The 67,945-nt window shown below is 49.5% G+C and overlaps 3 protein-coding genes and 1 long non-coding RNA gene across 7 annotated transcripts; 2 read left to right on the top strand and 2 right to left on the bottom strand.

The window, feature by feature from the left end:
- Nucleotides 1–1,677: 1,677 nt before the first annotated feature.
- On the bottom strand, nucleotides 1,678–29,411 carry SOCS7 (suppressor of cytokine signaling 7). 2 transcript variants are annotated; one of them, XM_015539124.2, is made up of 10 exons: nucleotides 28,322–29,411; nucleotides 21,554–21,618; nucleotides 18,287–18,391; nucleotides 17,737–17,838; nucleotides 16,740–16,870; nucleotides 16,062–16,230; nucleotides 13,908–14,036; nucleotides 6,149–6,284; nucleotides 5,584–5,734; nucleotides 1,678–2,371 (listed from the first exon to the last, which is right to left on the bottom strand). In XM_015539124.2, exons 1-9 carry the CDS (start codon nucleotides 29,284–29,286, stop codon nucleotides 5,614–5,616), a joined length of 1,923 nt encoding a protein of 640 aa, XP_015394610.2. In that variant the 5' UTR covers nucleotides 29,287–29,411; the 3' UTR covers nucleotides 1,678–2,371; nucleotides 5,584–5,613. The 2 variants fall into 2 exon arrangements, with proteins under 2 accessions (XP_015394610.2, XP_042821961.1); XM_042966027.1 differs by lacking the exon at nucleotides 17,737–17,838 and having other exon boundaries at nucleotides 28,322–29,406.
- Nucleotides 29,412–29,692: 281 nt separating this feature from the next.
- Nucleotides 29,693–32,568, top strand: LOC122233595. Of its 2 annotated transcripts, XR_006211228.1 has the most exons (4): nucleotides 29,693–29,976; nucleotides 30,674–30,861; nucleotides 30,970–31,143; nucleotides 32,296–32,568. It is a non-coding gene; the product is annotated as an uncharacterized LOC122233595 (long non-coding RNA). The 2 variants fall into 2 exon arrangements; XR_006211227.1 differs by lacking the exon at nucleotides 32,296–32,568 and having other exon boundaries at nucleotides 30,970–31,512.
- Nucleotides 32,569–35,573: 3,005 nt separating this feature from the next.
- On the top strand, nucleotides 35,574–54,213 carry GPR179 (G protein-coupled receptor 179). The gene is made up of 11 exons (XM_042967264.1): nucleotides 35,574–36,372; nucleotides 37,700–37,808; nucleotides 40,085–40,172; nucleotides 40,595–40,830; nucleotides 41,678–41,746; nucleotides 42,362–42,471; nucleotides 42,769–43,004; nucleotides 43,203–43,341; nucleotides 44,022–44,127; nucleotides 44,681–44,827; nucleotides 46,649–54,213. The coding sequence occupies exons 1-11, from the start codon at nucleotides 35,579–35,581 to the stop codon at nucleotides 51,728–51,730; spliced, it is 7,116 nt and encodes a 2,371-aa protein (XP_042823198.1). The 5' UTR covers nucleotides 35,574–35,578; the 3' UTR covers nucleotides 51,731–54,213.
- Nucleotides 54,214–55,484: 1,271 nt separating this feature from the next.
- On the bottom strand, nucleotides 55,485–67,382 carry MRPL45 (mitochondrial ribosomal protein L45). Of its 2 annotated transcripts, XM_007085751.3 has the most exons (8): nucleotides 67,207–67,380; nucleotides 66,137–66,314; nucleotides 65,192–65,309; nucleotides 61,918–62,016; nucleotides 58,500–58,548; nucleotides 56,738–56,887; nucleotides 56,122–56,295; nucleotides 55,485–55,939 (listed from the first exon to the last, which is right to left on the bottom strand). In XM_007085751.3, the coding sequence occupies exons 1-8, from the start codon at nucleotides 67,270–67,272 to the stop codon at nucleotides 55,853–55,855; spliced, it is 921 nt and encodes a 306-aa protein (XP_007085813.2). In that variant the 5' UTR covers nucleotides 67,273–67,380; the 3' UTR covers nucleotides 55,485–55,852. The 2 variants fall into 2 exon arrangements, with proteins under 2 accessions (XP_007085813.2, XP_007085814.2); XM_007085752.3 differs by lacking the exon at nucleotides 61,918–62,016 and having other exon boundaries at nucleotides 67,207–67,382.
- Between the last annotated feature and the right edge of the window lie 563 nt (nucleotides 67,383–67,945).

The raw sequence follows: 67,945 nt of genomic DNA, 5'->3' as shown, positions 1-67,945 counted from the left end.
GCTCTCCTAGACCACCTCGCCTACCCCGATCTTAACCATCTGAATTTCTTTAAAGACAGCCCTTGACTCTTCTGCCATGCTCTCCAATTGCTTCATGGATGGCAGTCACCTAAAAGATCCATTAGGCCAGACATCATGTCTTTCCCCTCTTGTGTTTTCCACAGTATCTAGCCCAGAGCCAGGCAAACACACTAAGAAAAAGAATTTTAAGTGATGGGTGGGTGAAATGGTATGTGTATGTGTGTGTGTGTGTGTGTGTGTGTGTGTGTGTGTGTGTGTGTATGTGTATGTATATATATATATATGTATATATATATATATATATATACATATATATATACATATATATATAAAAAGAATCCCAAAGAACTGCACATCAGCCACTCAAGGATCCCACTTGATTCCAGATATATGGTCTACTGTTGGGTGGCACTTTCTGCAAGATGGCAAGTTAATCTGCACCCCCAAGAGGCAAGACTCACAGACTAAGCCAATTTCTGGGATCACTATCTTAATTGGCGGGCAGTACCACCCAGAATTCAAGGAGAGAAGAGGTACCTCACAACAACACAAAGGTGGGCTGTGTTTACACTACAAGCTCATTCTGTGGGCCCCCTCTTTCCTTATGCTTACACACAGGTAACACTGCAAGTCTCCTCCCAATTCCACTACAAGGAGGAAGACTGGCCATTCCATGCAGGACATAAGGCAGAAGGCCAACACTTCTAGATGAGACAGTCCTATAAATTACCGAGACACTGGGGCCTCACCCCCAAACCATCAGGAAACCACAAACCTGACCATATTATTTTATCTCATGAGATGAGGCAGATATAAGCACAGGGGAACCAAAAAAGGCAGTCTAATGGAATATTACTACAAAAGAACAATAAAGACCCAAACAGCTTGATTTTCACATCTTAATAGCAAACCTCTCCCCAGAGTAACTCTATAGAAAAGCAAACTCATATCGTATGATTTGACAATGGCCCGCTTCAGAAAAAAAATCAAAGACCACTGAAAAGCGCTGGAGTCTTTCTCCCTCCTCCTCCACTTCTACCTGGAAGGTGGGCAACTCCCAAATCAGCATCTGACACACTGCCCCACGAAGGGGGGCCAACAGGATCTGACTCACGAAAATGCTTGGGCTGCTAGAAAAGACACAGGAAAATAAAAAAGCTCTTGCTACCTCCCGTCACGGAAGTGGGACAACAGCGATAAACCTAAAAACAGGAGATGTAATGCTCTCCTCCTCTCTGATCCAACGACGTTCCATTAAGGCTGAGACACTGGAGAGCTTCTTCTCGGAAGAGCACAAGTACAACAGCTTCGTTTCTCACCGTCCTCCATGTTCCCTCTCACTAGCTGACAGACATATGGAGGGAAGTACCACTGACTCCTAAGTCACGGGTACAGCCTGCCATTAAGAATCTGGAAGCATGCTCCATTAACTTCAGCAGCTCATGATGAGGGCTCTCAACTGCTCAGGTGATGAGAAAATCCATTGCCTTGACAGCTGGCAGAGGCAATAGGAACGATGTTGCCATGATCGGAGTGAAATGTACAGTCATCTCGAGGGGAGGGGTGGAGGGTGGCGGGTGGAGGAAGAATGGGACTGGCTTGAGGTCACAGAACTTAGGAATTCCGTAAGACAAAACTGGCACAGCTTCTATGAGAGGTGATGCTGAAATCACATTTAAAACCTTAGAAGGAAAGGATGTGAGGAGCCACTACTTTCCCCAGCAGGGGCGGGCCCTTTGCCGGTTTTTGTTCAGCAGTCTTCTGTTCGAGACCACCCACCCTCCTTTCTTTCCTGCTGCTACTGAGGCTACCCATGCTTAAAGAGAGGCAGATTCACATCTCTCAGAAACTCCCCACTTGATTTATACTTCTGACTCCTCCTCTCTCCTTCTTCAAGGTCAATGGTGAACGCGCGCACTCTGCCTTTGGCACCAGCTGAATGACCGTCACTGGCAATCCCTCCTCCTCTCCCCTCCCCTGGACCTGTCTCGCCCTTGGTGCCACTTCCAGCCCAATGGGCACAAACCCCAGCTGCCTTTAAAGGAAGTTTTCCATACGGAGAAATGCAAATACCCAAAACAAAACTTCTAAAAAAGGAACAGTGTTGAGACTTCTTCCAGTTTTCCAAGGAGCTCGTCCAGTTCCAGGATAGCACAGGGGCTGGACACGAAGAGGCGGAGCCCCCGCTCAAAGAGTGTGGTTGTGTGCTTCTTCCAAGCCCCAGAGCGGTGAGGGGAGCCAAAGTCCTTGCACAGAGGGTCTCCGCCCTTCCCGTTCCTTCGTTCTTCCTCACTCCCCTCCACGGTAGCTTCATTTGGTTCTTCAAAACTGGAGCTTGGCAACCAAATGCCTAGATGAAAAAAGGAAAAAATCAGAGCGGCCCACTGGAGTGGAACCAAGATGGAGAGCAGCCCAGCCTCGGCTGGGGAAAAGTACAGCTCAAACAGAGAACGGAGACCTGAAAAGCCAACGGCTCCCACCAACACGGCTGCCGGCTCAGGATGTGGCAACGGCCTTTGCTGCAGGGACCTGAGCGGCCTAGGACTTGGACGCTAAAAAAAGGTCCTAAAATAACTAATAAACATATTCCATCACATTGCCTAACCTCTCTCTCTCCTTTTCCCTCACCTTTTAATTTTCCACCCACTTCCTCCCCCCCCCCCCCCCACTCCTTTCCTGAGGCTTGTCTGCTGCAGGGACTAGAAAGTAAAAGAAAGAAAAAACTGAAGCCCTGGAGTAACCCCTGGTGAGCCGGCTAGAAAATGCTATAGGTCGTTGCAGCTTCTGGCTACCGAAGAGGAGTGATATATGATCACAAATGCCAACGCAGCTTCTACCTCCTGACTTAATGAGGGCACTGTCCCAACTGTTCTTCTGTCTGCTGACTCCAAGCACCCTGACACGAACTCCCCAGGTGACAGTACGCACAGACCAAGTGGCCCATTCAGAACTCCCAAATTAAAAGCAGGCTGACCAACAAGAAGTCATAAGGGCCGAATTTCACAAAATAGGGCCGTCCCCCTTCAGGAGTGGTACTTCCCTTTTCTCAAGGGGCCCCGAGGTCTGAATCTGGAGGGAGTAAGGCATGATGCTTACTCTCTGCCACAGACAACAGTCCCGGTGTCACACAGAGCGAAGAGACCCTGGGAGCTCAGTTCAAGCCTTTGCCAATACACGACCGTCCCCCATACTCACGACAAATGGCTACCCCTGGCCTGTACCTTATCAGATCAAGCCCCTTCCCATCTCAGGGCCTTTATGCTTATTGGACCGCTTGCCCAGAATGCTCTGCTCCCAGATCCTCTTCTGACTCCTTGATATTCAGATCTCAGCTGAAAGGATACCTCCTCACAGGGGCCTTCCCTGATCATCCAAACCTAAGTACCACTCTCCCACCCCTAATCACTAAACTTCACCAAGTTTTATTCCTCGTAACAGTACAGTCAACTGAAATCAGCCTATTCACTTATTTACATGTTTGCTGTCTGTCTGTCTCTCCCTATGAGAATTGCAGCTCAGCGAGGTCAGGGCCAGGGACTATCCCGCACAGCACTTTTCCCAACCTACTTTGGGTACTCAACAAGTAGACAGATATCTGCTAAGTGCATAAACAAATGGGGGAACTCACTAACGCCTCTGGAAAACCATTCCACTTTTGGACCTCTCTGTTAAAACGGTTCTTCTAGGGGCACCTGGGTGGCTCAGTCAGTTAACCATCCGACTTTGGCTCAGGTCATGGTCTCACGGTTTGTGAGTTCGAGCCCCACATCGGGCTCTGAGCTGACAGCTCGGAGCCTGGAGCCTGCTTCAGATTCTGTGTCTCCCCGCTCTCCGCCTCTCCCCTGCTTGCACTCTGTCTCTCCTGTCTTTTCTCAAAAATAAACATAAGAAAACCCCAGTTCTTCTAAAGTTAGACTAGAGTCTAGCTCCTTATAACTTCCATTCACTGTGGTCCCTGGAGCCACACAGACTAAGTTGAACCACTCTTCCTTTGTATTTCTTTCAGCCATCAAGCCCCTCTCACCTCAGAACTTCTCTGCTCGTGTTAATCATGTATTCCCCATATGATGAAGTTTGGAGCCCTCGGCCACCCCGAGCCCACCCCTGAATGTGCTGTGAGGGTTCCTCCCAAGGCACGGCGCCTACAGAAGCGGTGCCCTGACTAAAGGGTCCTAATTACTCCACCAGGGTGCCACCGTGCAGGTGCCGCCATTCCCTCCTGCCTTCCCTTCCTAATCTCAACTGCAAAGCCACCAAGCAGAGAAATCCTCCCAGACATCGGAGCATTTCGATGTTGTAGGAATCGCTTCCGAGGGCGTACAACTTGCCTACAACTGAAGATACGACAAGAGACTGCACACCCAGACCAGGATGCTTTAAGTTAAAGCTACGCAGCCTCCCAGGGTCACCATTTCTTGATCACTCTCCTTTCATTCCTTCTCCTCTTGTTAATCTTTACTAGGCCAGCTCCCATGCTTTCCACCAAGAGCACAGGCTCGGGGATGTCCACAGCTAAGAGGAGACACACAGCTGGGATCACCTTGGTCATGGCCCAGGAAAACCCGTGGGACATAAACGCCAGTCGTCACGCTCTCCGGTTATAAAGACAGCAGAGAGCACGGGGAGATGATGGCTCCCTGGGTTCTAAGGCTGTCACTCTGCCGGTTTTTCCCCTCGTTTGCTCGGTGTGGGAGGGGGCACTGGGAACAGAGAAGGTTAGAGGGTAGCAGACGTAGTGGGTGCTTCAAGAGGACACTCTACGCAAAGGGGAAAGACGGGGGATCACTGCACCCTGCAGATCACCAGAACGTGAGATCCTGCAGGTAATCCACACCACCAAAATCACAACTCTCTGGCAATTTTGTTCCCTACTCATCCTTACCTTTCAATGCTCACGTGACTGCAATTTAAGAGACTAATTACCATTCATCTGCACAAACCAGTATTCCAAGGTATTTTATGGGGAGAATAAATGACTAGAAGTCAGTTAATGTAGTGACAGGAGAACAGCCACTTAGATAAATGAATTCCTTAGCTAATTCACTTACTCTTTTCAATAATTTACTTTTCAGTGGTCCGGATGGAAATCTAAGTAGAAGACTGAGCTTTTTTGCTCTCGCCCTCACATGCCAAGCCATGGGACACGGGAGTTCCCACTGAAGCACACACCTGTTGTCATTAAAGGCACGTCTGCCTCCCCTTTGATGAAGTTTCCTCCCCTTTGGTGTCCTGTTTTACACGTCATTTGTGCAACAGCAAGAAGAGTGGTCAAAGTATGAGAGAAGACCGCACGCTTAGTTACACTTGTGTGCCCTCCTCCTTATTTACATTCAGTGATTAGCTTGCATGCTGCTTGGCAAATACTCTTGAGACCTCTCATATCTATCTGTTCTTCTCCCATTTGGCATATGTGCCCCCTGGACTCCATGACCAGATCTGGTAACTGCATGGGCAGATGCCTGGATCGAGAGTATACGCATGGGGTGTGGGGGAGGGGGGCGAGGCCCACGATGATAACTGTCCAGAAACACTTAGCCGGGCAGCGAGACAGAGAGCTCATACCCTTGGTGGCGACTAGCAGGGGGCCCCTCGCTACGTGGAGGGTTCAGCCTCTTGCTTCTGTTTGGAAATGAGCTGCGCTTCCTTTAGAGACAGGTACACCTCTTCCTGAGGATCATAGTAGTAGAACTTTCGGATATAAGAGATCAGAGGTCTGTGAACACAAGAGGGATACACGTAAAGTGTTACATACAAAGATCATAAACAAAAGGCCGCTTTTGTTCAATCCTTCCTTCTTCTTCAACCCCTGGATGGCTGAGACTACACAAAAAACTGTCAACCTAAGAAAATTCCCACTTTCTCACTTATTACAGTTCTGTCTCCCTCCCTCTTACCACCTCCACTCCACTCTGCATAGCGACTGCAGAAGGGAGGCTGACACACACGCACACACCTTCCTCCCTTCTGGCTGCCGGCTGACATTTCCAGAGTTGGGTGCTAAGACACGTGAGAAGTGAAAGGGCGACGCCTGTGAACACTGACGGCACGATCAGCTGGCGGGCCTCACTAACATTTACAACCAACCCTCCATTCCATTCCCGCCCCACCCCTAGAGACCCCACTTTACTTAGGCAGTGGGAGATCCGGGATGTGATCTATCCGGACGAGCTGTCGGATTCGGAATCTGCAAAGGTGCTGGAGGGATTTGACGTTGCTGAATCGAGACACCGGATAGAGCAGCTGGACTGGAGTTGGAGGCAGTCCTTTGGGAACGAAAACCAAGAGACATATTCAGAGGGAGCAATGCAGCTAACTACCACTGCCCTCGTGAAGAGAATCCAGGGAAGGGAAATGGGGCTTCTTTACAGTTCATATGTGCGTTCTGTGCAAAAGCTCCCTTCCACAAAGACCTGCTGATTTCCATTGTCAGAAGTATTACCGCTGTGTTTCACTCAAGGGACTCTACTCGCCCCCACCAAGGGCCCCCCGAGCATTACTCGTGACAGCTGACAGTCTTGCTCTTCAGAACAGCCCAATGCAAAGCGCCAAGCCACAGACTTGACTTGGAGCCAAGTGGCCAATCCCAGGCCCGAGGCTCTCAGTGAAGGGCAAGAATCAAAGCATCCCTCCTAGGAACGGGACGTACTTGCGCAGCACATCTAGCAGCATCCTGCACGGGACAACTGGGGCTGCTCAGAAGGGTCCCCAGCCGACTCCAGCTAAGAGGCTGGTAAGTAGAAGGCAACGGCTGGGATCAGAGTTTATAAGCCTATCACTCCTACCATTTACTTCAAATCAGGACAGGTAGGTTTAACCACCTCTTATTTCCCACACACACCGCCCCCCTCACCTCCTCCCACCCTTCTTGCTCCTGAAATTTTAGCCCGGGTGCAGGAACAGAAAAAAAAGAGGATGCTTTTAAAAGAGAAGCAACTACAGTAGCTTGGGCAGGCTGGAGTCAGTAGTGCTCCGTGCCAGAGTGCCTGCTGACTGATGCCAGCCAGGCCCAAGGGGAGTCCCACACCCTGGTTTCGTCAGCATCAGCAGGCTTGGTGCTGGGGAGTTCCAACCCCCCTCGAGAGTCAATGCCACAGAACGGAGACCTCCAGAATGGCAGGAACATGGGCAATGGCTCAAGGGAGCAAAGAATATTCTGGTTCCAATACACAAGGGGCTACTGGAGGCCAATAAGCAAACTGCTCTCAGAAAGCAGCTCAGGTGCAAAGGCTTTGAAAGAATTCTTTTCTCAGTCACTGTCCCGTCAAAAGAAATTCTGTAGACACAACTTGTTGGAAAATAACACATCTACTGTTTTTGGAGTTCAATTTCAAACAGTTTTAAAATTTTGTTTGAAGGCATGAGAAGAAAAAATTAAAGCTTGTGGACTATCTCCCAAAGCCTTTTCGTGGTCATTGATAATGGACTTTCTGAAAAAGAAAAAAGTCCGAATACATATTCTGCTGTTACCACATGGGGCGCCTGGGTGGCTGAGTCGGTTGAGCACCCGACTTCGGCTCAGGTCCTGATCTCCTGGCTCATGAGTTTGAGCCCAACGTCCGGCTTTGCACTGATGGCACGGAGCCTATTTGGGATTCTCTCTCTCCCTCTCTCTCTGCCCCTCCCCTGCTCAGGCTCTCTCAAAATAAGTAAATAAATAACTTTAAAAAATTAATTTAAAAAAAGCACTTAACTCAGGGGTGCCCAGGGGGCTCAGTCGGTTAAGTGTTGGACTCATGACTTCGGTTCAGGTCATGATCTCATGGTTTGTGAGTTTGAGCCCCACGTCATCGGGCTCTGTGCTGACGGCACACAGCCTGCTTGGGATTCTCTGTCTCCTTCCCTCTCTGCCCCTCCCCCATTTGTTCTCTATCTCTCTCTCTCAAAATAAATTAATGTTAAAAACATTTTTTTAAACTTCTAACTCAGGCGCCTGGGCAGCTCAGTCAGTTAGGCATCCGACTTTAGCTCAGGGGTTCCTACCCCGCGTCAGGCTCTCTGCTGTCGATCCCCTGTCCCCCTGTCTCTCTGCCCCTCCCCCTCTGGCACACACTGTCAAAAATAAACGTTAAAAAAAAATTTAACTCATTTAGTCATTAAAACTATACTTTGAGGCAGATATCACTATTATCCCCATTTCATATATGATGAAACTGAGGCCAGGCTTAGAGCACTCTCTCATGGCACAGAACCAACAAAGCTGGCCTGCCATGAACACCCGCTCTGAGGAAAAGCTGAGCCCACAGAACCTCAAAGGAAGGTTCTCCAGGAGTGTCTCCAGAGCAACTCTCCCTCTGTTGCCTCTCCCTCTGTTGTCTGACGGGGGCGCTGTCCAGGGCAGCCCCAAGCACTCTGATTCATGACCAGCTGCTCTCAGTCTTCTCCTTGCTCCTACCCCTTCAATCCTAGGGCTTATATTCTGAAGCACTGTAGCCCTCCTCCACCCACATGGTCAGTCGTCTCCTCTCACACGCTATTAAAAAAAAAAAAAAAAATCACACATGGATTTCTCTCTTGAATATATTTAAACTCAAGTGGTTTTAAAATGGTATTGGGTTCAAAGGCCTCTTTGAATTTACCCTTTCTCTCTCTTGCATTTTAAAAATATTCTTTAGTGAATTAAACTATGGCAAACAGAAAGCTTTTGGGGATGGGTTATAATAACGCTAAATTCAACATGATGTTTCAGAGATAAAGGTAATTTATGTATCTAATTATTTATTCCCAAAGACACAGTACTATCAGACTTGTGGCTAAAGAGACCAGGATAATATGCAGCAAAAAAATTATCTGATTGTTTGCCTACTTGAATTTTAATGACCACATATACTTGCCTATTTAATTGTGTTACTTATAACCGTAGGTTCACAAATAGCGATTTGAAACCTGTTAATTCTCTGATATTCCCTGGTGTCAACCTGACCATTTACTGTTTGCCCCCAAACACAGCAAACAACTGGAGCTCTTGCATCCAGAGCACGTTAAGGGAAGAGGTTAGAGATGGAAATAAATCCAAGACAAGACACCAGGTCAGCTGAAAGGGAAGGGACAAGATGGAACAGTGATCATCAGGAACTTTCCTCTGGTCCTTCCTACCAGGGGACCTGGGCTCCAATACAGTTTCCAGCCACTTCATTATTTTCTCTCCCCCTGCCCCCCCACCTCAAGGACCAGGCTAGGGGTGACAAGTCTCTCCCAAGTCTGAGCACCCCAACACATAGGTCTTTCTGCCAAACCAAACTGTTTCCTGAAGACCAGAATTATCCAGCTCAAAATGTCAATAGTACTGGGAGGGGCACCTGAGGAGCTCAGTTAAGTGGCCAACTTCGGCGCAGGTCATGATTTCGCGGTTCCTGAGTTCGAGCCCCACACCAAGATCTCTGCTGTCAGCATGGAACCCACTTTGGAACCTCCGTCCCCCTCTCCTGCCTCTCCCGCGTGGATGTGCTTTCTCCTTCTCTCTCAAAAATAAATAAACATTTAAAAAAAAAAAGAAAAAAGAAATCCTGGGATACAGACCTGTCACTGAACAAACAATTATAAGATTAATGATGGTTACAAAAGAGAGACCTATTTCCTTAGAGTTGTGTAATTCAAAGCGTGATTAAAAAAACGAAAATTTGGGGAACCTGGGTGGCTCAGTCGGTTAGGCATCCAACTCTTGATTTCAGCTCAGGTCATGATCTCACTTCTGTGGGTTGAAGCCCCGCATTGGGCTCTGCATGGACAGTATGGAGGCTGCTTGGGATTCTGTCTCTTCCTCTTTCTCTACCACTCCCCCACTCATGTCGTCTTTCTCAAAATAAACAAACTTAAAAAAATTAAAAACAAAAACAAAAAAAAGGTATTGGGGTGCCTGGCTGGTTCAGTTGGTAGTGTGTGACTCCTGATCTCAGGGTTATAAATTCAAGCCCTACACTGGGTTGTAGAGATTACTTAAAAATAAAATCTTAATGGGGTGCTTGGCTGGCTCAGTCAGTTAAGCGTCCAACTCTTGATTTTGGCTCAGGTCATGATCTCAAAGTTGGGAGATCGAGCCCCACGTCAGGCTCTGTGCTGACAGCATGGAGCCTGTCTGGGATTCTCTCTCTCCCCCTCTCTCTCTCTGTCTCATCTCCCATCACTCGCTCGTGCACTTTGTCTCTCAAAATAAATAAACATTTAAAAATAAACTAAGGGGCACCTGGGTGGCTCAGTTAGCTAAGCGTCAGACTCTCGATTTTGGCTCAGGTCGTGATTTCACATTTCATGAGTTCAAGCCCTGCACTGGGCTCCGCGTTGGCAGCATGGAGCCTGCTTGGGATTCTCTGTTTCCCTCTCTCTGTCCCTCCCTGCTCATGATGACTTTCTCTCAAAAATAAATAAACATATAATATAATATAATATAATATAATATAATATAATATAATATAATATACAATAAAATAAAATTCTTTTTAAAAAAGATTTTCTTTTCATGTACTTCAGATGACAAAGATTCTCCCAACTAATAAAGATATGTTCCCTTTCAGTTTGGCTCGAACAGCATCAGGAGTTCTGTGTTAATCCAATCATAGTCTCTCTCTGAGACTGCTGCCCCGTAGTATAGGCATTTGGTTTATAACTGTGGAATGGACCAGACTGAGATGCAAACAGTGACCTCACATCTGTGACAATCACGCTCCACTGTGCTAAAAACAGATAAGGGGGAAAGCGACATCAGGTGCCATCATTTTTATTTTCACTAAGGGTCCCTCCCCTGATGTCAATTATTACAGTTGTTCTAATTTCCTTCCTTCTGCTCCTTACTTGCCACCATCCAGAACTTTCCCATTAGTCCTAGCTTTATGATTCCTAGGATCCCTAGCATCCCTTTATCACCAGCCCACATGCCCTGTTAGTGCAGCCAACTCAGAAAAACTTGACTTTGAATCCTGGCTCTGCAATTCACTGTACCTCAGATTCTTAATCTGTGTGGAAGGATGGGAGGGAGGAAAGGGAGAAGGGATACTGTAGTATGCCTTTAAGATTTTGTAAGGGTTTGGGGCATCTGGGTGGCTCAGTCTATTGAGCATCTGACTTCGACTAAGGTCATGATCTCGCAGTGCATGAGTTCGAGCCCCGCATCGGCCTCTGTGCTGACAGCTCAGAGCCTGGAGCCTGCTTCGGAGTCTGTCTCCCACCTCTCTCTCTGCCCCTCCCCCATTCATGCTCTGTCTTTCTCTGTCTCTCAAAAATAAATAAACATTAAAAAAAATTTTTTTTAATAAATAATAAAGGATCTTGTCATGGTTAAATGAAATAATACCTGGCCCCTTGTAGGCATTCAGTTATCATCATCCCAAAGTCTCAACAAATAGGCTCCTTTTAAAAACTACTGAGCTAGGGGCGCCTGGGTGGCTTGGTCGGTTGGGCGTCCGACTTCGGCTCAGGTCATGATCTCTCGGGCCGTGAGTTCAAGCCCCGCGTCGGGCCCAGTGCTGACGGCTCAGAGCCTGGAGCCTGTTTCAGATTCTGTGTCTCCCTCTCTCTGCCCCTCCCCTGTTCATGCTCTGTCTCTCTCTGTCTCAAAAATAAATAAACATTTAAAAAAAAAAAAACTTTAAAAACTACTGAGCTAAAATCCCTGGTGCCGGCTAAGAAAGCTCAACCCAAATGCTAATGACTACCTCTTCTTCACACCAAGTCCCTCACAGAATCAATCTCACAGAAAGTCTAGACGTTTACGACAGCAAAGGAGGACAGCAAACAATGGTAAAGAACACTGGCTTTGCCCTTTGTCCCAGTCGTTCTGAGAGCGGTCACTTACAGTCTAGGAGCAAATACTAACTCTGCTTTGCCTTCTCAACTTGATTACGGTTTGAAGTGCAAACAGATATCCTATCTGCAGCCTTCCTCCTGGGTCCTAAAAAGACACCCTCCACTAATAAAAACACTGCTGTCTTCCCTGTAGTCTCCACAAATCCCAGCAAGCTCGCGTTTCACTTTGCTTGCTGTTAATCTGCCCCGTTAACGGAGTGGCGGCAAATACAGCGCACAGTCTGGAGTTAGTCAAGCCTGGGTTTGAACTCTGACTTCAGCACTCATCAGCTAAGTGACTTAGAGTAAGGAACTTCACTTTTGAGCCTCAGCCTCAGTTTCTTCACTGGCAAAATGAAAATGGTCTTATCTATAAACGGACCAATCTATTAGGTTGTTGTAAGTAATCAGAGATGTTTAAATAAAGAATCTGACAAAATAACTGGCACACGATACGATACGATACGTACTCAACAAACAGTAGCAGTTGTTCCAAGTTCTAGCCGCTTAGTTAACAATGGCAAGAATCTTAAAATTTCTGCAGACAGGGCACATTTGTAGAAGGAAACGAGCTATACCAGAGGAGTCCAACAAAGTCTCTCAATACTCTACAAGTAGATACATGCTCCAGACTTCAGAATCCTGTGCGAGGATTTCCCTGGTTTACCCATAAACACAGCTGCGTCTCTGCCCTTGTCAATCTCCGCCATGCCTTGTACTGAGTTTTACGTGTGCTTCTGCCTTTATCTTCCTACCTGTCTCCCCTTTGAGGAAACGAGGTCTCTGAGGGTAGAGATGTTGCTTATTTTTGATAATGATAACCCCCAAAAGCCACAAACTTTTTTTTTTTATGAAGTTTGACTAGCAATTCTTTTTTTTTTTTCTTTTTCTTTTTTTAAATTTATTTATTTTCAAGTTAGTTAACATACAGCGTAGTCTTACTTTCAGGAGTAGAACTCAGTGATTCATCTCTTACATGTGACACCCAGGGCTCATCCCGAAAAGTGCCCTTAGTGCCCGTCACCCATTTAACCCAGCCCCGCAAAAGCCACAAACTTAAAAAAATTGCTAAAGAGTCAATTCCTGTAAGAAAGGATTCTAACTTTTCTCTTTAACCAAGTCAACTGCATGAGACCTAACTGTGTTGACAGCGCTGAGGCAAATATTAAATGAAGTGAGAATTAATACAGTTCGCACCCTGTCATGCCTTATTTAAATCACCAAGATTATAAAACACATTCCTATAACCTGGCTCAATCCTGTTACTGATGTTCTGCCTGAGGCTCCACTGGGAACCTCTTTTTAGAGCAATTTCTTGGCAGTCAGTGTGTTTAAGAATCTTAATTTGATTCACTGGGAATGTATAAAGTTCTCATTTTCAGTTCTGTTTGTAACTTACAAACTCCTCAATTAATATGCTTATTTTGCTTTTCCCCAGCCCTATTACAGCAGGCTCTTTCAAACCATTCTTTCAGTAAAGTTTATTTAGATACCGCACTACTAAGTGGGCAGAAAGACTATGTGATCGCACTAGCAAGGATGGGAACTTCCCAGTGCACCCAGATGGAGAGACATCTTTAGAGTCAATGCCGGTAGAGACAGGAGGCACAACAAAGACTACCTACTCTTTAATAGGAAGTTCAGGGCGGAAGGACAAAATCCACAGCAGACTGCCACTGAATTCAGCCTCCTTGACACTCAGCATTGGCTTTCTAGTGAATACTCTTGTAGCTTCCCTGTTCCCATAGAAATTGCCTGAGCAAGTCCTCACCTCTCTGCTTCACACGGAAGTGTGAGATCCCTGGTTCAAGGACAAGGAGACACCTCTGAATGTTAAATATTCATCATAAGACACCTGGACATCAGAGGCGGGATCCGTTTTCTCATTCATGTGGTCAAAAAAGCAAAGATTCCTTCTCAATGTATTGGAGGATTAATGTTCAAGGGCAGGGGATTAACCTAACCACTAGACTCTAGGAAGAGTGGTTACCATAAGAGCCAGAAAGAAAACTTCAACGAAGTATGGCTTTTTCTGGGGAGAAGGGGGGGCACATTTTGGTACTGTACTGCATCATGACCATGTTAAATAATTAATGTAACTATAGCCTTACCCGGAACCCTGGATCTCAAGAAGTAGAGAAACTTCCCATTCTTGGAGTGCATGATGGCTCTCTTAATGAACTCCACCACTGATTGACAGCGATCCTCAAATTTAGGATGACACCACAGGCTGAAAGTTCCTGCCACGGAAAATTAAGGAGAGGTAAAAATGTAAAAACTTACTTTCAAAAGATCTGGGAAGTTACCTTGAATGTGTTAATAATTCTCAGTTCTGGGAGGGTAGTTTGTGGGCAAGCTGTCGGACAAAGGTCCTGAAGCCACCTGTTCCTGTTTGTTCCACAATTAATGGGAAGAAAAGATGTTGCCTCTAATAAGGTATTAGAATGCACACTAATCCTTAAATCATGGACCATAAGAAAAGACTGCCATAGCAAAAGCAAGTTTAAATGACATCCCCTCAAAAGATCTGTCTACCTGTCTTCAAGCATTCATGGAATAGTTGGGGAAAGAACGGAACAGTTCTGCAAGTCTCATTCATTCATGTGTTAGGCACAAAAAGTCAAATTCTAGGTCTTCTTTAACTTCTAAAATCCCACTCCTGCCCCAAACATGTTGCAAAGATCCCACCCCAAATTCTAACGTCCCCAAACCCAAAGAAAAAAACAAAAACCCAAGCACTAAGTGCAAAGAAGTCACCCACAAAAGGGACAGAATCACTCAAGAGAACTGCAGATTTGAGTCTCTCTAGCCACTCTTACAGTATCACTCAAAAAGATGAAGACAGATGCTCCATTGCAAACTGGCAACGGAAAGACCCACACGGCTTCTATTAAAAATTCCACTCATTCAAGAAAGAAAAGCCGCTTTGAACAAAAAGTAACTGGAGAACCATTTGAAAGTTCTCTCATTACCGGCATCTCACCTATCAGGGACCTAGAGGTCAGGCATTTATTCATCATTCTCCTAGCCTAGTCATTCAGTATTTTCACAGATTTATAAAAATACTTCATTCTGAAATGCTCTATTTTGCATGTTGTTTTTCTGCTGGTCTGATTTTGGCTTTTAGGAGGGCACAGGCAGTCTATGCCACGGTTATCTAACTAATTCTCAGGTCTATGGACCAAAATTCCTTTCTCCTCATGCATCTTTAAGGCAGAGGCGGCGACAGAGGAAACCATGGACAAAGCTATGCTGGCCTAACACGCTACCTTCCTGACTCGCATGAGAAGCAAACCAGATAAACACAGCACAACATGGCCGAGAGCAGAAAAGACGTGGTGGTGGCTGAGAAGAGCATGAAAAAAAACTCTCGCTTTGAGATGCTGTGTCTAACAGCTCGTTTAATGTTGATCACGTGTGGGGACAGTGTGAGGGATAGGAGGGGCAAGTCCCTGAAACTCCCCAAAGTTCCCTACGCTCAGCAAATTTGTAACATATGCAGTTATTCTGACAAAGGATGGATTACCGTGTTACCCAGCCCCACCACCTGTGACCATCACAGGTTTCTGGCACATGTCAAACACAGCATGCCATGATGCAAAGCCAATTCCGACAGTGGTGCTGAACAAATCAGCTTCTAGATGTGACCGCAGCATGAGGCACAAGCAGACCACAAAGGTGGAGGCACCACTAGGGAGGAAGGCAGAGAGTCTAAAGCATGTTGACCCCGCAAAGTCTCTGAGTTCTGATGACTACATAGCTGACCAAAAGAAATTAACACCATGCTGCTTGGCAGGACGAGCGGATGTGACTATCAGGCAAAGAAATTCACTACAGAACAGTCACAGGGTGGACACTAAATTCTCCTCTTTGTGTATAGGATTTAATAGAAAGTCTCTCTAGATGTCAAGTTTAATTATGAATGAAGCTTGGGAGAATTTGTCTAGTGGTCCTAGATTATTTCTTCCCTCTGTCAAGAGAGTTTCACTGGCTTTGCTCTGTTCAGCAGTCTTGTGCAGGCCCTCCTATTTTGGAGACAAAATGCTGAGAATACTTCTAAATGGAACCCTTACCTTCCTCCCTACCCCCGCCAACATTTCTTCTAGTGACTGAAACCAGTACCCACAACAACATTCAACGGAGTATGAGATTCTCCTCCCTCTTCATAGTTCCACTTCTACAAATCCTTCCTATGACAAAGCCGGACAGCACAAGTAGAGGCAGGCAAAGGGGGAAGAAGGCTTTCTTCAAACAGCACCTCTTACCTCTGTAGTGCTCCATTCTCGTGTGGTGGGTGATACCCTGTGACCGGAAACTGAGGCTCAGGATATAACGAGGATCAGAGCTATCTCGTACCAGGAAAGAGCCATCTGGCTTCCCTTTCAGCTTCATCTCTGCATCTTCCCAGTTCATTGGTCCCCAGTACCAACCACACTACCAAAGATAAGAAGTGGTCAAGTGATTTACAGCACAGGGAAATGTTCAAGTTCTCAGCACAATCTATTTTACCACAGGAGAAGCCCCCTTCTTATCACTTCCTAAACATTTCGCTAGGCAAAAGCTAAGAGTGTCTTAACCATTAGCAACGAACGGCAGGCTCGTTGTTTTAGACCTCCAAAGTAACAGAAGAATAAGCCTACAATTGCATTACTGAAGCCCTCCGAAGAAGAGAAGCGGGAACTGGGTCAGTTAATCTATTGAAGTCAGCTTCAACTACGTAAACATTTCTCCACAACCTTTCTTACCACGTTCAATATTTTTCCTCCAAGATTTAATTTTACAGTGTCTCTTATGGAATTGATCAGAGCAACACAATTGTTTTGGCGCTGTAAATACAGAGGCAAGATAACTACTCTTCCTCTAAAAATAATGAAAGGAGAGCCCAGTACAGAAGAAGGGGAGTGGGAGAGGAGGCCAGCCGCCAGTCCCCAGGCACCACCCACCTTCTCCAACTCTCGAAGGCTGGCTGCAAAGCTGCTTGAGTCGGGCCGGTAGAGGGGACACTGGAGATGCTGGGGGGGCTGGCTGTGCAGGGATTCAGCTGCTCGGATGGGAGCGATCCGGGGAAATGCATCTGCAGGGCAAAAGGGTGATGGTCACTTGTTCCCTCCTTGCTCCCAACCACAAGCAGATCCTCCCCCCAAAACAGAGATGCTAACTGAAGAGGGGCAAGGCATTAGAAGCTAAGCTGGAAAGGGTGGAAGCCAAAGCAGTGGAAAAGAGCTGGATGGGCTGGAACAAAAAGCTGTGTGGGCTCGTGGAAGCTGTGAAGGATGGGTGGGGGCATTTTGCCCCAGGAGAGGGGGAGGGGGGCTGCTCACTAACCTGACTAAGGTGACTACTTCAGGGGCTTCACCAGCCTAGAGCGATTCCAGCTTCTCCCACCTCGAGGTGAAGCGCCGGTAAAGCAGCCTTGGAAATAGTGACTCGCTTACTTGCCCAGGAAGAAGAACCATTTTGCCAGGCAAGTAGAAAAGAATGCCGATTTCATTCATTTTACTCCGTGGGTACTGGAGGCTGGCAAAGCAGGTATGGGCTACTAAAGGCTTGGTACTTATTTACAAGGCTGCAGTAAACATTAAAAGCTTAGAAAAACCAGGGAACTTTGAAAACTTTAAACCTCCTCACCATCCTGAGATTAGGGAAGTTTCCCAAGTGAGATCTACTCAGAGATTGCAAACCAGTCTCAGCAACAAGGAGGGGAAAAATTCAATAGGCTTTTTATCCCTAGCAAAAGTCAGATTCACCTCCACAGGGAAAACGGGTCAGAAAAACCAGTTCTTGGCCTCAATTCCAAGGAGTTCTGGCCCAGCCAAGGGGATAAGATTTAAACTTTCTCGTAAGTTCTGTTACTTCCATAAATAGACTTCTCCCATCCTTCAAGAGTACGTCACTTGGTACTCCCAACTTTTACAAGGCTTGCCTCTAAGCTAAGCTAACCTGGGGCATGGGGTGGAGGAGGCGGAGGTAGGGGGAAAGACTGCAGGGAAGACCCCATCGGAGCCACAAGGACAGATGTAGGCAGCGTCCCACTGATATCATCTAGAAGAGAGAACAGAAGCAAGAGGTTCAGAAATATGAGCACAGATGAGTGAGGTGAAGCACAGGAGAGGGAGAAGGATCATCAGGCTGCCCTCTGGAGCAAGATGGCCTGACCTTCACCCTGGCTTTTTGCACAGAGGGCAACAATCATCTTAACCTGGTTTCCTCTGTCGAAAGCAGAAAAGTAAGGATATCCCTAGAGCAGTCTACAAGCAGTAGATTCGGGGCCAGATAAATACAGATCTAATCAACACATGGACAGCAAATGTTACAGCATGCAGATAAGACACCCATTTAACTGCTCAGGGAGATGACAAGGGACAGGGAATATTTGGGTCATTATTAGAAGCTCAGGAGCTTGTTTGCTCCTTCTGGAAAAGAACAACAGGTCCCTAAAACTCACCCCCTCCCACTAAAGCAAGAAGGCAGAGAAGGTCAGAGACCATACCTAGGAGGCTGAGGCTTCTTCTCGGAGGAGGGGGGGGAGTTGGAGGGTGTGGAGAGGTCAGGCCCCGCTGAGAGATGTCCACGTCCACAAGCGACACAGTTTCACCTGAGGGATTCACGGAGCAAGCATGTTATGGAAGCACCTTGCCTGAAGCCGAGGCCGGAAGCGAAAAAAGGTAAAGGGCAAGCAAGAAAGGCTCGAGGTCCTCAGCTGTCAAAATCCCCAAAACCTAATGTTTCCCAGAGCTGGAATCACTCCCAAACACCTGAGCAGTCCATTTTAAATTCTATCATTTCTTTGCCCTGTTAAAGGTCAAGGATTCTTTAGGACAAAAACACGGGATTGACAGTAGAAAGGCCAACTAATTGTGGCTGCACCACTATGTAACCTTGAACGAGGGCTCTTTATTCAAATAGAGCCCACACCATTTATTTTTACAGACATGTATACCAATTTCTGCCTGAGGGAGCAAGGCAAGGAGCTTGTTAGAGGTCCAAATGGACATGGAAAGCAAGTGCCAGAAAAACATAAGAACAGCATGGTAAACTGAATCCAGATAAATGTCCCAATGTGAGCTCCAACTTCTTCTTAAATGGCTTTCCATATCTAGATTTTCCAGAATATTCACTCATAAGAGAACCAATCATTTCAGCTATCAACTAGCTCCTAACAAGCTGAGGCTACAAAGGCTGAAAAGTGCATTTACAATCTAAATGATGAATTACTTCCACAGTCAGCAAATCAGCTAAGCTCGATAGGAGCCTGATGGGGGTTGGCACATGGTTTCCCTTACTTCCAGCATAAGTTCTGTTCTCTGCTATATACACTCCTTCTTGCCACCCAACCCCATCTACCCTCTCTCCACTTCAGTCACCAGAGGGTAAAGGGTATTTTATTAACAAAGGCTGACAGCCAAATTTTGGTAGGTCTGACCTACGGGGCAGAATTTAAGATTTCTCTAATTTGGCCCTTAGGGTGTTATTTCCAACAATTTTTTTTTCTCATTTGGGAGGCTGAACCCTTCAGCTAGAATTTTATTATTTCCCAGTTAAGAAAAATGAGGTAACCAGTATCTCCAAAAGGCCAAGAGCTGGGCTTTCAGAATCTAATACATGGTTTTTCACAAAGGTCTTGAGCACTAATTAAGATAAGCAGAAAAGCTCTGCAAGAGGGGGCTGGCTGGCTCAGTTGGTGGAGCATGTGACTCTTGATCTCAGGGTTGTGAGTTCAAGCCCCATGTTGGGTGTTGTGCTTACTTTTTAAAAAAAGAAAGAAAGAAAGAGGGGCTCCTGGGTGGCTCAGTTGGTTGAGCATCCGACTCTTGATTTCAGCTCAGGTCACGATCTCATGTTTTGTGATACCCCCAACCCCCGCACTGGGCTCTGCATGGACAGCACAGAGCCTGCTTGGGATTCTCGCTCTCCCTCTCTCTTTGCCCCTCCCTGCTCACATGCACATGTGTTTTCTCTCTCTCTCTCTCAAAATAAATAAACATTTAGAAAGAAAGGAAGAAAAGAAAAAAGAAAAGCTGGGTTAAACATCATCAGTGGAGGGGTGCCTGGGTGGCTCAGTCAGTTAAGCATCCGACCTCAGCTCAGGTCATGATCTCACGGTTCATGGGTTCAAGCCCCATGTCGGACTCTGTGCTGATGGCTCAGAGCCTGGAGCCTGCTTTGCATTGTCTCCTTCTCTCTGCCCCTCCCCCACTCACGCTCTGTCTCTGCCTCTCAAAAATGAGTAAAAGGTAAAGAAAAAAAATTTTTAAGTTGTTAAACGTCATCAGAAGTTCTTGGAAGCAGGAACCAAAATCATCACATGGCTTAGTAACTGAGAGCCGAGCAGCCCAGAGTAACACAGTAAGCCCAGACAAGCATGTTTACTGAAGGGCCAGAGGTCTGGACGGTAGATATAGCATTTATATAAAATGTGTAATTCAAGAGAGATAAGGCTGGAGTTTTGTTTTTTTTTTTTTTTTTTTTTTAATTTCTTTTTTAACACTGATTTATTTTTGAGAGACAGGGTGAGACAGACCATGGGTGGGGGAGGGGAAGAGAGAGAGAGGGAGACACAGAACCCGAAACAGGCTCCAGGCTCCAAGCCGTCAGCACAGAGCCGACGTGGAGCTCAAACTCACGAACCGTGAGATCATGACCTGAGCCGAAGTCGGATGCTCAACTGACTGAGCCACCCAGGCGCCCCAACAAGGCTGTTTAAAAAACAGGAATACCAAACCTTAAAGTACAAATGTGGATAGATGTTCCTTGCTTTAAAGAGGCAACACTGATTAACGAGAAAAACATGCTGCTACAAGATACGAATCTTTAATTCTGGGCTTGGGGTAAGAACAGTGGCCTCCTTCTCCACCTGTGCCTATTACAGACACCAGCACACTTGTTCTGGCAACTTGGGGCACTCCATGCAGTCATGGGGGTCCCACTAGCTTGCTTCTGGAAATGTCCATTCCTAAATCATAATTCTTCCAGGCATCTTTTTGAGGGATACCATCTCCAAGAGTTTGAAGTCAGGCCTTTCTGGTTAGTCCGCACTGAGGAGTACTCAGTTCCTGAGACTTCAGGCAGTGTGCTAAAGACTTTCTCGACAGCTTACTCAAGCAGGAGCTCTGTATGGGACTGATGTAACAAAAAGGCTCCCTATCTGAACAAGCTCCCCCACTAAAGAGAAGGCAGTTACCCAGAGAGATTCAGCCACTCTCCTACTTGAGCAACTGTGTTCCCTGCTGCAAGAGGAAAGACTTAAATTAGACGTGATGAAGAATTCTAACAGCTGCAAGAACTGGCCCCTAAAATGGGTAAGACAAGAGTTCACGTAATCCCCTTTGCCCAAAGTCCTTAAAAATAGACCAGATAATCGTGGGTCATGTTTATTAGAGAATCCATGAACTCCCTTGGAAGCAGGGACAGGAATTGTACGCCTTCTAGAGAGTCCTTTATGCACTGTGAGCCTATAAATTTGCAATTCCTACTTTTAATTTATATGTGATGACCCTGAACTAAGCACTGCATAACTGCCAGGGCCACCTAATTACCAGTAAGCAGTCTCTATCTCAAACAATAAAGCATCCAAAGTCAAGAACACATTCCACACCATAAAAATAGCCTCACCCCAAACTCAGCGGGTATGGAATGAAGACAGTAACTGTAGACACGCCTGAAGCTCCCGCGTGATGCATCTGCAGGTGTTTCCTGACAGGTCTCAGAACACTTCTGCTTTCAGATGTCAGAAGAAAAAGAAAGCGATCACCCTTACCTGTGAACAGCGGGCTGAAGGAGACCGGAGAAAAGGCACTTTGAGTTCTTGTCAACCTGGGTTTCCTAGGGGGTGAGAAAGCACACAGAGAGAGAATAATGGAGGGTGGGGGGAAATGAACACACATGCATTTAAATCACTACAACACTCAATTCCAGAGGCACTGAAAAACAAAAAGCAAATCCTGGTCACTGTCAGCCACACTTTTGTAATAAAGCCTAACATTTAAAGGGGGAGAATGAAACAAGGCAATTTCTAAACAGCTTTGGCTACAAAATTCAGCCTACAAAGCAATGAGAAATCCCTTTGGATGTCTCCACACCCAGCGTATTACAAGAGTAAAACACCTTGGGTGGTAATTAGCAAGTCCATTTCTAGAGGAGGGAAGTCAGAGGCAGGGTTGATTTTCACAAGGAAGCAAGAAAAAGGCTCTTGACCTGAACAGGTGCCATCTCAGAGCAAAAGTTTTCCCTGTGGCCCTGCCCCAACATGCAGGAGGCCCCCCAGGGAAGCAGGGAAGAGACCTGGCCTTGAGAAGAGCACTACAACAAGCACAAATGTCCCCGAGCTGTGGGGCAGAGCCACCAGCTAACAAGGGGGTGCCCTCGGGTCAGGGGCTCTGCCTGGCACCCAAAGAAATGGCCCCTTCCCCTCCCTGAGCTGCCCGTCACACAGCTCCCCCCAGGGCTTCTGGATGCTGCTCCAGGGACCCCGCTGGAAAACCCTGGGACAAGAGGCACCAAAGGTAACTTCACTTTGTACCAATTTCAACTGGCTTTTCAGGGAGAAATGAAAGAAATCCAAAAGACTCTGACAAAGACTTTCTGGAAAGAAATGTGCTAAGCTCAAAAAACTCCCCTCAGGATGACTGAATTGACGACAAGGGAAAGAACTTGCCGAAATGATAAAAATATGCTATATCTGGACTGTGGCAGAGGTTATGTGACTGAATACACTTGTCAAAATTAATAGAACGAGACGCCTAAAAAAGGTGAATTTTAGATGGCCATAAATTACACCTCAACAAATCAGACTTTAAAAAAAAAAAAAAATCCCATGAACTGAGTGCCTGCCTCTAGGCCTTACACCTGGCTCACCTTCCAAAATTAACTCTACCCAAAGGACTAAATAAAACTTCAAATGCACCATAGAGGAGAAGCATAGGAAGTCCAAAATAGAAACCCTACTTAAAATTATTTGACTTCGGAAGATCTTTGCGCGTTTGTTTTAGCACAGATGCCCAAGCTTCTCAAGACTCACTTCAAACAAAATTTCAAAAGCGTCTCGTGAAGACCTTCCTCAGAAACAGCCAAGACGCTGGATTCTTATCTCACACTCCCCTGCATCTTCTTCCGTGCTGAGGCTTCTCATCTGATGATGGCGCGCACCGCGCCTGCCCCACCCAAGGCGCGCACAGGAGAGATGGCCGCATCCAAACGAGACACAGCCAGCCACACATGGTCCTCTGTTTGTACAAGTTGCTCATGACAAGCTGCAGCTTAGTTCCAACACTCCAGAGGGCTGCAATGGAAAGTTAATTTCCACTGGACATGAACTTTGAGACTGAAGAGCTTCCAAGCTGATTTTTATGTGATAACTTGTGGGTCCAACGTTAAACTCAGCAAGTAGAAACCTACAGCACTGGCCTCTCAAAGGGTTCGCACCTCAGCCATTTGGCCGTTTGCCTCTTTTCAAAGGAAGCTGCATTACTCTGCCATCTGCCCGTGCTGGGGACGCGCCTCTTCAGTGCCAAGCACTGAAGAACGGCAGTACCCAAATGCCCACATCTTGCGGGGGCCTTCTCACTCCAGCTCATCTTCTCCCCCACCCCCGGCATTGTGAAGGAGAAAACCATAGTTTCTAGGATCTAGAAAAAGAAATACGTATGAATCTGAACACAGCCAGAGCCAGTTGAGAGCCCTGGGATGGCTTATTCTGGCAAATAAGGGGGCCGCAGGGCTGGAAGCTTGAAGAGGGAGAAGGTTTAGGAGGCTGAAAGGCTAATAATAAAAATGAGTGCTTCCTTCTTTCTTTGGGTGGAAACGGTCTAACTAACAGTCTAAGGCAGTTTCTGTCTCAGGGATCCTGAGAGCATTCTAATGGCAGTCATTCATGAAAAGACCAATCTAGACAACTATAAAAAACAAAGCAAGGGAACGATTAGCATAAAATTGAGGATGGTGGTTATGCGGGGGGAGGGAAGAGATGTAATCAGGAAGCAACACACAGGGGTCTTCAAAGATACTGATAACATTCTATTTGCTGAGCTTAGCGGTGGGTACCCAAGTATGCAATTCATTATTATTATAGTACATGCATTTTATGTGTCTTTTGTATATATGAAGCATTTAAAATGGGAAAAGCCTGTCTAAGCTGGGTGTGCTGTTTTTGGAAAGCAACACAAATGATTCAGGTCCAGTAACATTTTTAACTAAACCCTTCTATACTACATTCCTGTGTTATTTGCTTCCTCCCCAGGTCACCCTGATAAGCATTAGGGTGTCAAGTTAAGTCATCATAACTTTGCCAGTGGGCCACTTGCATCTTAGCAGCAGAAAGACTTGAGGGGTAGGGTGGGGTAGGATTTGGTGGGCTATACCTCAGGTGGCAGACAAGCACAGAGGCAGCAGAAGACCTTAGGCAAAGGTCTTCTTTGGGGCTAGCAGTCCTTTGTGTCAGCTACGCATGGCTTGTGCTACAGAAAACAAAGAGAAGGCCTCTGTCCATTTCCACTCTGCAAATTACTAATTGTACAGCAACAGATCCGTGGGATAAAATGAGTTAAAAGCATTAGGCTAGATGGGGCCGACAACACATTGATAAAACCACTGGCCACTTCTCAAATTCCCTGAAACCTAAAATATGAACAACGCAAGAATAATGTCCTCCCTCTCTTGTCCATGAATCCCCTCCACTGGTGTCCTAAGACTCCAACATGTCCTTTTCTACAGTAACTCCCAAACTAGGATGTCCAAATTTCAGGTTTTGTGGCCACAATTTACCTCTGCCCCTGCTAAAGCACACAGTGCCAAGTCAGCCAGCCTGTGCCATTTCCAACACGTCATAAGCCAGTGTCTGTTCATGTGCTACAGGCACAAAAACCATGTGTTCATTTTTACTTCCAATACACAGACATCTGTGCAGCAAGGTCAGATCCAAAACTCCATCATAAACCAAGAACCTATGGAGGGAACTTCCAGGGGGAAAGCCAAGAGACGTAGTCCAAGATCTAAAACCTTAGAATATTAGCGGGGAAAATGTCAAGGAGTGAAAGACATGGGTCCAAATGGACAGAGATTTCTGAAGCTAGGTTGCTCATTCTGAAAGAGAGATGCCAACCACAGCCGCTTGGTGAAAAATAGTTGAAAAGATCAACGGAGTATTGACCCAAAACCCAAACATAAAGTCAGAACTTCCTCAGCACACACCATAAAATCATTTTGCTCTCAGCATGTCATGTTATTTCTCAGAAAGACCCCCTTAGACCCGAAGACCCAAGGAAACAGAAAAGGCTTTCCAATGTCTCCTCACATCTCAGGTCTGTCCACGACAGCAGGGCCCCAAACTGATGCCAAGGCAGGCTGCCTCTCTTTCCAGAACCGTATCTTTTTTCCAAACAAATAGACAGCAAACCACTACATAACCGTTCTCCATTTTTCCACCTCACAACTCTCAAAACTGCCAGTAATAGCCTCAACTGTTAACTCACAAAAGACAAACCTTGAAAAATGAACAAGGTACCCATTTCCAACCATGTGTGTATTCCGTGATGATTTGAAAAGGTTAGAGCGAATGCTACTCTTTACCAAATACAAAGGAAGACAATCAGCTCAACATATGTGAAACAGACAAGGGAACTTCACTGGTTTTCCTGAAATAGCAATTCTATATCACACCAAGGCCCACAGGCATCAAGCCCAGCTCTTTGAATTCCAACATATGTGTGTTACAAGGCCTCGCCCAGTTCTCCAGAACAGAAACCTGATTAGTTGCTGGGCCCATTTCTTCCTTCACTTGAAAAGAGTTCTCTAAGCTAATTCATACGAGACTTAAGACTCAGTATATCCAGGCAGGTCCACTTAGCAGACTCTAAAGAACCTAAAAGGAACTAATGGTTTGTTTCATGTTAAAATATGGAAACTCTTAAGGCTTATACAATGACTATAGGAAGTACTTCCTAGCGACAGCTGTGGGAAAGGTAGGTGTGAAGAAGGGCACAGAGAATCATACCCAGAGGTTACTGAAAAGCCCCAAATGATACAGCAGAGACCGCAGAGACTCATAATTAACTCCAACCAACAATAAGGAGGGAGGCATATACCTTCTGGCAAAAGACTGACATTTCTCACAGCCTCCAGGTCCCTACCAATCAAAACAAGAGAACAAACTAAAATTCCAAACTCATCCTTCTTCCCAACAGGGCGGACTTACTTAGGAGGTGCAGATCCATAGAAATCACACAACTACCCTGGCCAGACTTACCAAGTTTCTCACAGCTGCGAGGCTGCCAACAAGACTGGCACGTAGTAAGCTGTGGAAAAGCTAACAAGCAAATCTAACGGCACCAAATCCTAAGCATTAGGAAAAAAAAAAACTACCAGTTCAATCTTATTACTTCTCCAAAGGCACAAAATATTCCATCTCAATTTCTCTTGTCTTCAGTCTGTTCCTACAGGGACAGGGACAAGACAAGAATCACTCCCATTTTACAGATGGAAAAAAAGAGGAAGCATGAAGACGACAAAATTGGCCTACATTCCCCAGCTGATGTTGGAGTTGGAAGGGGAATCCAGATGTTCCTGTTGTTCTCTGTACAACATGCTGCCTAATAGCAGTCAACCAACTGTTCATACACAAATACCTAGCTCTTCTCCAATTCATCAGAAAAAGCCCTTGGACCAAAAAATGTAATTCTCCAGTGCCCTGAACTAAGCTTCTTTGCAGAGCTCCAGCCCAATTTGCTCTGCAGCAGAAATCTGTATTGTGCTTAGTGTGAGGGTTGGTAACAGAGCAGCCAATGACCATTAAATTCTGCTTCCAAAGGCAAAAAACCGTATAATGTTATATGCCTTTTCCTCTTCCTAATCTATTAGACGTAGCAGCCAATTTCACGCCACACCTCATATTTGGCGTCTCTGGAATCTTAGACCAAGTCCTGGTCAATATGGAACAAAGACAAGCCAAACCGCAAGAAAATTAGCAGTCTATCCTATGTCATTACCCACAGCTTCAATCCTGCCCTCCCCCAACCTGATGAAAATTTCACCTATGCTGGTAAGTGGAGCATCGAATGCAGAGCCTACTACAAAAAAAGCTGTTCCGGCAGCCACACATTTTTCAAGACCTGAGCTCCCAGCCTAAGTTCATTGGGAAGCAAATGCAGAAATACAGGTCTACCTGAGGAGGCAACACACATCAACCTACTGATTTCTTTAGGCAGTCTGGGTTTGGTCTGATCCCCAAGATGAGCCCCGGCACAGCTGGTCAAAAAGGGCAGCAAAGTCAAAACTGGCCCCACACTTTCCTCCTGGGGTACCCGAACTCCGGTGAAAGGACAAGTCCATGGATGAGTGGTTCCCAGTCCAGGTCATACTTCAGGGTCAAGTGGGAAACTCTGCAGAAATTCAAAATTCTTGGGCCCTCAGACAGACTGATCTTTGCCCAAAGTTCTCCCACGTGATTCTGGTGCACAGTCAAGTTCTCAAATTTATGGGTCTACCCGTTCTTCAGCCTTGGTTGTGGTTGCCCGTGTGTCTCAAGAATCCATCATATGAGCTGCACCAAAACCAATTCCAATCTTTGTAAGAACCCACTCGGCAGTGCAAACCACAATGGCAGTTACCACAAGTCTCACTTCTTGAGACAAAAGTTGACAGCTTTCTAAACCCATATGCACACCCAACACTGGTTGCCACAGTGCTGTCCGTCCTTCAGAAATGCAGAGAAAAAAAAAAAAATCAACATCTAAGTCTGGAATTTTCATCACTTGGCCTAGAACTCAGGCACCCATGTCTATACCTTACACTTAGAATACTCACATGGGCTTGAGAGCAAACTATTTTCTATTCTCACAATGTGTCCGCACACAGGCTTGAGATACCAAGTACATCTAAGGGACCACCCAGGAAAACATTAAAATTTTGAGTAGAGGGGCACCTGGCTGGCCCGGTAGGAAAAGTGGGCCACTCCTGATCTCAGGGTTTGTGAGTTCCAGCCACACGTTGGGTGTAGAGATAACTTAAATAAATAAAACTTTAAATAAAAAATAAATTTGGAACAGAGATGCCCAAACAATTGCTGGCCTACAACTGCACAAGTGTGTCACATCATTTGTATGATTGAGTGTGAAAACGGTGGGGGTGCTGGTGCACGGAAAGAATAGTAAGCAAGGTGGTTACAACACCAACTTCTTGCCCCAAAGACCAATCATTTCCAGCAACCTCCCTACCAAGAGTAATGGTAGACAGACACCTTGGAAAACTTTAAAATCCAGGCCAGGGTGGGGGTGGGGGGCTGGTTTCAAATCATCTCCCAACAGGAGAGACGCTAACCAGCTGAGGAGTGTCACGGGAGTGGACCCTTGGAATGAAAGCTGTTCCCACAATTAGAGCTCTGACCTTATGGGCGAGGTCACCACCTTTAGCCCCAAGTCTCTGCCTCTTTAGGAAAAGCATATCGTTAAGAATGGTAAGGATCTTGTTCGCAGAATGAAAGGGAAATGAAACAAGAAAAGAAGTTTGTCGGCCAGCCCCCCCCAACCAGTCTCACCTCCCCGCGTCCAGCTCCCGGCCCGAGGAGCCTCCCATGTCCGTCAGGCTCGCAGCTGAAGCAGCCAGCTCTCCAGAAGGCCTCTTGCCGGCCCCATCCCCACCTCCGGAGCCGCCGTTGCAGCTCTTCGTGCGAAAGAGGCGACTGAGACGGATTTTGAGGGAGCCCTTCCGAGAAGGGCCCGCGAGTGGCCGGAGGGGCCCGGGAGGAGGCGGGGGCGGGGGCGGTTGCTGCTGCTCCCCTCTACTGAAGCGCCCTGGGGGGACCAAGTCCTGCATCGGGAAGGGCACCGGGGGCAATTCAGGACCCGGGGGTTGCAGCAGAAGCCGGCCTCCCCCTCCTCCTCCGCGGCCCGGGCTGCTGAGCTCCTCTTCCGAGCAGCTGTTCGTCTCCAGGCTCTCGGCCTCCGACTCCAAGCCTTCCAAGACCAGCAGCGCGTCGCTCGTTTCCGTGGGGTCCTCCCCGGCCTGCGGGGCGGCAGCAGGGGGCTGGGGCTGCGGAGGGGGCGGCTGCGGGGGGCACGGGCACGGGCAGCAACCCGCACCGACCGTCTTGACCCCCGGCCCCGCCGGCTGCCCGAGCCCCAGAGCCGCCAACTGCGCCTCCAGTCCAGCCGCCGGGCCCCAGGTCCGCTCGAGCGCCAACCCCGGCGGCAGGGCCTTGGGGTCCAGGGCACAGCGGTGCCGGGGACACAGCAGTTCTGAGGGTCCCGGCTCTGGGGCCGCCTCCGCGTCCTCCTCCTCCGGCGGCCGACCCACGTTGCGGAACACCATCAGCTGCGGCGGCCGGGAGCCCCGCGGACCGGGCCGCGCGAGGAAGGGTGGCGGCGGGGGGCCATGGCCCGGGGGCGGCGGCGGCGGGCCTGGCTCGGGGGCCGCCTCTCCATAGCCGAGCAGGCGGCTCAGGACGCGGTACGAAGCGGCCGCCGCCGCCGCCTCGCCATCCCGGAGCTCGGCCCCCTGCATCGGGGAGAGGGAGGGAGGGCGGGCGGCTGGGAGCCGGGCTGGGGTGGGGACTAGGCCGGGCCCCGCCGGAGCCCCGCCCGCCGCGGCCCCCGGAGCGACAGCGCTAACGGCCGCCGCGGCCTCTGCCTCATAGAGGGGGGCGGGGGGCGCGCGGAGCCCAGCGCGAGCCCAGGCCGCGCGCCGCCGCCGCCACCGCCGCCGCCGCCGCCGAGGACCGCCCCCGGATGGCGTCACTTCCGGGAGGCTATGACCACGCCCCCTCCCCCAGGGCGTGCTCGCGCCTGCCTCCACGGAGCGTGACGTGAAGTGCGGCCTGGGCCGCTATTGGCCGTGGGCTGCTTCTCGCCTGGCCGTTGGTCCCCTGCCCCGACCCTTGCTTTTTACTTCCCGGGCGCTGAGGCCAAAGCCTCCCCTCCCCGGTACGGTCGAGGGGCCCTGGAAAGCCGGGTTTAGCCCTGGCCGAGAGCCGCTGGCCTTGGGAGGACCTCTGATCTGGTCCCGCCTCTGCCGCTTGCGCTGTGTGGCCGTGGCCGAGTCATTTCTACATTGACTATCTGTATCCCTGCTGGCATCCAGTGAATATTGATGGAATGACACATGAATAATGTGTGTTCTAGAGCCAGTGGTGTGCTGATAAATGTTCGACAGCCGACTCTCTGGAGGGAAGAGAGCAATATATGCATATATATGGTACATAAATTTATTCCAAATTTCACTGATGTAAAGGATGTAGAGCACACAATTTACAAATAATAATAGTACAATTGCAAATTCCATATAACTCGTTGATTCTCAAGAATCCTTTCATTGGGGCGCCTGGCTGGCTCAGTCCATAGAGCATACGACTTTTGATCTCGGGGTTGTGAGCCCCGCGTTGGGTGTAGACATTACTTAAAAATAAGAATCTTTTTCTTCAGGTTTATTTATTTGATTTTTGAGGGGGGGGGGAATCCCAAAATCAGTGCTGTCGGTGTGGAGCCCTATGCAGGGCTCGATCTCACTAACCAGGAGATCATAACCTGAGCCAAAATCAGGAGTTGGATGCTTAACTGACTGAGCCACCCAAGAACCCCAAAAATAAAAATTAAAAAAAAAGAATCCTTTCATTGATTTTTGGCAGACTCTTGTATGGGTAGCCTGTGGTATGAAATTGCAGCATGAATGTTGGTTGATGGTCTCCTCAATGTCAGTGTAAGAGGAGAGTGAAAAAAAGAGGGTCTTATTATGGGAGTGACTTGCTTGCTGAATCAGAAAACAGTTTTCAAATACTGAAAGAACATTTCCTCAGTTTCTTTGCTATTCACATTGTAATGGCGATAGGCATACATAGCACATTAAATTAAAATGTAAACTGTTAACTTTTTCTCTATCACTTTCTTAAATCTAGATAATCGACAAAACAATAAATCAAGGCCCTGATTTGCAGCATTTGCTGATATCCATGGTGTAAATACTCCCACCATGGCTGATTTCAATCTGCCGCACACATTGTTACTGAACGAAAGAGACGAGTGGTAACGTACCCTTTTGTAGCAGTTTCCTCATGCAGGTACAATAACAACTCCAAGAGCATAGGTAAGTAGTAATAGTAAAATTATTAGAAAGTGATGAGTTTTGAAATTTTATTACCTTTGTCTTAAACCTCATTTAATTCTAAGTGTGTACAATTTCATTTTTTAATAGTGGCTGTGTTTAACAATTTGGCTTGCAAAATTCCTGAAGTGTTAACAGTTGGCCTTCGCAGTCCTGGACAAGCCAGCTCCCCAGCACCTTTACGCCTCAGTTTTCTCATCTGCAAAATAGGGATAAGGACCGCTGCTTCGCTTACTTGCAGGCCTGTTGTGAAGATCAAATAAGGTAAAGCTTGTTGTGTAGAGGATACTGGACTGGAGGGGAGGGAGAGGACTGGACCGGAGACTGCAGGCAGAGAGATCGGTTAGGAAACCGTTGCAATCCCATGAGAGATGCTGAGGGATGCAAGAGAGGAGGAGGAAGGATCAGCCAGCAGAACTTAGCAACTCTGCACCTCAGGGTGCATTGAGGCGAAGAAGATATGAGTCCTGGAGCCAGAGAGACCTTTTTAAAATGGAAATTTGTTGGGGCGCCTGGCTGGCTCAGTTGCTAGAGCATGCAACTCTTGATCTCTGGGTCATTAAGTTCGAATCCCACAGTGGGTGTGGACTTTACTTAACAATAAAATTAAAAGCGAAAATAGAGGTGCACCTGGGTGGCTCAGTCGGTGAAGTGCCCAGCTTCGGCTCAGGTCATGATCTCACAGTTCATGAGTTCGAGCCCCGCATCAGGCTCTCTGCTGTCAGCAACAGAGCCCACTTTGAATCTTCTGTCTCCCTCTCTCTCTGCCCCTCTCCCTGTGCACACTCACTCTCAAAACTAATTATTTAAAACTAAATAAATAAATAAAATGGAAATTTGTCCGTAACCTGTGACTGTAACACTTTGTAGTTTCCCATCATTCTTAGGCTAAAGACAAAACTCCTTAAGGAGGCCTATGGGGTCCTGTGTGATCTGATCCCTGCTTCTCTCTGGCTTTATCTCCCACCAACCTTCACCTCTCTTCCTCACCACCTTGGAGAAATCTCCCTGCTAGGTACTTCCTCCCCACCCAAGTCCAAAACCACTCCTTTGTTGCACTGACTTGCACACGTGTAATTTTTCATCTGTCTGTGGGGTTATTTGATTAAAATCTGCCTTCCCTACTAGGCTGTAAATTCTGTAAGGGCAGGGGCCAGGTTTGCTTTTGGCCCATTCATGGACTCTCCAGGGCCAAGGACTGTTCCTGGCACAGAGTGGGCCGCTGGAACATAAGCAGGGAATGGTTGTTCAACCCCATGCCTTGCAAGGGGCTCCTGATACAAATTCATGTCTAATTCTGCACAACACAGTATCTTTCCTTGCCCATGAAGAAACTGAGGCTCAGAGAGTTATTTACCCAAGGTCACACACTTCAAAAAGGTACAGTGGATTTCAAAACCACCCTCTCTCCTTCAGCTACCTCTCAGGTGTCACTCAGATTTCTGGAGAGAAGAAGAGAAGTTGCTATAGGATCACAGAACACTTGAAGCCAAAGGAGATCACCCAAGATCTTGGCTGTCTCTGGCAAACCTTTCTGGCCCCGGAACAGGTTAGCCCATGAATGCAAGGTCTGTAGCTGTGCAGCGCCCTCTGCTGTCCAGCTACTTTCTTGGTTGGGGAGGGAAGCTATGTCCCCACCTGGCGTGTCCCCATCTGGGGTATCTCGGCTCTCCTCCAGAGCACACAGAAGCACAGGGAAACGCACATAGGCTCTTTTCTTTTTTTTTTTTTAAGTTTTCTTTATTTATTTTGAGAGAGAGAGAGAGCGTGAGCAGGGGAGGGGCGGGGGGGGGGTGCGGAGAGAGAGAATCCCAAGCGGGCTCAGTGCTATCAGCACAAAGCTCCACGTGGGGCTTGATCCCACAAACCGTGAGGTCATGACCTGAGGTGAAATCAAGAGTCAGAGGCTGAAATGACTTCGCCGTCCAGGCGCCCCCACACAGGCTCTTTCTAAGGTTGGGCAAGGAATACTGCCTTTCTCCATTTCCTTAAATGCCCGAGCAAAGGAAGTGTATCTTTGTACGAGCTGGATTTGCATTTGCTGAGCAGGTTTTGTGTCTACACCTCTCTCTTTCACTGAGGACTATCTAGGGGGTCCCTGAAGTGGTAGGACCCTAGTTTAAAAGGTTTGTGAATGGGTCGCCCGGGTGGCTCAGTCAGTTGAGCGTCCGCCTCTCGATTTCAGCTCAGGTCTTGATCTCAGGGTCGTGAGTTCAAGCCCCCCATGGGGCCCCACACTGGGCATGAAGCCTACTTAAACACATAAGAAATGAAAATAAAAACTCAGAGAACTTAAACCAGTCCTGAGGTTCGCTTAGTCATTCAGCAATGGGCTGGGCTTCGGGGGTGTGGTGACGAGGCGATCAACACTGCCCCTGCCCCTCTGGAGCTTCCCAGCTAGCTTGAGCCCTAATTACCCCCTTTCCTAGATGTATGACCAAGAGCAAATGATTTAGTGCCTTTGAACCTGTGTCTCATTGGTAAAAATAGTTCCATAATAATCCCCCCGCCGCCAGGGCTGTTGTGGGGGTTACGTGAAAACTTACACAGAAATGGTAAAACGCTACCCAAACGTTGGTTGTCATTATTATGAAAAGCCTCTTGGGGGGCAAAACCGATTATTATTATGTCTTTATACAGTGTGTCTGTTGCCCCTCCGCTAACAGTCACCAGTAAGACCAAGAACTCGGAATGGGTCATTCTGCCCTTCATCTCTCTCTCTTAGCACACGGAATCAGAGAGGCCGCGGAGAGACTATGGATGTGTGATACAGGCCTGCCTCCACTCCCTGGCTTTGTGGCTTTGAGAAGGTCAACTTCACTGGCCTTCGGTTTTGGTTTTAGTTTCCTTCTCTATCCGAGGAAGTTCTGGGCTATAGGCACGTCCAGGTCCGACATCATAGCGGTTCTGCTGGGGGGTTGTCCTCAACCCCCCTCCTCGCCCTCCCCCCTGTTCCGTCCCCACTTAGGTTCCAAGGCAGAGTTGTGTGCAGGGCCCGCCTGTAAAGCTCTTCCCTGTGAAGGGAAGTTTTTAGCAACCACCACCCATCCCTTCCTACATACTTCCGGTGCTCTGGGACATCAAAGGTTCAAGGCAGTGGGCAGAGCGAGAGGGGAAGAAGCCAAGAGACAGCATGTGTAAGTGAGGCCAGGTCTCTGGGTGGGTGGGGAGCACCAGTGATGGAAGAGGGAGGGAGAGGAAGGCAGGAGATTTGTTCTATGACAGCCTGCAAGAGTCCAGCGTAGGGAAGGATGTGAGGGGTAAGAAACCCGGGAAGAGCAAGAGGGGTTAGGCACAGTTTTCATGAAGGAAGGGAGGAGACAGGACTTAGGATGACAAAATGAAAGGGGAAGAAGCAGAAGCAAAACGTTGTTCGCTCTCTTCTCCCTGTCCCCATCACACACACACACACACACACACACACACACACCCATTGGCTGTGGTTGTTACCTCCGTGGTGCTGGAGAAGAAAGGCTCCCCCCAGTGTGGAGGTGAAGACTTCGCGGAGGCCCCTACTCTGTCATGAACAACCGAGCGCTCCTAGGGGAAGTCTTTACCTCTCTGGGCCTTGATTTACTCCTCGGGAAGGACGCTTTATTAAGGTCTCTAAGGTTGAACAACAAGGTCGTGGTGGGTTTGATGGGGGGCAGCGTGAAGAGTCAGAAGTCTGGGTTTAAGTCTCAACTTTTTTTTAAGTTTATTTATTTATTTTGAGAAAGAGAGAGGGAGAAAGAGAGAATCCCAAGCAGTCTCTGCAGTGTCAGCACGGAGCCCGATGAGGGGCTCGAACCCGCGAACCGCGAGATCATGACCTGAGCCTAAACCAAGAGTCGGACGCTTAACTGACTGAGCCCACACAGGCGTCCCTGAGTCTCAACTTAAAGTGAGCATCTATGTGATCTTGGGTGAGTCTCTGAGCCTCAGTGTCTGCATCTGTGCAATGGGGATGAGGATGTTGACCCTACTTACGTGCCTGTGGGGAAGATTCATTGAGATAACGTACATGAAAAACACTTAATAAACTGCCACCGTTTGTACAAAGATTGACTGTAGTTATATTAGGCTCTCTTCCCCACCCTTGCCACCCCCAATCTCAAATTCCAGTTCGGCAGCACGGTGTCAGGGGGATACGGGCAGCCACAGCAGATTGCCAGGACCTGCAGCTTGGCCCTTTATCGTGCCCGTCGCAATTGTTGCCAGGAGGCTGAGTGGAGCAGAGGGGTGGAGAGAGGGGCACGAGCTCATCTGTGGTTGCTATGGCACCCCATCCAGGATTTGCCCATCTCTCCTAATGGAGCAAAGGGCAGAGGGAGGGAGGAGGGAGGGAGAGAACAACTGGTCTCTTCCTCTCCCCTCCCATTTATGTCTCTCTGGAGCTGATGTAGGGTGGGGAGTGGGGGGAGGGAGCCTAGATGCTGGATGAGAGGAGGAGGGAAGAGGGGTGGTGCCAGGATTAAGAGGGTTTCCAATGGGGGGGGGTCACACTGAAGAGGAAGGGCAGAGCCCTCATGCCTACATCCAGAAGCCTGCTGATGACGTTAGAAGGAAAAACAGGCAAGACAGCCCAGTGTGAGAGAGAGAGGAAGAGAGAAAGCCAGGACAGAGGGCTGGGAGCCAGCCAGCCTCTGCCTGGGCTCTCCTGAGCCTGCTGATCCCCCAGGCAGCCTGGACCCCGGGGTCCCCGAGAGCTGCCCCGAAGATGGGCACCAGGGCAGTGGTCGTGCCCCACCCCGTATGGGGGCTGCTGGGCTGCTGTTTCTTCTGCAGCTGGGCTCTGGGGGACCCACGGCCCCTCCGCTCTCTGCCGCCACTGTCCTCCCAAGTCAAGCCGGGCTCTGTACCTATGTGGGTACCCCCAGAGGGGGCTGAGGCAGCCCTGGCTTTTCTCTACTCTGGAGATGCCCAACAGCTGTCAGGGGCTAATTGCACTGAGCGCTACGAAGCCCACGGTGCAGGAGCCAGACCAGGGCTCCCCCCAGTCCTGTGGAGGGCAGCGGGCACCCTTGCCCAGGCTGCCAATTTCCTCAACATGCTGCTACAAGCCAACGACATCCGCGAGTCCAGTGTGGAAGAGGATGTGGAGTGGTACCAGGCACTGGTCCGCAGCGTGGCCGAGGGGGACCCAAGGGCGTACCGGGCTTTCCTGATCTTTAACCCTCCACCAGGGGCCAGCCACCTGCAGCTGGCCCTGCAGGCCACCCGGATAGGGGAGGAGACCATCCTTCAGGACTTGTCTGGAAGCAGGGTACAGGAGGAGAGCCCAACCGGGGCCCCGGACACCTCTGCACTGCAGAAGCGGGTGCTGACCAATGACCTAGGGAGCCTCGGCAGCCCCAAGTGGCCACAGGGGGACGGCTATGTGGGAGACATGCAGCATGTGAAGCTATCTCCCCCCTTTCTGGAATGCCAGGCCGGCCGGCTCCGTCCTGGCTGGCTTATCACGCTTTCTGCCACCTTCTATGGACTCAAGCCAGACCTCAGCCCAGAGGTCAGGTAAGTACGTTTGTGCAGTGTTCGACGCGTTTGTGGGTATGTGGGGGTGGGGGGCTCGAGTCCAGCCAGCTGTGCGTGGGCCATTTGGCACACGCATACGTATCTGGGGGGCACAGATGTGCGTATTCGCATTCAGCTGTGTGTATTTGCAGTTGACTCTGGGATTCTGTAACTGTTAGCACACACAGGTGCGAGTATACATAGTGACATAGCGTGTATGAATCAATCCACTTACATGTGGGGATACGCATGTGTGCGTATGGACGTGTGGATGTAGCAGGGCATAGGTCTCGGCGTCCACGTCTGAGTAGTGGGGAGAAAGCAGGGGAAGGCTTGATGTGGATGACAGTGATGGCCCAGGCACGAGACGTCTCAGAAGAGCCAGGCGGGCACTCCAGGAGCCAAACCTGCTGCTCTCTAGCCGTCTAGAACTGTAAAAGGAGACTTCTCCAAGGGAGGAAAAGTTCTTTGGGGGGCGGGGGCGGGGGTGGTGGGGAAGCTTGGAACCATTGCCCTTTCTGTCTAGGCCAGGTCCCCAGGGTCACTCCCAATGGCTATACTCTTAGATCAAGTGGGTTCCAGTCCTGCCTGTCCTGACTGGTACTCTTCAAATAACCGACTTTCTCCTTCAGAATAAAGAGGTCACTGGGAGCCCTGGTGGGAAGGAGGCAGCAAATGAACACAGAACTGCAAGGCATGCGACAATCAACATTGTTTTCCCAGCTATGTGTCCCCATTCATTGCTCCTAGCAGGGTTCCCTCGTGCCAGCCAGCAGCCTGGCTCCTAGCCAGCGCTCTCCCCCGCTCAGCCCAGAGCAGGGGTGGGGAGCCCTTGGGCCAGGCAGCTCCATTCCACAGTTCCTTTGCTGTGATCAATTCAGATCTGGTTTGGGCAGAGTGTGGGGGGTGTGGTTAAGAGCTGAGTTCTGTGTGTGTGTGTGTGTGTGTGTGTGTGTGTGTGTGTGTGTCCATGCAGTGGAGAAGTGTGAAGATCCCCTTCAGACAGATCATCAGAGCCCCCGCTCCCACATGTCTTGACATGCCCCCTCCCTCCACCCATTGATAGAAACCAGGACATGCCAGGATGTTGAAAAGCCGAGGGATGTTGGGGGGACAACCCTCCAGGAAAGCAGATCGTTGCCCACAGAAACAGTGAGGATTAATAGCTCTAGAGACATGGAATGCAGCCCTGCCCTCTCTCCTGACACACTGCAGCCACTAGGCTAAAGGTTGCAAAGCTTGCATTCCTCCCTAGTCTGGGGCCCAAGGACACACGTCCACCTTGGCATCCTTCATGGTACCCCTAACTGCCAATTCACTGCCCTAGGGGGCAGGTGCAGATGATCGTCGATCTTCAGAGCGTGGACATCAATCAGTGTGCCAATGGGCCGGGCTGGTACTCTAACACACACCTGTGTGACCTCAACAGCACCCAGGTAAGGATAAGGAGGATGGTGACGTGGGGTGGGGCGCTAGGGTCCTGCCTCCCTTCCCCTTTCCCGTCACTGCCACCACCCAGCTCCCAGGAGTAGCTGACAAAAGTCTACCAGCCTCTCAGGGCCTCGGGGGAATCCCTAGTGATGAGATAAACAGAGATGGGATACCAGGCTTGTTAAAAGTGAGGGCACTTACTGTCAACTGTCTTTCAATAAAAAACAGAAACTAAAAAAAAAAAAAAAAAAAAAGAAAGAAAGAAAGAAAAAAGAGGAAGAAGAAAATTCAGAAAGGAGGATGCATTGATGGTCATTTCTGAGAAATTCCCAACTCCCCCGGCTTGATACGCAATAGCGCTTAAGGTTGAATGAATAATCAAAAATATGAACATTGAGGGCGCCTGGGTGGTTCAGTTGGTTGAGCATCCGACTTCAGCTCAGGTCACGATCTCACAGTGTGTGAGTTCGAGCCCCGGGTCTGGCTCTTTGCTGACAGCTCGGAGCCATCAAATATATGTATATATGAACATTTATATATATATAATGTTTATATATATGTGAACATTTATATATTGGTATTTATATAAATTTTATATAATTATATATATTTATAAATCTATATATAAATATACAATATATATAAATATATATTATATATATAAATATAGATTTATATATATATATTATATATATGTGAACATTGAAAAAGAAAGTGACCGGGCTCCTGGCTGGCTCAGTCGGTAGAGCATGCAGCTCTTGATCTCGGGGTCTTGAGTTCAAACCCCACAGTGGGCGTAGAGCGTACATTAAAAAAACAGTGAGGACACTTACAGCTTACTCCCCACCTCCCACTGGAGACAGCCACCCTCATTCCTTTGAAATCTCAGTGTGCCTCTCCCTTTTGGTACGGGGTGCTCCAGCATCCATCCCCAGGACTGCAACCTGAGCCCCTATTAGTCATCCCCTTTCCTTCTCCTGGACTACATTCTCCTTGTCGACAGAGCTCTGGGTTCCTTCTGACCCACAAAGGATGCTCTGTTGGTGTTTGTTGATCCAAGTGTAATGGTTGGTTGGAGTAGGGGAGAAATCTAACCAAAGAAGGAGCTTCAAGAGCTCTGGGACCAGTAAAGGTGATGGAACCAAAGCCAGATGCCGGCAGAATCAAAGCCATGGATGCAGGAGAATCTGGATGATGGAAAGCGATGGCTGGTAATCCTGAAAGCCAAGGGCTGGGAAACTGGGAGGCCAGTGAACTAATCCGCTCCACGGTTGCACTCGACTGCATGTTGTTCCTAGGCTGAAGCGGAGCCAAGGCGAGCCCTGCAGGCTGCTGGGAGGTGGGGCGGGTTTGGGCATCCGTTGCTCTTCAGGGCACATGTGTTTGAGACTGTAAGTCCAGGGATGGAGAAGGGCCGCCATTATTCGGTGCGTTATTAAACCCAGCCACAGCTCGTCTCCGTACGCATTTGTCTGACTCTGCAGACTGTGGCAAAAACAGAGCGTGTTCTAGGGCCCCGGGCAGGAAGGGAAGCTGGGCCCCAATTTCAGAAGCACCACCCTCCAACTTTTCTAGGTGAAAGGTGCCAGATATGGAATCTCCCAGGGTGAACCCCTTCCTTGATCCCACTGCTGTCTGTCCCTAACCACCCCCTGCAGCAGAGCTGACCTCATCCACGTGCTCCTCTTCCCTGCCTGGCTCTGAGGTCTGCTCGGTCCCCTGCTGGGCAAACATCAATGGGTGAAGGTGGAGTAAAGAGCTGGCCTTGGCATCCCACTGGCCTGGCATTAGCCTGGCATTAGGGCTGGGGAAAGCAGTCCTGTGCCAAAGCCAGATGGCACCTGGTAGGGGAAACTGCTCCTCTGTGGGGGCCTTTTCAACTCACCTGTGAGCCAAAGGGGGAGGCTGATGGGGACCCTTTGAAGCAGGATGTAGGCACATAGGTGCGATCGGACTCCGAGTTCTCTCCCAAATTCTACCTCGCCCAGCCCCTCGCTCCGACAGCTGGGCACTAGGAAATGAGACCTGTATGGCTCCTGTCATTGCGAGTCAGAATAAAAGGGTGATCTGTCCCCAAACTCTATGTTGAAAAGAGGTAACCGCGGGGCTAGAGTAGGGCTTCCAGGGAGGGAAGGCTTCCTAAGGACTAGGGAGGACTTCTGGTAGGGAGGGGCCCCTCGTATGGACCAGGGGCCGTGGATTGGAAGGTACACGTACCCTCCACCTCTTCCCAAAAGGGAAATCCCCATATAAATACCTATCATGTTTGTCATCCCCACAGTGTGTCCCCCTGGAGAGTCAGGGCTTTGTCCTTGGCCACTACCTGTGCCGCTGCCGACCCGGCTTCTACGGGGCAAGCCACTCCGGGGGTATGTTCATTGTGGTGAGGGTCATTGTGGTGAGGGTCAGCCTGGGTCGGGCGGACGGGGCACCTGAGGGAAAAAGGCAGGCTGGGAGGAGACTTGTGGGGCAAGGGCAGAAGGTCAAGAGAAGCAGGAGAGGCAGGCAGGGTCCAACTTGGGGGTGTCTGCGCCTTCTGAAAATGACCCCACAACATGCCAAGCTGATGCAAGTTGACCTTGCAACGAACCCTAGCCTGGCATCACCTCTTCCTAGTACCCTGTCCTCCCCTGGGAATATCCAACTTCCTCATTCCTCCCCTTCCCAGCCCTTGCCCCGGCGGTGACAGACCACCGGACGGAGAGGGAGAGGGCTACGGTGACCCGTGCGAGAGCAGGCTGGGATGCCCCGGGCCATGCCCCTCTCCTTGCACCCATCTTGTTCTTTATAGGGTTAGAAGAGAGTGCCGCCCAGCCTACTGGGCAATTCGGGTCCCCTCAGGGCAGCTCTGGGAGGCTGCTGCGGTGCCGGCCGTGTGCCGAGGGCTGCACCAGCTGCGTGGATGCCACGCCGTGCCTGGTGGAGGAAGCTCTGGCGCTGCGGGCCGCGGTCCTGGCCTGCCAGGCCAGCTGCATGCTGGCCGTCTTCCTGAGCATGCTGGCCTCCTACCGCTGCCGCCGAAGCAAGGCAAGCAAGGCCCCACGTCTCTGCCCTACCCGCGTCCTTCCCACCTCGAGTCCCCAGCATCAACTGGAGACCAGAGACTACCTAAGACTAGAGCTCAGAAGAAATGGGTTCTGGTCTGAATTCTTCAACTCACCCACTGTGTGACATTAGGCAAAGTGACCTCGCTGCCTTAGATTTGTTTCCTCACCTGGAAAATGGAGGCATTGGACTTGACTCAAAACACAGTGTAGGTACTAGGGAGAAGTGATCTGGACCCTCGTGGGGCTCCCAGTTGAAAGGAGGAAGCAGGCAAGTAAGGAAAAAGCGCAGCAAAACAGAGGCGAGGGGGGAAAGTGGGTATTGGTATAGCTGTGGCAGCTCAGAGAAAGGCCCCAGTTGTCCTGCCGAAGATGGTCCGGGAGAGACTTTCCGGAGAACAGGACGCTTGAGCCAGGCCTGAGGGTCAGCTAAATGGTTACCAGACAGAGAAGGGGTCACCTAGACAAAGAATTGGTCTGACCCAAAGTTTCGAGGGAACGTGTGAGATCCCTTCTAGCTCCAACAACTTGTGAGTTGAGCCCAGGTCTCCAGCGAGGCCCAGGCTGGGATTGGGAGAGGCATGGGGCTAGGGGACTCGACCTTTGTGCCACCTGGACCCTGCTTAGCGTGGCGGAGCTAAGAGCCTGTGGTGGGAGTGGGGCCGTGGCTGTGGGCGGAGAGGGCGGAGCTGATGTTCCAAGGCAAGGCCTTGGTTCAAGGCCAGTAAAAGTGACCCCTAAAAAAGGCCTGAGACTCTCCTCCCACCATCGTCCAGCCTCTGTCCTCCCACTGCCCTGCTTATATGCCTCTCTCTTTCCTGGGTTCACAGAGGATCCGAGCCTCTGGAGTTGTCCTGCTGGAGACCATCCTTTTTGGATCCCTGCTTCTCTACTTCCCTGTGAGTTTGTGGCCAGAGTCTGGCCCCGCCTCATCCCTGGCTGGCGCCCTCCACAACCCAGAATCCTTCCTCCTTTCTGCTCTCTTGGGGAGATTCAGAGACCTCCAAATCCGCATACTCATACCTACAAATGGCAGGCTGGCCTAGTGAGCTCTGGAGCCAAAGAGTCCAGGCTAAAAAGAGCCCTATGACTTACTGTGTGACATAGGACAATTTACCTAACCTCTCTGATACTTGAGCCGCTCCTCTGCAGAAGGGAGGTGATGATGCCTCTATTGCAAGGCTGTTAGGAAGGTCAGCAATGGGCTTAGCAGAGGCCTAGCACATTAGAGGAAGTACAGTGGTGGGGACACCTGGGTGCCCCAGTCTGTTGAGCGTCTGACTTCGGTTCAGGTCATTGGCTCACGGTTTGTGAGTTCAAGCCCTGCATCAGCTCACTGCTGTCAGCACAGAGCCCTCTTTGGATCTTCTGTCCCTCCCCACCCCATCTCTGCCCCTCCCCCGCTCACACTCTTTCTCAAAAATAAATAAAACATTTTTTTTTGAAGAGGAAGTGCAGCTAAGAGCAGCTATTTTTGTCCCCTCCCCCCCCCCCCCCCCCCCCCACCCGCCCAGGTGTTCATCCTGTACTTCAAGCCCAGTGTTTTCCGCTGCATCGTTCTCCGCTGGGTCCGGTTGCTGGGTTTTGCCACTGTCTACGGCACCATTATACTCAAGCTTTATAGGTAGGGTCTGGGGCAGACCTTGCTCTCATGCTGCTCACTCCGGGCTGCCCCAGCTCATCTGGAACAGAGTGGAGTTCTTCCCGGCCAGCTCCACTCCCCTGTGCGCGGCCCACCCCCCAGGCCTGCCCCTGTCACCGTAGCCCTCCCCAGCATGCAACATTCTGTGGGGTGGGGAGGCAGCACACCATGGAAGGGACAGGAGGATGGGTATTACGGAGGGGAAGGAAGCCACGGACAGAGGCCAGAGACCTGGCCCCCCTCTCCTTGGTCCTCCCCCTATGCCCCACACCCCTGTAGGGTGCTCCAGCTGTTTCTGTCCCGAACGGCCCAGCGGGGCCCCCACCTGAGCAACGGGCGGCTGCTGCAGCGTCTGGGGCTGCTCCTGCTGCTAGTGCTGGGCTTCCTGGCCGTGTGGACGGTGGGGGCCCTGGAACGAGGCATCCACACGCCCCTGGTGACCCGAGGCCACACTCTCGCAGGCCGCCACTTCTACCTGTGCCGCCACGACCGCTGGGACTACATCATGGTAGTGGGTGAGCTGCTCCCGCCGAGCCCGCCTCACTCTGGCCCTCAGCCCTGCACCTCCGGGGTGGGGAGGGGGGGGGCGGTGCTCCTGACCTAGTCCCCCTGCCTTGTCCCCAGACCCCTGGCCCGGGCTCCCCCCAGCACACCCGACAGAGAAAGGGGCTGCTGAGGCGGTGCCTGACTCGGTGGCCCCTGCTCTCCCACAGCCGAGATGCTGCTCCTGTGCTGGGGCAGCTTCCTCTGCTACGCCACCCGAGCTGTCCCCTCGGCCTTCCATGAGCCGCGCTACATGGGCATCGCCCTGCACAATGAGCTGCTGTTCTCTGCGGCCTTCCATGCAGCCAGGTGAGCACGGGCCCTCCTACCCGCCACCCCTCCCACCCTCGCACCACTCCTTGCCTCTCCCAGGCCAGGGAACCCCATCCCACAGCCATCCTCGCAGCACAGCTATGCCTTGGCAAGGCGAGGAAGGCCTCCCATCTGTAGCTCTCTCCCTACCCCGCAGACACCCTTCCTGCACCCCGTGTCTCACCCGACACCCAAAAAAGAGGAAGCATGCGCACTCCTAACTCCTCTCCTATTCCCAAGCCCCGTCTCCGGCACCTCCACCATGCTCCTTCCCACACGTGCTCAATTCTCCCTGCCTTTCCCCACCACCCTCCCACGTCAGCCGATCCAGCAACAGGCCTGCTATGAGGGTCCGCGAGGACTTGGCCCTGTGGTACAGGCAGAATCGACCCACGGGACAGCCCATCACAGAGGTGTGGAGGGCAAGTCTGTGCTCTAGGCAACCAGAGAAGAGTCTGGGAGGGCTTCTCGGAGGTGGGGGTTAACGTGAGCTTGAAGTGGGACCTACATCCGAAGAGAGGGCAGGAAGAAGGAAAATTGCCCTTTCCAACCCACCCAGAACCCCCACGGAGATCAGGGCTCAGGCTGGGAGGTGAGCCAGTGAGACAGGTGAGAGGGAACAGGCCACTCCCTCCCACCCACCGGTAACGTTCATTCCCCTCCCCTCCCACCCTCAGATTTGTGCTGGTTCCCTCCCTGCACCCGGACTGGACTCTGCTCCTCTTCTTCTTCCACACCCACAGCACGGTCACCACCACGCTGGCTCTGATCTTCATTCCTAAGGTGAGGTCTTGCCCCTCCTGGCTGTGAGCCAGACCCCAGCCCCTTTGTAAGGGGCGCGCCGTGGATCTGTTGCTGCCTCAGCGCCCTCTCCAGGTCAGAGTGAGGATGACACCCGGGGGTGAGAGGGCGGAGCCACAGGGCGCGCTGAGTGGAAGCCCACTTGGGGTGGGGGTCGGGGGGGAAGCTATTGTATCTCTCCGCCTCGAATCTCAGGGCAAAGGAAATAAGAGCTAGGACTGTAGGGGTCCTTGTAACACAACTGGCAGTTTCGTTTGGTGGACTCTGAAAAATCATCTTAGAAGCAGCTACAGAGGGATGGGTTGGGGAGCTGAAGGACATGGCTAGGAATTGTGGGGGCAGGGGCTCAGGACCTCCCCTCCCCGGTCTCTGAGCTAGAGAAACTCAGGGAGAATGAGGGGGAGCAAAAGTCTCCATGCCCTCAGAATTGCAAATTAGAGAGGCTGTGAAGATTGGATTTCATGAGGCAGGTGGGAATAGGCGTGAACAGGAAGCGAAGTTGACTCTTTTTCCCTGTCACACCCACCCTGGCCAGTTCCAGAAGCCGGGGGCTCCTCCCCGAGAGGAGATTGTGGATGAGGTGTATGAGGACGAGCTGGACCTCCAGCGGTCAGCTTCCTACCTGGACAGCAGCATCGCCTCGGCCTGGAGCGAGCGCAGCCTGGACCCCGGAGACATTCGGGTATGCGCCGCCCTCCTTGCCTCCTTTGGATGCTAGCTTTTCGGGACTGGGCCAGGATCGCTGCTGCCCTGCCATCTGGGCTGGGTACCACTGCAGGTCCCCTCTTGTCCCCAACTTTCCCTCCCTCTAAGACCTGCCTCCCTCCCTTCTCCACCATTGCCCTAAGCTGCTTTCCCCTGACTCTATTCAGATGAGGTCACAAACCACCCAAGTGGAAAGACCCCCAAAGTCCCTGTGGCCCAGGCCGCAGACCCATGAGTGGAGCTCCACCCCCACTCAGCAGAGGCATGATGAGGGGCAGATTAAGAAGCCTCTCAGTCCCCATTACACTCGAGCTGCGGGTGACCCCAGGGCCAGCTATGGGGCTGGGTAGTTCAGGCAGTTAGCGGCTACCAGAGATTTCCACAACAGGATACCCATTCCCTGGACCTGGCGGTCTTAGAGGGAGTTCTTCCTGAGTCTTACCTCGGGAGAGCATCTTTACTCTTCTTTTTCTGCTTAGGAGGGTCATAGTCACGGAACCCCAATGAGAGGCTCAGTGGGTAGGAAATAAGGAAACTTGGTGGTCTAAGCCCGTTGTCTGATAAAACCTAAGGTGTGGTTAACAATCTCGGGAAGCCATCTGTCCATTCCTTCTATCTCCACGGGGCTTCCTGACTTGTTTGCATCTCCCAATTCCCTCTTTGTCCCAAGTGTCTCTGCCTGGCTTTCCCCCATGTCCTCCTCACCCTCTGGGCTCTGCTCCCCTGGGAAGAGGCTGACCTGAGGCCCCAGTCGAGCAGGGAGGCCAGAGAGTATGGGGGTGCGCTGCCACAGCAGTGCTGCCTTGGGCCCCCCGCTTTGTGGAACAGCACCCAGTCTCTCTCCCGATGCTGGCTCTGGGGAGAAACCCAAAAGTGTAAGACTCTCAAAGTCCCATTCCCTCACTTGCACCTGAATATGACACTTTTCACACCATTGAGGAGCTCATGTGATCCTCTTAAGGAACCTAACAGTAGGTGGCCGGTTCTTTTCTTGTGTGTGTTTAATTAAAAAATATGTTTCCATGTTTGTTTATTTTTGAGAGACAGAGCACGAACAGGGGAGGGGCAGAGAGAGAGGGAGACACAGAATCTGAAGCAGGCTCCAGGCTCTGAGCTGTCAGCACAGAGCCCAATGCGGGGCTTGAACTCTTGAACCGCGAGATCATGACCTGAGCTGAAGTTGGACGTCGGCTGCTTGACGGATTGAACCCATCCATAGAAGCAGAGAGAGGGGAGCCTGGGTGGCTCAGTCGGTTAAGTGTCCGACTTTGGCTCAGGTCATGATCTCACGGTTCCTGAGTTCGAGCCCCGTGTCAGGCTCTATGCTGACAGCTCAGAGCCTGGAGCTTGCTTCTGATTCTGTCTTCTTCTCTCTGCCGCTTCCCCCAACCCCCACTCACGTTCTGTCTCTCCAAAATGAATGAAAAAAAAAAAAAAAAAAAAGGCAGAGAGACAGAGAGCTCTAGAAATAGCCTCCAGGCACATGATGGGTCACCGGCCTCAAACCCAGGTTTCCCACCCCCCAAGCCGGTGGCTTCCCATCAGATGACAGCGCCCCCAGAGAAAGGGGTGCACCCTGCATCCTTGGGTCTGAGAGGACCTGGCTGGGAGAGAACAGGCGAATTCTGAGAGTGTGCAAAGCAGGGAGGGAACACAGCTTGGTGGGAAAGAGATGTGCAGAGACAGTGGTCCAAATAACGGCCGAGGGGGAGGCAGGACAGCCCCCAGGGGGATGGAGAGAGCTTAGCCGTGCATCTGACCAGGGGCTCTGCTCTCCCCCCTCCTCCCCTTCCCGCAGGACGAGCTGAAGAAGCTCTACGCCCAGCTAGAGGTCCACAAGACCAAGGAGATGGCCGCCAACAACCCGCACCTGCCCAAGAAGCGGGGCAGCTGGCGCCAGGGCCTGGGCCGCTCCTTCATGAGGTGCCTGGCCGAGTTCCCGGAGGCCCTGGCCCGCCAGCACTCCCGGGACTCGGGCTCCCCCAGCCTCGGCAGCCTGCCCGGCTCCTCGCGCCGCCGGCTGCTCAGCTCCAGCCTCCAGGACGCCGAGGGGCCCCCGGCCCTGCGCAAGTCCCGCAGCGCCTACGACCACGACCGCCACAGCCGCCGCCGCGAGCAGGACCCGCCGCTCCTCGACTCGCTGCTGAGGAGGAAGCTGGCCATGAAGGCCTCGCGGGAAAGCAGGGAGAGCCGGGAGGCGGCGGAGGGGCCCCCGGGCCTGGGCTTCAGGTCGGCCAGCGCCCACAACCTGACGGTGGGCGACAGGCTGCCCCGGGCCCGGCCCGCGTCGCTGCAGAAGTCGCTCAGCGTGGTGGCGGGCTCCAGGGAACAGGCCCTGCTCGTAGCCAGCCAGGCCTACCTGGAGGAGACCTATCGGCTGGCGAAGGAGCGAGAGGAGAGGAAGAAGGCCGAGGCAGCCTCGGCCAGCCCAGTGAGGAGGCCATCGGCCAGGAGGCCGGAGCGAGCTCGAGGGGCGCCCCTGTCAGCCCCACCTTCCCCTGCCAAGAGCCGCAGTGTGCACGGCTCCCATGCCGCCGCCGCCGGGAGGCTTCAGGAGGAGGCCACGAAAAGGCTGCCTCACCCGCCCGTCCGGCACCAGGTCTCCACACCCATCATGGCCCTGTCCGGGGCCTGCCTGGGAGAGCCGAGGATGCTCTCCCCCACCTCCACCTTGGCTCCCGCTCTGATGCCGGCTCCAGCCCCAGCCCCGACCCCGCTGCCCGCCCTGGCACCAGTCCCAGTACCCCCCCAGAGCCCCAGCTTGCTCACCTTCATCTGCCCCTGGGAGAATGCAGAACTGCCGGTCAAGAAAGGAAATGTAGCTCCAGAGGGCCCCGCGGGGCCAGAGCGAGGCAACCACTCCCCTGCCCCGGCTCGGGCCAAGCTCTGGAGGGCCCTCTCGGTTGCAGTTGAGAGAAGAGGGACGGGGGAGAGTGGGATGGCCACAGAGGATGGACGTCTCCAAGGGGAAGCCGGTGAGGGGGACGAAGACAAGTCCAAGGTCTTCTCTAAATCCCACAGCCTCAAGACCCCTGTTCAGCAGGGTTCCATGCACAGTCTCGGCCTGGCTATCAAAGCTCTGACCCGTTCTCGGAGCACTCACAGAGAGAAGGAGAGCGGGGAAGGGAGTCCTGAGCCGGAGGAGAAGGGCAGAGCCTCGGGAGAGGGCGTGGGGGCCTGCCCCCGATCTCCCAGGCTAGGCCGGCCCAAGGCCGTGAGTAAGCAGGCCGCCCTCGCACCCTGTGACGATGAGGAGACTCTCCAGAACCAACAGAACGCTCACACCAGCAGAATGCTCCAAGTCTACCACCAGGAGGGCAGCAGGGAACAAGAAGAGAGAGGCAGGAGGGCATCCCAAGGTCCCGGGGAGGCAAAAGTAGAGAGAGACGGTAAAGCGGGGTCTGCTGCCCTGAGGCAAGCCAGGCAGGGCACAGTCGGGGACAAAACTGCCGAGCGAGCAAAAGAAGCCCCCGTGGGCTGGCAGGAACCGCCCAGAGCTGGCCTCCAGCCCATGGGCAGTGCTGACCGCAGGACGCCAGAGGTATGCCCCAGGGAAGTCGCCCAGTCAGAAGCAAGCCAGCCTGACAGTAGCAACAAGGCCCAGACCTGCCCCTGGGAGGTGAGTGAAGGGGCCCCCGAGAAGGGGACACAACAACAAGCTCTAGATGACTCCCAAGAGAGAAGGAAGGCGTCGGAAAAGTCAGGGCCCCAAAACGTGGCTGTCGTTGCTCGGAAAAAGCCAGAGAGGCTGGTCAGGGGGCAGGAGGTGGTATGTCCCTGGGAGGGTGCCGATCCTGGGAGTCTGTGCTCTTGGTCGGCCTCTCAGGACTCTGACAGAAACGACGGCAGGTCTGAGGCAGCGGGCCGGCTAGAAGCTAGAGAGGTGGAGAAGCCTCAGCAGGGAGCCACAGGCCCAGGAGCTTGTATACCGGACACTACCAAGGCAGAGCTCTGTCCCTGGGAGGCATGTGAAGGAGAGAATGGAAAACCATTCCAGGAGGGAGTGAAGCTTCCCCAGGAAAAGCAGGAAACCCCCAAGAAAGCAACCTTCTGGAAAGAACAGAAACTGAGTGGAGACTTGGAGTCTTTTTGTCGGTGGGAGAGGACAGATTTCCGGGGTCCCTCAGCAGTCTCTACTCCGGCCCCGGGAACCCCTGTGTGCTCCGGGAGTTTGGGCACTAGCATCTCGGAGGTGTGTCCATGGGAGGCAGGAGATGCTCCCGTCGGGAAAGCAGAGGTCTGTCCCTGGGAGCTGGGTGATGAGGTAGTGGGGAAGGAACTGCTGGGTCAGGGGACAGGTGGAGAATTTCTCCAGGGAAAGGGGAAAGCCTCTAGAAAAGGGCTCTTTGGAGAGATGGGGGAACAAACTGGAAAAGCAATGCAGAAAAGTAGTCAACAGCAGGAGTCAGTGTGTCCCCAGGACGGCACAGCCCCTGGGCACCCCAGCCCGTGTCTAGATAATTTCTCAGCCAAAGGTGGTGGCCAACTCCTCAGCAATGGAGGAAGCAGGGCAACACAGGTATGTCCATGGGAAGATCCCAGGCCAGAGCTGAGGGAAGTAACACCTGCCAGGGCAGAACTCTGTCCCTGGGAGGTAAATGAACGAATAAGAGAGGACTGGACATCAGGACAGGCGGCAAAAGCAGGAGAACCTCCAAAGGACGAGGAGAAAATGCCTGGAACATCAGGAATCAAAGACGGCGCAGCTGGGGAAAAGCCTGAGGGACAGCTCCAAAATACAGAAGCAGTCTGTCCTTGGGAGAACGTGGACCCTGGCAGCTTCTCCCCACAACCAGGTCCTCAAGACACAGGTAGAGCCGAAGCCAGTTTCCACATGTCAGGCAGTGTGGGAGGCAAAACTGCAGAGATCTGTCCCTGGGACATGGAAGAAACCATGTGTGCCGAGAAGGCTGAGGTCTGTCCCTGGGAGGTGAGTGCTGGAGCAAGGCAGGAAAGAGCTTTGGGAGTTGAGGCCGTTAGGAAATTTCCAAATGACACAGGAAAGGCTTCTGCAGGTCCTGGACCCAGCGAGATAGCTGTTACCTCTCCAAAGAAGCCGGAGGGGCCAGCCTGGGAGCGGGAGGTGGCCTGTCCCTGGGAAAGCTTGGATCCAGGGGGCTCCTGTCAGCATTCGGACACTCTGGGCACTGACAGACCAAAAGGTGGACTCCAGGAAACGGACCATGTGGGGTGCAGGGCAGCTGAGGTGTGTCCCTGGGAAGTGGAGGAAGCACCTACCAGTGAGAAAGCCAAGATCTGTCCCTGGGAGGTGAACGAAGGAGCTACTGGGACAAGATTGGAACAAGAAAGGGGGAGTGACTCAGCAGGACAGGAGAAAGTTCTAGAAAAGGGGAGACTCACCTCCCTGGGAGAAGACAGATCAAAATGGGAGACAAAACAGAGTCAAGAAGAGGAAGCTAGTTGTCCTTGGGAGAAGGACTTGAGGGCTCCCTCTGCTCAGGGCCCCGAGGTCTCAGACTCATCCCTCAGCACGAGTGGCAACGTGAAAGAGGGACATTCCTTGCAAGCGAGGGATGAGGCAGTGGAGGAAGGGGACCTGACGCAAGATGCAAAGATGGGCTCCTTCCCAGAACACAGAACCCCAGTAGAAGCCCCGTCTTCAAAAGCAGGAGAATTCACTACTGAAGACAGGGGGAAAGCAAGCAAAGAGCTACAATCTGTCTGTCCACGGGAGAGCATGACCCCGGCAGGTGCTTCCTCCCACCCGGACGGTCGATGCCGTGACCCACCTAAGGCCGGCTCTCAGGACCTGGCTGGCGTTGGGGGCAGGCTTGCTGAGGTGTGCCCATGGGATGATCCTAACCCTGATGGCAGCGCCAAAGCTGATATCTGCCCCTGGGAGGTGACTGAAAGGGTCCCTGACGAAGGGATGGCAAGACAGGATGGGAAAGGGACACCTCAAGAGAAGGGGAAGGTCCCAGGAAGACCAGAGCCCCAAATTGTGGCAGTTCAGGAAAAGCCAGAGAGGGCAGATGGGAAACAGGAGGCGGTGGGTCCCTGGGAGAGTCAGGATTGTGGGGGTCCGTCTCCGCAACCAGCCCCACAAGCTTCTGCCAGAAGCGAAGGCAGTTCGGAGGCAGCAGGCAGTGTGGGGGCCAAGGTGGCAGAAGCGTGTCCGTGGGAAGCAAGAGAGTCTCCATCTGCTAAAGAAGCAGACATCTGCCCTTGGGAGGCGAAGACAGAAGCTGCTGAGGAAGGGGGACTGGAACAAGAGGTGGACGGAAAATCCCAAGGGCAAGGAGAGATGATCCCTCAAAAGGCGGCATCTCCGGGGACTGAAGAACACTTTTCAAAAGCAGCAGCAAAAGTCAGCAAAGAGCAGGCGACAGTCTGCTCAGGTTCCGGGGAGCTCCTCCCCCAGCCAGATGCTCCGGACACTGACCAACCCCAAGTCGGTCCCCATGGAGTAAGCAGTATGGGGAGCAGGGTGGCAGAGCTGTGTCGATGGGAAATCACGGATCCAGAAGGAAATAAAATAAAGGGCACCATGGCAGACATCTGTGATTGGGAGGGAACCGGAGCCCCACCTGAGGAATCTGGCCTTCTGGCTTTAACAGCAACTCAGACAGAAATATTTTTCCCCCCAGCCCCTGAGAACCCACCATGCCTTTTAGTCCACAGACCTCCGGGTAGCTTCCTTCCAGAGAGCAAAAGCCCCCGCCCTGAGGGGAGCAAGGCAGCCACTACTTTTACTCTAGAAGGGGTCCGAGAACTCCAAGGAGCTTCAGGACACGAGCCAAGTCTCCAAGAAGCTGAGGCTCACGAGTCTTCCTCCTTCGCTGAAGACAAAGAAGTGGCTTCTATAGCTCCATATGAAGAACTCTCCCCTCCAACTGTCTATCCTTGGGACTGCGAGTAACAGATCCATCGGGTGAGGCCAGACATCTGGTGGCTGGTTTTCAAGAGCCAAAGTCCTTTCCAAGTCCTCCATGTTCCCCAAGAGCCAAGTCAAAGACACTTGGCCACTTGCCCTCTCCACGAAGGCCAGAAGTCAATCATTCGGACGACAAATTGTACAAGAAGGGTGCAGCTCAGACCCCAACAGAAAGTCTTGTCCTCTCGTTACTTCCCACTCTTCTTCCTGCTCCAGGGAACCAAGGCGAGACCCTCTGCTTCTGACAAATCCCCCCATCCAGCTAGAGGACTCGACACAGCTGTGTCTGGACACTCATAAGGCCAGTGTTTGGGATGAAAGGAAGTCAGCAGTGCCCAGCCCACATTTTCTCATAAAAAGACCCCTTTTTTGAGAAGAAACTATAAACCATGCAAGGCACTGGCAGCGTTAGGGTCTGAGGAATGCTATAAAAGGTCACCACAGGAAGCTTAAGAAGCCACTTAACTCAAGTTCAAAGATAAATCAGGGGGAAAACCTTAAGTTTATTTATTTTGAGAGAGAGAGAGACAGAGAGAGAGACAGAGCAGGGGAGGGAGTGAGAGAGAGAGGGAGAGAGAATCCCAAGCAGGTTCCACACCATCAGCGCAGAGCAGGGGGGAAACTTAATGGCTCAAAAAAAGTACCCAAAATGCCTTAAAGACCTTGTCATTTTGACTTTGGAGCTCCAGTTTCTGCTGTGTTGATCCTCATACCTGCTCTGGTTGGCTGCTCAGGTAGAGCCAATCAAGCACTCTTACTTCCTTATCAACATCTGGCATCCAAAGCAACACCAGAGACAGCAGAGAAGGCAAGGCAGGGGCTCCACATCCTCCCCACACTGGCCAAGGGAAAGTTCTCCCTTCCAGACACCCCCTCCAGTTTAAGGAGTGTGCCTCTTGCTAGCTTTTTCAAATCGTTCCTCCCCACTTCTGCCCCATCTTTGGCTAGTCTCAAGCTCATCTCACTGGCTCATTCTCCTCCCAGCCTTTCAGGGCTGTCACCAATGGGACCCCTCTCTGCTTGTCCATGCAGCTGGAGGCAGGGGAATTTCTGGCTCTGATGTGAGAAAGCACTCCAAACCGCTTGCTCAGTAACAAGAGGCCCACAACAGTTACCTTCCTGAGAAGCGAGAAAGAAGGTCCTGTTTGCAGTCAGCACAAGAATTACCCTCAGAAAGAGTAGCACTACAGGGCAGGTTGTCCTGAGGGCCGGTGAAAAGGCATCATGTAAACACAGTTTTCTTCTTAGTGAGCTCGGCTCTATCCTCTCAAGTCAGTTCAGGCTACCCCGGCTTAAGTAATCCTAGTGCCGGAATAGGAGGATGTTAACCAGAGGGAAACAAGGAAGGAGAAAAGCACTGGTCAAAAAAGCCCTAGAATTGGCAGGGGTGAGGTGGGGGGAGGAAACAGGCTGAGCCGGGCAGGGGCACTGAAGATGGCAGTAAGCCCACCCTCTAACTGCACAGATACTGATGCCATTCACGGGGAAGAAAAAGACAAAACGAGAGGACCAAATACCCAATGGGGAGGAAAAAAATGAGTCTGCATACAAATACCGTAGGCAGATTCAGGACTTTACAGAAGTAGCAAAATGCTCCATTTCCAAAAAGAAGGAAAGGAAAAACTTTGTCATTCAGGGACCAGATGCCCCTGTTCCCATATCTAGCCTCTCCCACTTACCTGGTCCCTTGGCCTGGGATTTCAGGGGAGTAAAATGTAGTGTTGCTCTGGGCTCCTGCTAGTTAACCTCACCGCTCCTAAGTCGGTGAGAATTTTGCTAACCGCACAACAGAACAATTCCATTGTGTCTGGTCTAGCTAGGAACAGAAAAGTGATTCCTTTCACTGCTGTGAAATAAACCATGGGGAAAAAAAAAATAAAGAATGCTTTCTCTTGACCAATAAGCAGTGGGTTCTAGCTTATTCATTATGGTGATTTTCTTTTTTCCAACGTTTTTAGAGAGGGACGGATCGGTCAAACAAGAGCAAGCCGGAGGTAACTACACTGCGGCCTTCAGGACTTTGAGGTGGTCTGGCTAATTCTCGGCCTGTATCCAGCTCCATGGCTGGCACTGCAGATGGTCTCTGCCTGGCCCTTCAAGCAAATCCTTCACATCTGGGCCATTTGCTCAGCTGGATTTGATCCCAAGGGGAAATGAAAATTGCACTTATCCTCTGGCTCCCTGGTGGCAGCTACCGCTTAGCTGCTATTTAGGATTATCTAGAGACCCCTGAGACAGATCTAGGGGAGTGGGATGAAACAGCTTATTTGAAGCACTGTTTTTATATATTCAGAGAAATCAATCGGTCATGTGCCCATTAAGCGTGTTTCTTCACATCTCTGCTTCCCTGCCCTCCCTGGATTACTTCCCCTTCCTCCATACTCCCCAGCTGTGGATCCTGCTGAAAGCACTTGCCTTCTCATTTTGCCTTAATCCAGGGCTCAGGCAAATAGGATGTGGCCAAACCTCACTTCAGACATGCTGCAGACTGATGTACATTTTAAGCCAAAAGGGCTGAGACTAAACGGTATATGATAAAGAGTGGCTGCTCTGGATTAAGCCACCGGTGCTGCCTCTCCCCGGGGCATACACATCTTGTTCCCACAGTCTGCATTCAACAGCTGTTGTAAAAAGATCAGCTTTCCCCAGTGAGGACTGGTCTGTTGTCTGCCTTGCTGAGACGGTAGTTGTAGACAGACTGAGGAGTTAGGTTACATCAGTTACTAGATGTAGAGGAGTTACATCAGTTACTAGAAACTGATTCTGGTTTCTTTGGATTCTGCTCTCAGGATAAGATCAGAACAGATTAATCCTGACCCTAAGGGACAGACTTGTTAAAAAAAGATTCTAGGCTTGAAAAATACAAAGTATGAGAATTAAGGTCCTATTTTTTAAGGGGGGGCCCCCACTGGGCTGATAAATAGTAAAAGCCAAGCTTGTTGCTGGTACAGTGGTTTCCCTGGTCGTACCTCAGATGACCCAGACACACAAGCAGGTGAAGCCCCACAACCTCCTCCGGACAGCCCAGCTAGAGCCCAGGAACAAGCAGGAGCTGGACTGCTTCACTCTCAACAGGTTCATATTCTAGTACGTTCGCTTTACCGATGGGGGCTGAAAAGCATGGTCACCATCTCCAAGGGGTGCTAGAAATCAGGGAAGTCTTACAGAGGGAATTCTCAAATGGATCAACTCCTCCATGGCCCCTGCCTCCTACCATGCTTCCTGGGATCGCACCAGGATACAGCCAATAATTAAGAACATGATTGAAAGGCTGAAAGATAGGGGCGCCTGGGTGGCGCAGTCGGTTAAGCGTCCGACTTCAGCCAGGTCACGATCTCGCGGTCCGTGAGTTCGAGCCCCGCGTCAGGCTCTGGGCTGATGGCTCGGAGCCTGGAGCCTGTTTCCGATTCTGTGTCTCCCTCTCTCTCTGACCCTCCCCCGTTCATGCTCTGTCTCTCTCTGTCCCAAAAATAAGTAAAAAACGTTGAAAAAAAAAAAAAAAAGGCTGAAAGATAAATGATTTCTTTGGATTTACATTCTTCTACGAAGTACAAATGATGACTACGTGAGTCAGTATATGAGAAAAGACCCTCTTCAATGAACGCTAATTATGTGTCCCAAACCTGGATCTCCCGGAAGTCACATCGCTCAGTTCAGCCTACCTTCCATTTGTGCCATCTGAAAGCTGGTCTACTTCCAGCGTAAACCCTGGGAGAGGTACAGAACCCGCCACAGTTTGTCCAACACCCTGACAGTGTTTTATTTCAAACTCTGATCCCTGCCTTGTAATTAAAAAGAAAATTCTGCCAGTCTCTGCTGCAGGAAAAACAGGTATCCAAACATACTTTCGTTGAGACTCAGCAGCTAGAAACACAGTTTAAAAAGGGAGAAGTGGGTTCGTGGCTGTGCATATCAGCCACCCACCTGGGCCCAGCCATCAGCCGTGGTTGCCAAGGAGACAGCTGAAAACACCCAAGCAGGACAGGAGAGGACAAAGGTAGATCTTTCCACAGCATGATGAAAAGATGACTGACTTCACAGTTCCCTGACTCCATAGCTTCTGGCCATCTCATCAGCCATGTTTCACCCCAAGAGTCATTTTTGCCATCAGGGTTGCTGAAGCTTATGGGCCCCTCCTTGTGGCTCCTCATAGTCTTCTCCAGGTTTCAGCTGGGGCCCAGGGATCATCACCGTCTGAAAGAGCAGGAAGCTGAGTTATCTACCTTCCAGGCCCATGAGTTACCCAGGAGAGATTCACCCCCACCTCCTCTATGGAGGATTCCCCTTCCCTGGTGCTGCATCACCCCCTCTCTCCACTAGGAGGAGCCCAAGAGGAGTGGCTTAAGATTGCACAGCACTCTCAAATCACAACTTACCTTAAGGATGGGCTGCTTAGGGGGTGCCCATGGGGGGATGACCTTGCCATGCATTCTCCAGCTCCCATAGGGATTTACCAGATGCTTTTCAAACACAACATACTCCAGGACATCCCTGGGCACACCTTCCTGTCCATACATCAACCGGCCAAACCGGTCATAGATGGCCAGAGTCTGCAAGGATGAAAGCAAATCTGGCCTATTAGTACTCAGTTGGTTTGCTTTTTTTTTTTTTTTTCCCTTTTCTATGCCACACAACCATTCTGAAACAACCATAACAAAAAATTTTAATGGGTAGAAAAAATTACCTCGGAATTCTGAATTCAGACTAAGTGATCAACTGCTGACAGTTTACTCTTGGAGGGTTTTTGACCGGGGAAAGGGTATAGGAAGGTGGGAGAGGGAGGATCAAGAAGGGTGGGGGAGAGTATCCTCACACCTGTCTTAGCAGAGCTAACATTTACAGTGGGAAGGGCACCCTGACAGAGCAAGGAAGACCATGGTGAACCTTTCCTTAGAGCCCACAGTCCTGGGAAGCTGTACCCAGGACTCCAGAGGTAGATACCCAACCTGAGAATGAAGAAAAGCTGGGAGGAAAGCAGACCGGTGCCTCTACCTGCCGGGTGTGCATGCGGACGGTGACCTGGCCATATATGTTGCCCTGGTTCATCAGACTTGAACAGCGAACCTGAACCACCTGAGGCGGTTCTAAAGATTCTACGAAGCTCCAACGGACGGTCTTATATTTGATGTCCCAGACCATGTCCTGAGGGCAGAGGAGAAAAAATTCAACTGGGGTTTTACTTTCCTTTAGGAAAGCTGGTGCTTCTGGAATTCCACACCTGTTCTCACTTCCAGAGAGACTACAGGCATCACCTAACATTTCCCACCAAATGCTTTCTTGTGCCTATTTTTTCTCACCTTTCCAAGTTTTTTTAAAAAATATTTATTTATTTGGGGGGGGGGCAGAGAGAGAGAGGAGAGAGAGGGGCCCACACAGGCTCCACACTCAGCACAGAGCCCAACTCCGGGTTCAATCCCACGACCGTGAGATCATGACCTGAGCTGAAATCAAGAGTCAGACGCCTAACCGACTGAGCCACCCAGACGCCCCACCGTTCCAAGTTTTGATTAATTTACTGCTCAAGTCCACCTCGAAACCACTCTTTTCATCTAAATCAACAAATCAAGACCCACCTACCTCCTCAAGGAAACTTCTCCAAATCAATGAAAAACATACTCCAAACTGCCAGTTAAAATACCCCATTACCCCTCCCTTACACTTAAAATTTTTTTCCTTAAAGAAACTTTTTTTTTTAGAGAGAGAGTGTGAGCTGGGGAAAGGTGCAGAGGGAGAGAGAGAGAGAACCAGAGAATCTCAAGCAGGGTCCACACTCAGCGCAGGGCCCAACTCAGGGCTCAATCCCATAACGCTAGGATCATGGGTGAGACAAAATCAAGAGTCGGATGCTCAACTGACTGAGCCACCAAAGCGCCCCAAAGATTTTATTTTACTCATTTATTTTGTTTTGAGAGAGAGCACGAGTCGGGGAAGGGCAGAAAGAGAGAGAGGGACAGAGGATCCAAAATGCGCTCCATGCTGATAGCAGTGAGCCTGATGCGGGGATCAAACTCACAAGCCATGAGATCATGACCTGAGCCAAAGTAGGCCACTCAATCCACTGAGCCACACAGGCGCCCCCCCAAAGATTTTATTTCTATGTGTTCTCGAACTCACGACCCTGAGATTCAGAGTCACATGCTCTACCAACTCCAGGGGCCCCTCCCTTACGCTTTTATAATCTGCTAGTTCTTGTACATGTTTCTGTTGACTGCATATATGTTGTTTTATTCCGCCCCTTGCCTTGTATCAGTGAAGAATAGAATTTTATAGGGAATAAAGGCTAAACTGCTAAGACCAGATTAGTTATACTTGACCACAGGAAGATGAGGCTAAGTTGATAGAAACTGAAGTTCTTATTGTTCTTATTCTTGAACCACAAAGTCCCGATATTGAGAAGTCTCCCAAAGTATCTTAGCACCCTGGCTAACACAAAATGTAAGCCTCGTAAATGCCAAATCCTTTATTACACTGCAGGCGTGTGTAGGGCTGCCTAACGTGGTCCACACCCTGACCTGAGCATCCATACCCTGAGGTTTCAGTACTGCTTGCTGAGGGACTGCCTCCTACCTCATCTGCCTGGCCCTTACCAAAGTCCATGTCAAGTCAGTACCATTCAGTCAAAAAACAATGGAACCTCAGCATTTGCCTTAAACTTCCTGTACTTTCAAAATCGGCCCTTCTTAAGAACCCAGAGGTAATGTCTAGAATCTATCCATTCAGAACTCCCACAGTTCTAAAGAGGTTGAGAACCTACCGGGAAACAGTTTTCAGTTACCAAGGTATGAAGCCGGTCATGGTCTGAGCTAAAAAAGAAAGAGATACAGATCATTAGCTCTTGCTTTATGACACTGTACGAAAGCCGAAAATAGCCCTCAAAATGGAAAACAATTCCTTTTTACAAACATTCTCTGCATACATACTGTAAGCCACGTAACATGCTAAGTTACCTGGGCACACAAAGATGAACATGATTAAAAAAAAAAAAAAAAAAACAACCCTGGGGGGTGCCTGGGTGGCTCAAGTTGGTTAACTGTCTGACTTCAGCTCAGGTTATGATCTTGCAGTTCGTGAGTTCAAGCCCCGCATCAGGCTCTGTGCTGACAACTCAGAGCCTGGAGCCTGCTTCAGATTCTGTCTCCCTCTCTCTCTGCCCCTCCCCTGCTCATGCTCCGTCTCTCTCTCTCAAAAATAAACATTAAAAAAAATAAATAAAAAAAATAGAATACCCTGAGATCTAATTGCAGGTTGAAGTTATGTTTGAATCTCAGGAGCAGAAACCAATTTCTCAGAAATTACTATACATCCTTAAGATGGGCAAGAGACCCTCACAGATCCATCATAAAAAAAAAATCAAAAGCTCCTCTCATCTACTCTTACCTCAAACACATCATCAATACCAAATGGACTGGCCTTGCAAGTTTCACTATTCTTTTTTTTTTTTTTTCCTTTTTTAAAGTAATCTCGGGGTACCTGGGTGGCTCAGTCGGTTAAGTGTCCGACTTCGGCTCAGGTCATGATCTTGCAGTTTGTGAGTTCAAGCCCTGCATTGGGCTCTATGCCGACAGCTCGGAGCCTGGAGCCTGCTTCTGATTCTGTATCTCTCTCTCTCTCTGCTCCTCCCCCACTCGCATGCATTCTCTCTCTCTCGCTCTCAAAAATAAATAAACATTTAAACAAATTAGGGGCACCTGGGTGGCTCAGTCAGCTAAGCGTCCAACTTTAGCTCAGGTCATGATTTCACCGTTCATGAGTTTGAGACCCTCATGGGGCTCTGTACTGATGGCTCAGAGCCTGAAGCCTGCTTCAGATTCTGTCTTCAACTCTCTCTGCCCCTCCCCCCACACACATGTGCGCTCTCTCTCTCTCTCTCAAATACAAACATAAAACGTTAAAAATGTTTATAAAAAAAATTAATGTCTACACCCAATGTGGGGCTCAAACTCACAACCCTGAGATCAAGAGTCACATGCTCCTCCGACTAAGCCAATCAGATACCCCATCTCTTACACTCTTATCTGTGAACCTAACCAAAAGATAAGCATCGGTCTTTTCTGGTCCTTTCCTTCTACTCCCCTACCACCTTTGCTGCAACCACAGTGACTTGTTATGCTGATTCTATGCAGTAGGCAGCAATAGTAAGAAAACAGACAGCAAACCCCAGCTCCTGTACATACAGAATTTTAGGAGGTTCCTAACAGACAGGCTTCAAGTAAACCTAAGGTCATGCAAGGATTAATGTCTTTCAGATCCACATTCATGACTTTTCCCCACAGTTTAATACCTCCTGGGAAGTTTAAGTCTTTATTCCTTTAAAAAATCTTGTCCCTGGGGCACCTGGGTGGCTCGGTTGGTGGAGCGTCCAACTTCAGGTCTTGATCTCATGGTTTGTGGGTTTGAGCCCCATGTCAGGGTCTGTGCTGACAGCCTAGAGCCTGGAGCCTGCTTTGGATTCTGTGGCTCCCTCTCTCTATGCCCTTCCCCCACTCATGCTCTGTCTCTGTCTCAAAAATAAACATTAAAAAACAATTTTTTTTTTTAAATCTTGTCCCTAATGCTAGAGTGGGATTAGTTTTATCCATGTGCTTTGCCTCCACCTCTACTCCTAACAAAAGAAAAGATTTCAAGTCTTTTCCCCCACTGTAGCTCTAGACTAGACTAAACTAGACTGGACTAACCTGAGTTGTGGTGACAGCTACCATGACCACCAGGCCAGGCACCTCTCAATGAACTCTTCCTCCTCACTATCCTGACCTAAAAATCTTCAGTGGAAATAAATTCCCTTGTCTAAGAGTTCACTTACCATTTACGATAAAACTTACACTGAAAAATAAGAGGAAGACATCTGTTTCGAACAACACAATGGATTGAGCTCATATAAAACTACTCCCACTATAAATATCTAGAAATGTTGGGACAGAATAGAATACACACAAACATACATACATTTTAAACTCTCTAGCCTACTTCACAAGAAAGGTAAGTCACTAGATGCCAAAAGGAAAGAGAACTAAAACCAGAATGGAAGGAATATAACTTGACACCATGACAGCATATGGGATGATTAAAAGGATCTAGAAATAGGATCTGATGGGCACCTGGGTGGCTCAGTCAGTTAAGCATCTGACTCTTGGTTTCTGCTCAGGTCATTATCTCACAGTTCATGAGTACAGAGTGCAGAGCCTGCTTAGGATTCTCTCTCTCTTTTTCTCTGCCCCTCACCCGCTCATTCTCACTCTCTCTCAAAATAAGATAAACTTTTAAAAAAAAAACTTAAAAAAAGAAACAGGGGCGCCTGGGTGGCTCAGTCGGTTAAGCATCTGACTTTGGCTCAGGTCATGATCTCACGGTTCGTGAGTTCGAGCCCCGCATCGGGTTCTGTGCTGACAGCTCAGAGCCTGGAGCCTGTTTCAGATTCTGTGTCTCCCTCTCTCTCTCTGACCCTCCCTCATTCATGCTCTGTCTCTCTCTGTCTCAAAAGTAAATAAACCTTAAAAAAAAAATAAAAAAAAAAAAAAAAAAAGAAAGAAAGAAACAGGATCTGATGGCTAGGAACAGACTCTTCCTAAATCCTTGAACCCTCAAAGAACAGGAAGTTGGAACTGAGATCCCTGCACGAAGCTAGGACCCTTAAGAATCCTGCACCTGCAGCAAAGGGAGACTACAAAAATAGTTCACCAACTGAGAGATAAAGCTTCTCTCTGTCTAGGGCTGGCTGGGTATGTGTATGGGGGCGGGGGGAGCAGCTAATAAAGTCATAAGCCCACATTATGCTCAGATATGAAGACAGAATTTATGATACCTGTATAAGAATTCCTAAGATAAGAAATTAACGTTAAAAACTGGCTGGCTCAAACACACACCTAGACCTATCTAGGTCACTCTAGAACTCTTAAATCAATCAATCTATATATTTTTTTTTAGAGAGAGCACACATACACGAGCAGGAGAGAGGGACAAAGGGAGAGAGAATCTTAAACAGGCGCCACGCTCAGCTCAGAGTCCAATGTGGAGCTTGATCCCTTGACCATGAGATCATGACCTGGGCCGAAATCAGCTGACTGAGTCACTCAGGTACCCGGGTCACTCTAGAACTCTTAACCAAAGGAAAAAAAAAATCTGTGCCTAGAATAACTGCTAAAAACATAACAGGCATAAAATACGAGTTCACTTACTTGTTTAGACAAAGGTGAGCTTCAATAAAAATATCCTTAGCTTTTTCAGGGAAGTCCTTTATTTTGAAATTAGGATCATGTTCTCTTATCTTCCGGACTCTGTAAAATTAAGTATAAGAATTCTTTCTTTCTTTTCCTTTAATGCTTATTTATTTATTTTGAGGGAAAGAGAGAGTGAGCAAGAGTGGGAGGGGCAGAGAGAGAGAATCCCAAGCAGGCTCCATGCTTTCAGTGCAGAGCCTGATGTGGGCCTTGATCTTATAAGTCGTGAGATCGTGACCTGAGCTGAAATCAAGAGTTGGATGCTTAACCAACTGAGCCACCCAGCTGCCTATTTTTTTTTTTTTAAGTAAGCTCTATGCCCAACTGGGGCTTGAACTCACGACCCTGAGATCAAAAACTGCATGCTCTACCAACTGAGCCAGCCAGGCACCCCAAGAATCATCTCTAAAGACTTCATACAATATCCATAACTCAAAGCTTACATTAACCTCCATTAATGTCTGTTCACTTATTCAAAAATTCTGAATGTGCCAAGTCCTATAAATTCAACCTTCTAACTCACACTTAATCATGCTAAAGAAAGACCAAGTCTTCTCAAAGTGAAATTTCAGAATTCTGGCATCAAAGAAAACATCCTATAAACACTAATGAAGAAAACACAGGTTTCACACATAGACTCAAGAATCAGAATAACATCAACATTAGAAATTAGAAAGACAATGAAGCAGTGCTTTTAACTGAGGAAATTACTGAGCTCAGAATTCTTTACCTGGGCAAATTATAAATGAAATAGGAGAGTAAGCAAAAGAGCTTTTCCTAGGGCACCTGGGTGGCTCAGTCGGTTAAGCATCTGATTTCGGCTCAGGTCATGATCTCACGGTTCATGGGTTCAAACCCCACATTGGGCTCTGTGCTGATAGCTCCGAGCTTGGAACCTGATTCAGATTCTGTGTCTCCCTCTCTCTCTGCTACTCCCCTGCTCACACTTGTCTCTCTCTCTCTCAAAAATAAACAACCATTAAAAAAAAAATTAAAAGAGTTTTTCTTAGACTTGAAAGATCTCATTTATTTACCATTCCCTCTTTCTCAGGAAGCTGATGGGGAATGTGCTCCACCAACATAACAGAATAAACTATGAAAGACAGACATAAGATCCAGGAAACAGGGAACACAACACAAGGGCAAGACAAAAGGAGTTATCAAGATGATGAGAAAAGTAGATCCCAAGATGTACAGTGGGCCTACAGAGCAACTGGTCCAGGAGCAACCAGTGGCTTAGTTGGTTGAGCATCAGACTTAGGCTCAGGTCATGATCTCACAGTTCATGAGTTGGAAGTCCTGCATCAGGGTCTCTGCTGTCAGCACAGAGGCCACTTTGGATCCATCCTTTGTCCCCCACCCCCTTACTCTCTCCCCAAAATAAAATGAAAACATTTAATAATAATAATAATAATAATAATAATAATAATAATAATAAAGCAACCAGTCCAGACTGAAAGCAGGTTAGAAAACTCCTGGAGGGATTTCTTCTTGAAGATGAAACTGATAAAATACTTAATGTTTTCAACGTATTGAGAAGAAATTTGCACAATGCGAGGTTGTGTAAGCAAATGAGGAAAAACAAACAGAAAACAAAAAAACACTCACACTTAACTCCAGAAAAGAAATATTAGGCAGGAAAAGTCATGATAATGTACTGCATGACTCAGCGGTCAACAATATTCTCATAGTTATAATAATGTAAACAGAGAATTCTGATCTAATCAAAGTGTTGAACATACTAAAGGATGAGAGACACCATAACCAACTGAAATTTATCCCTGGAATGCAAGGTTGGCTTAACATTAAAACATCCATTAACGTAACACAGTATGTCAACAGACTAAAGAAGCAAATATCACATGATCGTCTCAACAGACACAGAATAAGCATTTGACAAAATCCAACACCCACTTCACACTGTTTTCACCTGAGAGCCTTGCTTGTGCTGTTCTGTCTCCCTAGGATGCTCTTCCTCACCACACCCCTCTACCCAGCTAACTGCAAGCAATTCTTTAGGCGCCACCTTTAAATGTCATTTCCCGCGGGAAGCTTTCCCTGAGCTCCTAAACCAAGTTATCTTTCCCTGTCATATGATCCTATAACACCCCTACTTCACCACACCTATAATTATTTAACTGTGTGTAATCAGTATTTAATGGCTGTTTTCCTCCCTTAAATGATAACTCAATGATAAAATCGCACGTGTTTTGTCCATCATCATCATGGACCTTACCACAAAAGAGAGCACAGTCCCAGAGAGAAATACATGAGAGGAAACCATCGCAGTACAATTATTAGAAGTGTACAGTTACAGTTAAAGGCAGCTCCAAAAAAAGTCCGGGAAAGACTAAAAGCAGACACGATGCTCTACTCATTTTTGAGAAATGAGTTGGAGTTATCAAGTAAAGGAGGAAAAAGGCATTTTTCAGGTAAAGGAAAGAATGTGCAAAAACACAGAGTCACAGCACAGTACCGTCAAGGAACCGGCAATTAGTTTGGAAACGGTGAAGTTTAGGATGAGAAAAATGGAGTAAGATGACAGTAGAAAGGTTAAGCAAGAACCAGATTTACAAAAAGCCTTGAATACCACTGAAGAAGTCTGGATTTTATTACAGGTAATAAGGAAACATAAAAGAGTTTTAACAGAAAGGTGGTGTGATAAGATCTGAATTTAGAGAAGTAAATTATGGCCACATGAAATATTAACAATGACTCGATAAGCCTGTGCACAGAAATTTATAAATGACCCTAAAGAACTTTGGAGTGACAAATATAAATGTTTCCATCCTTTCAATTAAAAGAAAGACTAAGAAGGTTTTGGCTTCTGCTCCATAGTTAAGACCTAGCTACCTCCATAAGCCAGGTCTGTCTTCTTGACCCTTTTTGACTTTTTACTCTCTGTAGTTCCAACTCTAAGGTACTTCTCAAAGCAAGATGATTTTATTATTACTTTAAAATTTAAAATATGTGATCAAAAAAGTGTTCTACAAACTTCTAAGTCACTCCCTAACTGATGTGACAAAAAATACCAATAAAGGTTGAGATGCTAAGAAATCAAAATGCCCATATTCTTCAACATTAACTAAATTCTATTACAGAAAAAAATACACTGTCAAGTCATCAAGGGAGTTATGTCCAACCCAGTTAACCTACAATGGCCTCTCTGGATTAAAGCAGCAACAAGAAATTTGTATTCTAATATCAATTCCCAGTTGTCTCCGACACCTACGATAATTGGGAAGTCACCTTCTTCTTCAACCGCTCACTTCTCTGTGCCAGTCCTTCCTTCGAGAGAGAGGACAAGCGAGCATCACCCTCTGGAGGAACATAGGCGTCAAAGATACCAGCTGTAATGAAAGAAGAAAACAAGGCATCAAAAGCTTAAAAAGTCATTTTGAGGTCATATAAAATTGAAAAGTATCATGGACATAAAGTAGACTTCCGTGTAGAGGGAACTATGTTACATTAGAAAAAACAGAGTAAGAGGCACCAGGGTGGCTCAGTCAGTTAAGCCTCTAACTCTTGGTTTCGGCTCAGGTCATGATCTCAGTTTGTGGGTTCAAGTCCCACATAAGGCTCCACACTGACTGCGAGGAGCCTGCTTGGGATTCTCTCTCTCCCTCTGCTCCTCCCCTGCTTGCACGCGCTCTCGCTCTCTTTCAAAATAAACAAACTGGGGCACCTGAGTGGCTCAGTCGGTTAAGCATGCAACTTCAGCTTAGGTCATGATCTCACAGTTCATGGGTTCGAGCCCCACGTCAGGCTCTGTGCTGACAGCTCAGAGCCTGGAGCCTGCTTCGGATTCTTTGTCTCCCTCTCTCTCTGCCCCTTCCCAACTCACGCTCTGTCTCTCAAAAATAAATAAAAACATTTAAAAACATTTTAAAAAACCCCAAAATTAAAAGAAAAAAATAAGATAATTTAAGTTTTCTCTCAGAGCCTCAATTTCTTCTTGTACAAAATAGAGCAATTTCACCCTTGACTTCTAGGAACAGTGTGAAAACAAGATCAAAGATGACCTCATGAAATATGGTGTACATAAAGTAAATCATTATCAGGGCCGAACTGATTTTGTAGTCAGTTAAATACAATGAATCACAGTCCAAATCATTCCACTTTCCAGAATATCTCTGACAGGAGATTTGGTCAGGGTCTCAGAAAGACCAGGCCTCACCTGTACAGGCCAGGTGCAGAGGACGCTCCAAACGTTCTGGAGGAATGACCAGTCCCGCCTTCCGGGCATGTTCTATAAACTCCTTTTCTGATTTGTATTTGCGTTCATAAGTAGGTGGTGTGAAACGTTTTTTAGTTCTCACTGGAACTACAACTGTGGACTGAGTCACCAGGACTGGCTGCAAGACAGGAAAAGGTTAGGATAAAGGTAACCTGGAAAGAAAGCTATCTTGAACAAACTCTAAACAAAGATAGAAAGGACATATTCAAAGAATGACTTAGAAACAATTATAAAGCCACATACCAGGGCAGGGACCACTTATGGGTGTCTTAATCAGAAGCCTGTAAGCAACCTTTACTAGCATTCAACATTTACTAAAGGCTTTCCCCTAGCACACGACTATGCCAAGTCCCAGGGATGCAGGGTTGATTAAAGCAAGACTTCTGCTCTCAAAGAACCTTCAATCCCATAGGAAACTTAAACATCAACCCAACACTGAAATGAGAGGAATGTTATTATTAAAGCCTAAGAAAAGTCCTGTTCTTGGCAGCTCCTTTATATTTACTCAGATAACATACTGCTCATTCCACTGGGAGGCTAACTGTAAACTTTATTCTGTCATTCTGGCTCCCAAATGATCAGTAACCTCTTTAAAGGCCAGATCTCTTTTCTCTATGACCGTGAGGTTTGTTCAGTCAGACTGACAACAGGAGCCTCCCTCCTTCCCAGCTACTGTTCAACGTAAGGTATTCATAAGAACCAAGGGGGTAGCGAGCCCAACTTCCAAATCATTACTTCTTTACCCTTTAATACCCCCCCGCCAAACAGACGCAGAACAAACTGGAGAAAGTTCCTCTCCGAGAACTTGCCCGTCTTCGTGGCCTAACCCGGGCTCGCCCCACCCCGCCACTTAGCTTAGTCGTTGGGTCGCGTCTACCTCAAACTCTTTCGTAGCTAGGTGTGACTGGTATCGCCCAAGCCCACCAACGACAAGTGCAAAGCGAGTATCCCCCTCCACTCTGTGGTCCTCATCCGGCCCCAGGAGTCCTACTCATCCAGTCCCTACCCACCTGCCGAGACCACCATCCTAAAGCTCTGGATAAACAACACCAAACCCGCAGCGTGGGGGCTGCCATTTTGTTCCCGCAAAGACCGCTGGGATGGGGACTAGGAGTTAAGAGCCGGGGGCTGAAGAAAGGGCGCAAAGGGTGGAGCTAGCTTGGGTGTGGAAATTTCCAGGGCGCGCGCCCTCAGCCGAAGTGTGAGCGGCGCGAACGCGCACGTGCGCGTTGAGGGGAGGAGGGCAGGGCGAGAGTACAGACTGCGCGCGTGCGCACTAAGAGGCGTTGGGGGTAGGGTGGAACGCACGGCTGTCACGCGCCAGAGAGCGCCCGAGCGGGAGCTGCGCCTGCGCTCGAGGTGTTCTGGGCGCAAGGAGTTGCCGCATTCTTGCAAGATTGGGATGTTGCTGCACCTTGTTTCCATTCCCTAGAAAAGGTGTTGCCCTTCGGAGACAAGTGTTTTTCTTTGATCACGAAAAGACCAAAAATGAATAGTTTCTGGATCTGGATCTGACCTCAATATGCTGTGTAACCTTAAACAGCCCTAGTTTTCTCAGCCTGAACCTGAAGAAAATTCTGTCAAACTAGAGATTAATGACTACTGTGTTTATTGAACAAACATAATGACTACTGTTTATTGAAGCAAAAGACACATGGACTGACAAAGACGTTTCTTGTTGGTCCTTTCGGGAAAGAAGCACCAGTTTAATAATAACAATAGCTTATACTTAGAAATGTTTACCAAGTG

This window comes from Panthera tigris, chromosome E1, assembly GCF_018350195.1.
Source record: "Panthera tigris isolate Pti1 chromosome E1, P.tigris_Pti1_mat1.1, whole genome shotgun sequence".
In the NCBI taxonomy this organism is placed as follows: Eukaryota; Metazoa; Chordata; class Mammalia; order Carnivora; family Felidae; genus Panthera; species Panthera tigris.
This window is presented reverse-complemented; position numbering and strand designations above follow the sequence as displayed.

Coding starts and splice junctions, on each gene's coding strand:
- MRPL45 (XM_007085751.3), bottom strand. CDS start 67,272: ATGGCAGCCCCCACGCTGCGGGTTTGGTGTTGTTTATCCAGAGCTTTA. Junction 66,315..67,206: donor TAGGATGGTGGTCTCGGCAG/GTGGGTAGGGAC, acceptor CCTGTCTTGCAG/CCAGTCCTGGTGACTCAGTC. Junction 55,940..56,121: donor CTAAGCAGCCCATCCTTAAG/GTAAGTTGTGAT, acceptor CTGCTCTTTCAG/ACGGTGATGATCCCTGGGCC.
- SOCS7 (XM_015539124.2), bottom strand. CDS start 29,286: ATGCAGGGGGCCGAGCTCCGGGATGGCGAGGCGGCGGCGGCGGCCGCT. Junction 14,037..16,061: donor GAGAATGGAGCACTACAGAG/GTAAGAGGTGCT, acceptor TTTCCGTGGCAG/GAACTTTCAGCCTGTGGTGT. Junction 6,285..13,907: donor CTTGAGATCCAGGGTTCCGG/GTAAGGCTATAG, acceptor TCGTTCCCAAAG/GACTGCCTCCAACTCCAGTC.
- GPR179 (XM_042967264.1), top strand. CDS start 35,579: ATGGGCACCAGGGCAGTGGTCGTGCCCCACCCCGTATGGGGGCTGCTG. Junction 42,472..42,768: donor ATTATACTCAAGCTTTATAG/GTAGGGTCTGGG, acceptor ACACCCCTGTAG/GGTGCTCCAGCTGTTTCTGT. Junction 44,128..44,680: donor CTCTGATCTTCATTCCTAAG/GTGAGGTCTTGC, acceptor CACCCTGGCCAG/TTCCAGAAGCCGGGGGCTCC.